General features: G+C 41.8%; 1 long non-coding RNA gene across 1 annotated transcript; it reads left to right on the top strand.

Annotated features, from left to right (window-relative positions):
- The first annotated feature begins 17881 nt into the window (after positions 1–17881).
- On the top strand, positions 17882–38765 carry LOC115647490. The gene is made up of 3 exons (XR_003999332.1): positions 17882–17894; positions 21907–21912; positions 38683–38765. It is a non-coding gene; the product is annotated as an uncharacterized LOC115647490 (long non-coding RNA).
- The last annotated feature ends 33324 nt before the right edge of the window (positions 38766–72089 follow it).

Raw genomic sequence — 72089 nt, 5'->3', positions numbered from 1 at the left:
CTGTTGCCATTTTTGCCTTTCTACAAGCAACTTTAAGTTCTTGGATGCCCGTGTTATCAACAGCTGAAAGACTCCAAAACCTCCGGAAGAAGCCACGAAAAAGAAAAGATGACCTGCTGCAAGCAGTTATGGATCACTCTGCCAGAGAGAATCAAAAAGTGCAGGACTAGAGGGAAAGGGAAAGCAGGATCCACCAGCAAAACGCAGTGGTCAGGAAGAAAAGCACAAAGCAACTGATAAGCATCCTGGTGCGCCAAGTGGACTCTATCCAGGAACTCGTAGCCATACAGGCAGAGCACTACCGTGCCGCCCCCCCCGTCCCAAAGCTCTTTCCCTTGTGCCCCAATGTCAGCTCCAAACCCCCTTCCCCAGCATCCAGGTTCTTACCATCACCAGATGCCTCCAACACCTGTACGTGCCCTGAGAACTACGACCCTTACCCTCTGCATTCAATCCCCATCACCATGCACTATAGGCATCCTGAAGTGCAGCAGTCATTGCACAGCACTCCAGACATGACATATTCAAACCTGTGACTGTACAGTTCCCCACTGCAGCCCCCTGCCCTTTTAGGTTCCCAAAATGTTGTGTGTCTGTCAATAAAGTTATTTTCTTTTCAATAAATGAATTCTTGGCTTTGAAAACAGTCTTCATTATTGCAGAAAGTCAAAAGATACCTTAGCCCAGGAAAGAAACAGGCTCTGCAAATCAGCTTAGAAAAACAGATTCCTACTAACATTGTAACCACTGCACTTCACTCCCGTGCAAGGCACCAAACATTACTGTTGGCTTTCAGCCTCAAATTCCTCCCTCAAGGCATCCCTAATCCTTGAAGCCCTGTGCTGGGCCACTCTAGCAGCCCTGCTCTCTAGCTGTGCAAATTCAGCCTCCAGGCGTTGAACCTCAGAGGTCCATGCCTGACTGAATGTTTCACCCTTCCCTTCACAAATATTATGGAGGGTACAGCACACAGATATAACTGCAGGGATGCTGCTTTCCCCCAAGTCTAGCTTCCCATACAGAGATCTCCAGTGCCCCTTAAACGACCAAAAGCATACTCCACAGTCATTCGGCACTGGCTCACCCTGTAGTTGAACCGTTCCTTGCTCCTGTAAAGCTTCCCTGTATACGGTTTCATGAGCCAAGCCATTAACGGGAAAGCGGGGTCTCCAAGGATCACAATGGACATTTCAATGTCCCCTACTGTGATCTTCCTGTCTGGGAAAAAAGTCCCTGCCTGCAGCTTCCTGAACAGGCCAGTGTTCCAAAAGATGCATGCACCTTTCCTGGTCAGCCTGTGTTAATGTCAATGAAACGCCCACGATGATCCACAAGCACCTGGAGAACCTTAGAGAAATATCCTTTCCGATTAACGTACTCGGATGTTAGGTGGGGTGGTGCCAGAATAGGAATATGCGTCCATCTATCGCCCCTCCAATGTTAGGGAAACCCATTTGTGCAAAGCCATCCACAAGATCCTGCACGTTCCGCAGAGTCACGGTTCTTCTTAGCAGGATGCGATTAATGGCCCTGCAAACTTGCATCAAAACTATTTCAATGGTCGACTTTCCCACTCCAAACTGGTTCCCGACAGATTGGTAGCTGTCTGGAGTTGCCAGCTTTCAGACTGCAATAGCCACCCGCTTCTCCACCGGCAGGACAGCTCTCAATCTCGTGTCCTTGCGCCGCAGGGTAAGGGCGAGCTCAGCACACAGTCCCATGAAAGTGGCTTTTCTCATCCGAAAGTTCTGCAGACACTGCTCGTCATCCCAGACTTCCATGATGATGTGATCCCACCACTCAGTGCTTGTTTCCCAAGCCCAAAAGCAGTGTTCCAAGGTGCTGAGCATTTCCGTGAATGCCAGCAGCAATTTCGTGTTGTACGTGTCAGGCAAATCGCAATCATCGTCAGACTCCTCATCACTTTAGATCTTAAGGAATAGCTCAACTGCCAAAAGTGATGTGCTGGAGAGACTCTTTAGCAGTTCGGGCTCCATTTCACACAGAAACCATTGAGAAAGTCAAGATGGCGCCAAATGTGGATGGAAAAACAGGGATTGGTGGGATGTGAAGCTATGCATCACAGAGCATTGGGACAGGAAGCAGAATGATTCGCACCATCTGCCCCCTTCCCACAACCCACGGCGCCAAAATGGGACAAGGTGCTCTGTGAGATAGCTGCCCATAATGCACCACTCCCAACAGCACTGCAAATGCTGCAAATGTGGCCACACTGCAGAGCTGGTAGCTGTCAGTGTGGCCACACTGCAGCTCTTTCCCATCACAGCTGTACGAAGACAGCTGTAACTCCCAGCGCTGCACACCTGCAAGTGTAGCCAAGGCCTCACTTAAGCAATTTAAAGCAATGTCACTTTTAAGCTCTAGTTAAAATTTCCTGAGGGTACTCTGCACCTTAAATGGCTGTGCTCAGCATCTCACAGGATCAGAGCTCTTAGAGTGGTATCTCCCCTTCACAAGATATTTAGAGTGACTAGGCAATCTCTGTTGGCCCTGCCTATGTGGTGGTCAGTGTTCTGGGTGCCTAGCAGACATCAGGAGATGCAGGGAGATAAACAACTGACCAGCTGTGTCAGATGAGATGAAGTGGCTGTCATGTAGAGGGTTCTGAGGATATGATAGTTCTGAACGGCTACATTATGTTGAGCATAATCTCTCACTGAATTTCTCTGTGCTTGAGGAGGGTGTAACCTCTTTCCCTCAGTGGGCCAGGGCAGGTCTCTGAGCAAGTGCATATAGCGACAGTCTCCTTTTCTTCCTCATGCTTCCCTGTTTGCCTCCCATTTGGGTATGGGGCATCCCAGGAGGCTCTTGGAAGAAGCAAACTCTTACACTGCAGCAATGTCCAAGGCGCAGACTGCAAGTGTGAGTAGTCCTTGCACAGCTGTGCAACCAGTGAGTTCTTTGTGCCCCACTCCCCATCCAGCCCAACCCTCCCCAACACATACTCCTATGTGTCTCCATAAGGACAGTCTGGGAGCTCAAAATGTTTAGGTTACCACTGGCAATATGGGAATGTGTGTTTATCACAATAAGAAGAGAACTTCCCTCCTGTAAAAGATCTCCAAGGATACTTAAATATGTGCAGGCAGAGCACATTATTGGTGCAGGGCTCTGCTGACCACTGGCCATCTCCTGATTGATAGCATCTTAGGAGGAAGTTATCAGTAATATATAACCACAGTAATTAAGAACCTATATGATTGAGGACAATGAATGAGAAAATTAAGTGGGATGGGGAAAAAAAATCCATCATCCCAGAGCAGTACAGTATAATAGTGCACTGTTTTGTAGACTATCCTTCATCCGTGGGCTATAGTGTGGTTTTAAAGTCAAAGTTCAATAGGGAAGATAAGGAGGCAAACTGAATTGCCAGGGTTATCATATCCACACATGCTACAAAAAAGGGTAAAGTTTATGCTTCCCCAGTCACTGAACACCAATACACTGGTACTGTGAGTGGCCCTTGCATAGAGACCTGATCCATCTCCCCTTGATGGAAAGGGACCCAATCGGTTTTGGATCAGGGTCCAACACTCCAATTCTGCAAGTCATTTAAAGTGTGTGCTGAACTTTGAGCATGTCTTTAAAATCCACTGAACTTTAAAGGGAGTTTCATAAGTCTTTGTAAAGATAGAAAAAGACCTTGTAACTTTAAAATAATCCAAACTAGAACAAGGACAGAACAGGTTACCTAAATTCTGACCTATAATAAAAATGTTATTCTGCTCTGATGCTGAATTCATTATGGGCCCTGTTTCCAAAACAGCTCAGCTCCTATTTAAGCACCTAACTAAGAGTTTGATTTTCAAAAAAGCTAAGTGCATTGAGTGTGTCAATCTGATCATATAAACCTACTCCCTTTTAAAGTCTTGCAAACAAATTGACATTGTTGTAAACTGTGAGGATTCATGGTGGGAAAAGAATGGCATGGTATCTCAGGGACATGTGGCCCATCTAACAATTCCTTTATAAAAAATAGTTTTAGATTTTCTTTGTTTCTCTCCTCAGTTAAACATAACTGGTGGAAATAGCAATTTGAAGCAGAACAAAAATGTTAATCTATCTAACCTTCTTCAGATGTTAACAGATTATTCACATTCAGCCCAGTCTCCTGAAATTCTTATTACACAAAGAACTCAATCTCACAGCTAGTCAAAGTAGCATTTTCAGGGAATCTCTCTTACTTACCTGGTGCTGTACATTTGTTTTCCATATGCATGCCCAGCTAATGTGCTTAATATCTTGGCATTTGTGACATTTTGCCTTTTTGTAATTCCTCAGAGAGATTCTATTTATCACAGTCAAAGCATTCTAGCTGCTTCAAGTTTATCTTGTTAACTAGGGCATTGCATATTTCATACTCATTTCCCTGTTTCTCTGCAGGCTCACAGTTGACAGTAATGTCCAAGGGCATTTGCTCACAAGCATACCCACAACCATTGAGCGGGATGTGGGGACCAATGCTCTCCAGCTTTTTATTATCCTGGGCTTGTCCACCTCAATGCACATGCAAGGCTAAAGTATTCTCATACCTGAGCATACCCTGCCATCTTTTAGTTTCTGTGGGCACATCACTACAAAGAGGTCAGGAGGCACTTTCCCCTGGGGACCCTGAAATTTGCATTCTAAACATATCTTGAATGTAAAAGGGAAGCATGAAACAACTGTAAAATCATTGCTATCCTAACAGACACTAGGATTTAAAATATATTATGATCATTTCATAATCAGTGAATGGCGTTTTTTATACATTTGGCAGATCAGACATCTGCCTGACGAATAATTTCACTTATTTTTCTACACGTCTTTCCTTCCCCAGTAATAGCCTACTATTAACAAATACTTTTCTTTGGACTTCAAGAGTCACAACTATAGGGGGAAGAGACAGAACTTCTCCATGCAAATTTTACTCTAGAGATATCTCTTCTATCACCTACAACTTTTTGCTGGGTATCTTCTACAATTCCCGACTATGCAGCTCTGCATAGATCATGCTGTGCTCAGCTGCTGTTGTGGCTATCAGCCACAAAAGGGCCAAGCAACTGAGCCAAATGAAACCAGATATTGTAGAGCTGCCAGCCAGAAGTAACTGGCCTAAAAGGATCACTGCAGCTGGTGGGGCAGTGAGATGGCTGGCAGCAGCCTGAAGTTAATTCCCAGTAGTATACAACATGGGGAGAGCAGCAGACAGAAGCCATCACCAAAACAAAGGGGCAGGTGAGGGGTGAATGGGTTCCTGAGGAAAAAAGTGGAAAAAAAGTCAGATGAGGGAAACAACATTCCTGGGAATGAGGAAGTCATTTTATGTGGAAAAGGAAGGAGAAAGCAGCCTAATCTATGTTCCTGTGCGAGTGCCTTTGACCAAGAATGTTTTATCTCTGGATCGCACAAGGCTTGTCTAGGACTCATGAGCTACATTTTCCTGGAACAGCATGGTTGTCTTGGGAGGGAGAGAGTGGATGGAAGGAGAGGTAGTCTCTGATGCAGTGCCATTCTGACTCATCACTAGCCCCTTGCCTCTACTTCATTCATAGTATTGATGGCTAATACTGGTGATTTTCACAGTATTCAAAACCAAATTATTCTTTATAGTTCTCAATTGATATTCAGAACAAAAATAGCCCCCTACTACATGAGCTTTGAATGCCCCCTGAACTGTTGCATATAAGAATCAACATGTGCATTTCATTTTTCCATACACAAATTTTAGTTCCTTCAGGAAGGCTGAGAAGCCTAAAAAGAGTCAAAGAGCCAACATTCTGTGACAAAGTTTCAGACTGAGATTGGCAAAACTGCTTAGAGTATCTCAGTGGTTTGAATATTGGCCTGCTAAACCCAGGGTTGTGAGCTCAATCCTTGAAGGGGCCATTTGGGGTTGGGTCCTGCTTTGAGCAGGGGGCTGGACTAGATCTCTTGAGGTCCCTTCCAACCCTAATAATCTATAATTCAATGAATGCCTCATTCCTTTGAAAACAAATGGATGTACAAGCCTCCTAGAAAACTTTCAGATGATCAGCTTAAATATTTCAAAGACAACTTTCATCTAGATTCCCAGGGATGAATCTATGATCAAGGTTTGCATCCCTCCTGTCATTCATCTCTCTTTGTGCTCACACTGCCCTTCACTCTCTTCCTCAGAGCACCAGTTGGAATGAGTGCCACGTGGCTTTTTGTTCTGGAGACACAGTCTCTTTCCTAACTCCTTACTTAGCCTCTTCTGAAGTGAGAGTTCAAAGTCTTCTTACTGAGGCTACATAACACAAGCGCCCCCAACCCTCTACCAATCTATTCTTCTATGTTAGTGTCTCCTAAAGATAACCAAAGTTCACTGGCATAGTGTAGAAAAATAAAGAGAAAAACGTAAGATGAAGATGATTAAACAAAATGACATTGATTTAGCCTATGAGTGTGGAACACACTGTTAAGTAGCCCCCAAAGCATTATTAGTCTTCTGCGTTTTTTGGTTTCTCCCTGTCTGGCTTTAAAATGGATTTAATGACCCTAAAATAACATTTTTTTAAATGAGCCTTCATTTCACATAATAATTCCCATGGAAACTTGCTAGCTAAGCAACATTTTGTGAGCTGTTTATCCTAAAAACTCAACAATATAAGTTGAAGTACAGAATATAGAAATTGTCTAAGATTAAGAGCTTACACAGTGACTAGGTGAGCCGTAAACTGAGACTATTATCTATCATAATAAGCTTACTTGTTTTACTGTTACCTCATCCTCCTACTCCCCACACTCAACCCACTGGCCCATGTGTCCATTTCATCCACCAATTGCATTTTGTCACAAACCTAGATTTGGGCAGGCACTGACTTCTTGCTACTTTTTTTTTGTACTGCAGCAATACAATGGGGCTCTGATCACTGATTGGAGGCCCTAATCACTACTGGAATGCAAATACAAAATAAAATAACAAAGTTCTACATCACATCTGGGTCAGAAATAGCAATCCATTGTAAAGGAAAGTTGCTCTTGTAGTTAAAGCACTGGACAGGGACTCAAGAGATCTGGATCAATTCCTAGCTCTGTTTAAAAATTCTTTTTTGATCTTGGATATGTCATTTGGACCCAGATCCTAAAAGGTATTTAGGTGCCTAAACACCTTTGAAGATCTAGGTCTTAAACCCTCAGTGAACATACATGAAATGCTGTGCTTAGAATAGTATAAGGAAAATGACAGCAGGAAAATCAAGTGGATAGAAAAAATCAATACTACCATCTATTTAGCTAGAAAAATGCTTTTTACAATAACTGATGGAATAAGATATAAGCTGTATTGATTTATCGAGCAGCATAAAGAGAGGAATAGGAGCATCCAAGAGAGAGATATTTGGGGGATGGACAGAGAAGAGGTAAAAGATGCAGGTCCCAAAACCAGAGGGATCTATGATTTTAGGTACTCCAAACCCTTATCCTTCCAGGCGGGTGCCTGGTCTCATCCTCTTCCTTCACCAATATGATTCCTTTTGATGATACACTGCCATTGGTTTCTCCACTCTTATCTGCACATTATGCCTCCAAGGAGGAAAGTCCATTCAAGTTAATGGAAAGCCTTCTATTTACTTCAATGGGGGGTTGGAGTGGGCTGTCTCTGACAGGAATGCAGATATACAGGAAAGTTAGTATAGCACAGAGCTGCAATAGATTCCACCTAAATATTTGCAGAGTGCTGTTGTAGAGAGCACACACAAAGAATGACAGCTCCACAACCTTCTCCCCAGCCTTGCAGCCCCAGTAATGTGGAGTTGTAGCCGAGGGCTTAACAGGGAGCTACTCTCTCCCTTCTACATTTTAAGCCCCATTTGGATTCCTTTGACCCGCCTCTATGGCTTACAGCAGAAGAGAGCACAGATTCCTATATTAAAAGTTTGATAGCATTATTCATAAACATCCACTCTGAATCTAATGTTTCTAATAATATATATGAGTATTTGAACAGATTGCTTCCTACTTTTGCTGGTGTCAATCTGGCTTTCCTTGGAAAAAAAAGAAAAAATAAACAGTTGATCTCTTCAAACGTTTGTGAAAATTAAACATTAATCTCATATTCTTTACTGGTGTTTTATATACACATCTTAAAAGCCAGAAAAGTGTTGTCCCAACAGAATTGTATTATCCCAGGGAGGGAGGAAGAAGGAGGGTCATATCTGTATTCAGCCATCTAACAGAGACAAGGTGAGTGAGGTATTGTCTTTTATTGGACCAACTTCTGTTGGTGAGAGAGACAAGTTTTTGAGCCACACAGAGCTCTTCTTCAACCACTAAGCAATATATTACTGATGCTTTATGAAGGTCATTCAAAAATCTGAGGAAAAGTGTACATGAAGCAGTTGGATTCAGCAAAAGAGGCAAAGTAAAAAACTGCTGAAAATATAGAGTATCTTCACCAGAAGTGTAAAAAATCATCATGACAGAGGAGCCAGACATCTTTTTTTCTTTTGTTTTATTTTCATTTTTTTGGCTATATGGATTGACTAATTGCACATGTTCTTTTGTGAAGTATTTGACTTAGTTCTGCATGACATTCTGATTGAAGAAAACAAAAAAACAAGCTCTCTAAAACATCAATAAAAATTATTTGAGGGCTTGAAAAATGCTGCATTATGGGAGACCAAAAGAGTTCAATCTGTTTAGCTTATCAAAAAGACGTTCAAATGGTGACTTGATCATAGTATATTTGTACATTAATGAGAAGAAAATACTGAGTACAAAAGGAGTCTTAATATGACAGAGAAAGGCCGAAAAGGAACCATTAGTTGGAAGTTAAAGCCTAACAAATTCAGATTAGAAATTAGACACATTTTTTTAAACAGGGACGGTGATTAACCATTGGAGCAAACTACCAAGAGAAATAGTGGATTTTTCATCACTTGATGTTTTGAAATCAAGACTGTGTGCCTTTTTAGAAAATATGCTTCAGTAAAACACAAGTTTTTGGGCTCAGTTCAAGAGTAACTAAGTGAAATTCTATGGCCTGTGTCACATAGGAAGTCAGACTAGCTGATTTAATGATTCCTTCCAGCCTTAAAAATCTATGACTATTCAGAAAGTTTTCAAAACCTGATTGAATGCCCAGTTTGAATGTCCATATTGATGATATATATTTAGTAAGTCAAAATAAAACAGGGTAGTGAACATGGGTCAAATTTGAGTTTGGGCCTAGATAACTTCATTTAGTCAAATGCTAAGTGAAGTTTGGTATTAATAAGGAATATTATTGTTTTTATTGTAGGTGAAAGGAAACTGGAGTAGGCCACGCACTCGTCCTGGATTTGCCCCCTCCCCACCCCCCCGATAATCCCATTTTGCTTGTCATGCTTACTAATTGTCACAAGGAACAAGTGAAAATGTGTAAAAGGGTAAGTGGTGACCCACCTTTAACTACATTTAGCAAAGGAGAATGGGCCTTATTATGTTAGACAGAAGTCTATTGCCAACTCTTCCTCACATGGGCCTCTCACAAGTCCTGATTACAAAGAAGACATCTGTTTGTGGTCACCAACAGGTTTCACAAAAAAAGCCTGCCTCACACTGGAATCTTCCATGACCTCAGATTGAGATACCAAATTATTGATCCAAATTATGATGAGCTACAGCCAACATGCAGGAATCTTTAATTGGACAAGGCTGGACTCTGGGATGGAACAAAGGGGGACCTGGACCTTACAGAACACTCTAACCATGCAGAAAAGGGAGAGAATTCTCTCACATCAACAATGACACCTGAGGTTGTATATTGCTCTCTTCCCTGTACCAGTGATTCAGAGAAAGGAGAAGTGAAAGGCTCCAAGCCTGAAGTCTATAAGCAAGAGGAAAGGAGACTGACAGTCTCCCTGCATATGAAATGAGCTCAAGCTGTTTGCAACATCAGAATTATATCTCAGCTAAAACCAGTCAGGTGAGTTAGAGACTATGAAGATGTTAAAGTGCTTTTATATAGAATTCAGAGAAGTATTAATTCTTTAACAGTCCATTAGAAAGTGTGTGTGTGTGTGTAACTAACAGTTTCCCCAGGTAGACGCTAAAAAATTGTGTTTAAGTAGTGAGAAATTAGTTTGGGTAAAAAGCGTGTTATTCCAAAACTTCTAAGTGCCTGATTTAAGAATCACTTCTGTATCTATGTAAGAGTTCAGAAAGATGTTATGATAGGATAGTTTAATTTGGGCAATCAATCTTGGATTATCACCAGATAAGTCTGCTCAATAGTCTGCGGGGAGATGTTGGATGGGATGGGAACTGAGTTAGTGTGGAGAATTCCTTCTTGGGTGCTGGCTGGTGAGTCTTGCCCACATGCTCAGGGTTTAGCTGATCGCCATATTTGGGGTCGGGAAGGAATTTTCCTCCAGGGCGGATTGGCAGGGGCCCTGGAGGTTTTTCGCCTTCCCCTGCAGCGTGGGGCATGGGTCGCTTGCTGGTGGATTCTCTGCAGCTTGAGGTCTTCAAACCAATTTTGAGGATTTCAATAACTCAGTCCTGGGTTAGGGGTTGTTATAAAAGTGAACGGGTAGGGTTCTGTGGCCTGCCTTGTGCAGGAGGTCAGACTAGATGATCATATTGGTCCCTTCTGACCTACGAGTTTATGAGTCTATGAGTCTATGCAAACGTTGTAGCAATATGGGAAGAGGAATAAGCTAAGTAAATGGAATCTAGCATATGTCGCATGTTCAGAGAAACTTAAGGTAGCATACCAAAGAGGGAAACTATAAAGAAATCATTCTAAGGGCTACACTTCCTTAAAACAAACATTAGAGTAAGTGTTTGCTTTTAGCAGACTCTTAGCCCAAATGATTATATTAAAAGAAAGGCATTCTTCATTAGCTTTCCTGTGAAGTACTGAAGTAATAATAATTCTTGGGTTAACCTTATAAATTGATGTAATTACTCGCTATACTAACTGGCAAGCCAGATAAATTGAACCATTGATGTATTGACAAAAGTTGCAATTGAAATTCAATTTGATCATTGCATTGTATTTCATTTGATTAGTTTAGGGAAGATAAGGAGTTAGTGACATATTTTCTTAGCTTTATTTTTGTTTGTTTATTCTTTAAATAAACTCATAAAAGCACAGTCAACTGGTTCCAAGCTCAAAATTTCAATGCAGGAAAATAACCTATTTACACGGAGTAGCTCTTGGATCTGTATTTTAATTATTTGATTACAATCCTAGTACCACTACAATACCATGTTAGTTCTTTTCTATTTTTTCAAATAGGAGTGTTTTAAAAAGAAAATTATGGACATTTTCCCATGTCACAAAACTACTCCAGAATTGGAAGGCAATCACACAAAACAAATCCTACCAATTTCTAAGCACCTCTTCGCATAGCTGCTAATTTAAAAATTAAAAACAAAACAATATTACAAACCATGTAAAGTATTAAAAACATTATCTTTTTGTCAAGATTAAAAGAAGCAAAAGAAAAAAAGACACTGAGCTGGCTAAAATAAAATAAAATAAACTCTACATCATGTTCTGAAACAAGGAAAGCAAATATAAGAAGGAGCCCTCAACTGACGAAGCCCTGCCACTAGCCATGAAATGCTCACCCAAAATCAAATGCATCCCATCTCAGTTTAATTGCCATGATAGGGAATCAGATGAGCATCATTCTCTCAAATAGCCAGGTCCCAGACCTTTCAGGGCTTTAAAGGTTTTCACCAAGACCTCAACTAAATCCATAAATGAGAAAGAAAGCTAGTGCAAAGACTTGAACTCGTGCAGTATGTTCACACTGATTTACTGCACTTAGGATGCTTCAGGAAGTGGATTCTGTACCAGCTGAAGTGTGTAGCCCAGTGGGCTAGCTTGTCTTAATTATATCTACTGATTTGCATTATATTCAGCAGTAATGCAAGGAACCTATAGAGCTGTATCCTGTAAGACATTAGCTTCAGTGAGATAGCATAAGGCTTGAAGCCTATGAATTTTGCACAAAGAAATGGCCCAACAGAAAACCCCAAGTATTGGGGGGCTGAAAATAGAGTGCTTAAGGGGGAGTTCTGACCATAGATACATGATCCAACCACAGAAGTGTCGTGACAATGAATTGACGTATATAAAAGGTACATGAGCTACATCCTCAGATACCTGACCACTAAAGGGCCATGGCAATGAACGACGTAAAGCATAATAAGTTGAGATCATTGATAAACTAACCCATAGAAAAAAGACACTCCAACATTAGCAAGGTAAGGAAATTCAAATAATTGGTAGCACTGCAGCCCAAAACATCTCAAACCCCACCCCACCTCAGATGGGTGACAAATGGAAACTCTGCTTTTGTGAACCCTTGGGGAGGAAGAGCAGTTTCCCATTTCGTAACTCTAGGACAGGCCTGCACAACATGTGGCCCACGCAGAGGCTCACTGTACTGCCCGTGATGGGAAATCAAAGGGCTCTGGGCTGCCCATAGCTGCGGGGAGCCCAGAGCCCTTTAAATCCCAGCCGCGGCCAGGATTCAAAAGGCTCTGAACTGCCCGCCGCTGCTGGCAGCCCAGAGCTCTTTAAATCTCAGCCACGGCTGGGATTCATAGGGCTCTGAGATGCCCGCAGCGGCAGAGAGCCCAGAGCCCTTTAAATCTCAGCCGCGGCTGGGATTCATAGGGCTCTGGGCTACCCGCAGCCGCATGGAGTCCTTTAAATCTCAGCCGTGGCCAGGATTCATAGGGCTCTGAGCTGCCTGCACTGGCGGGGTGCCCAGAGCCCTTTAAATCTCAGCTGTGGCTGGGAATCATAGGGCTCTGGGCTGCCCGCAGTGGCAGGGAGCCCAGAGCCCTTTAAATACCAGCCTTGACCGGAATTCAAAAGGCTCTGGGCTACCTGCAGTGGGGAGGAGCCCTTTAAATCCCAGCTGCGGCCCCAGTGGATGGATTGGGGCTCAGATTTAAAGGGCTCGGGCTCCCCTCAGCGGCAGGAACTTTAGGCCCTTTAAATCCCTGCCCCAGCCCCGCAAAGCTCCGGGTTCCCCCAGCCGCTGGAGCCCGGGCCCTTTAATTTGCCCCTGAGGGCTCCCAGCCACCTCTTCAGCTGGAAGCCCCTGGTTGATTTAAAATGAAGTACTACCTCCCCACCCCCAACCTTCCTTTTTGGCCCACAGCTGTTTTGTTGGGGCAGCGCTGAGGAAGGAGGGTGTGTTTCTGCAGGGCTGGGTGGTGCTGGGGCGGGTTGTTTCCCCGGGGTGGGAGGTCCTGGGGACGGGAGGTGTTTCCGCGGGGCCCTCAGCTGTTTTCTTTGGAGTAATGTGGCCCTTGCCGCTTTACGAGTTGTGCAGGCCTGCTCTAGGACTTCTCAAAGAGGAAGGAACACACCCAGTGAAGAGTCATTCCATTCACTCTGGCAAGATCCCACAGGCAGGCTTTAGCAGTTCTCTGCTAGCTTTCATCAATCAGGAAGGACATGGGTCTATCCAACTAATGATTGGTCATAACTTCTCAAACACACTGCAAACCTCAATTTGAAAAACTGCCAGAAGGACAGTGCATTTCCTCCCACTTTCTTGAATTCTTCTGCCAAAAGAAGAATCCAATTGGCGCCAAACACATCCATTGCATTTGTGAAATAACAACAAAATCAGATACATCTCACTATGAGCCATTTTGTCAGTCTGAGGTTGCATTCTCTGCCAAGAATATTCTCAAGACTGGAACAATGGGTCTTTGCAGATCAGGCCTAAGTTGCTTAGAGGGGCTGATGGTATGTGGGAAAGCTTGTTCATTGTCCTCTTGTATTAGGAAATCTTATTTATCTCTCACTTTCACAAGTTTTAGAATTCATACATATCAATTAAAGTTGCAAGGAAAGGGAAAAGACACACAGATCAAAGTTTATTTTAACACACAGTGACAAAGTAATAAAATTAATGAGATTTTTTTTAATTCCTGTCACATGGGCTAGGCATTGAAAGGGTAACAGGTAGGACTAGGTGATAGCAGGCCTTCACAAGCGTTCTTTGAGAGATTGCACACAAGGATCCCTGGGCTCTTGCACAACCTGGGCAAAGGTCTGACACAGTTGCAATTCCTTTACCCAGATCAATGTAAAGTCTCTTCTTTCATTGCACTGCTGGGTATATATGACAGCCGAAAGGGAGCAGGGACGATACTGTAACTTCGACAGTTCCTCTGCATAATTCCCTCCTAAGATCCTGTTGGGGTGGTGTAGCTTTGCTAATGCACAATTTATCTTCTAGAAATGGGCAAACCTCAAATTTCTGTTGTTTGGTTTCAGTTCTTATGTGCATGTACAAATCTGTATGCTTATCAGCTCTTCTGGGGTGGAAATATCCCCAAAACACAGTCTTATGGTATTTCTGGATACACTGATTCTGGTTGCAGCTGGAATACTACAGAACAGTCTTGCCTCTTATTTTACGACTTCTGATACCAATCTTGGTACAATTAGAAATGGCAAAGCAATGCAAACATGGCAGAGAGGCATATCATTTTAAGCCTGATCCACAGATCATTGCAGACAGGGAAATCAGACTTTCTATTCATTCAGTGGGCTTTGGATCAGGCTGTGACACCGCACCCCATATCCTTCACAGTGATATTATTATGATAGGTTTATGGCATAACTATGATGCATTTTGTACAAGATAAATCATGTGAGGTGTCACTGGAAAAAGCTATGATGAATATGATTATCCTATTTGTATGCATGTATCATTATTGTATCTGAAGTCATGGTAACACCCATTAGATAAGACGCTTTCAATCTAGATAGTGGATGGGGAAGGGCCTATTCAGGGCAATGGGCCATTAGGAGAAAACAATAGGCCTTAGGAGAAGATAATCTCCCACCGAGTGGGCCTTCCTGAGAATGCTACAGACAGCCTGTAAATAACAGCTGCTATGATTCTGCTAGGACATGTAATCAAATCACATGTCCCTGGACTCCACATTGGGATGTCAGTATTTTTCCACAGACTGGTCTGGGAACCAAGCTTTGGAATGAAGTGTTCCCGCCATATACAAAAACGATATAAGGGAGGGAGTGATATCAGCTGTAGTTCTTTACCCTTGACACAAGAGGACTCCTGAAATCACCAGAGGAACAAAGACTGAACTGGTGGGAAGTGCTGGACCCAGGCTGAAGGGATTTCTAGCCTGTGTGTGAAAGACCTGGGGATTCCAAGTATTACAAAGCAAGTGTAGTTTGTGCTTTAAGAATCTGCAACCTGCTTTTATTATCTTTTGGGTAAGAATCTGCTAATTTATATCCAATCTATTTAGTATATTAAGCTTAGTTTGCTGGGTAATCTGCTTTGATCTGTTTGCTATCCCTTACAATCACTTAAAATCTATCTTTTGTAGTTAGTAAACTTGTTTTTGCTTTATCTAAACCAATGAGTTGGAGTGAAGTGTGTGGGAATCATATGTCAAGGGGCAAAGGATGTTGCATATTCTTGTCCACATTGAGGGAAGGGGCAAACTTTATGAACTTTCTCTGTACAGTTCCCTGTGCAGTGCAGGATGGTATGATTTTGGGTTTATACTCCAGAGGGGGTGCAAGCCTGGGGAGCTGGGAGTTGCCTTGGGTATAGCCTTGCTATGCAGGGGCTGGTCAGAAAGCCTGCATGTAACTGCAGCTGGGTTTGTCCCTAGGTGTGTGTGTGTTGATGAAAGTGCAGATTGAAGGGCTCTGCAGCTTGTCACAGCAGTATAGTGTGATAGGGAGCCCAGGCTGGTGGTCCAGGGGGCTTAATTGTACCCCAGTTCCAGGTGGCATCCTGGGGGGAACTCATTACACAGGCCCTACCTGTTTTTCAATACCTGAAAAAGAGTTCTATTTGCATTCCCATTGGTGTAGGTTTATGGGGAAGGGGGTGACCTTGTTTCATCTGAACCACTTTGTCTAGCTCTCAAATAAGAGGAGTGATATACTCTATATGCTACAAAATTTAGGCATATATGCAGTACATGAAAATAGTTAAGTGGTATGTAACCTATTTTACTGCTTTGGATATAGTACTATTAATAAATTAATTAATAATACTGTGGTGTCCTATGTTGCTTTGTACGTTAAAATGATATCCTTGATGTTAAACATACCCTGAGATGGTGAAGATTACGAGGAGGTATTTTTATTCTTTATTGACCTAGCCACATGAAAGTTTTAAATTTATAAAACTCATACTGGTGCCTTTTATTCTTGACAAGGTTAGTTTTACTGTTGAGTCTATTTTTAAAATGATATTGTTTCATATGATTCTAAAATCCTAATAACAAGCTCCTAATTATAGTTTCCTAAAGCTGTAAGCGTTGATGGAAAAGCAGCGCTAAAAGTCAGAGATTCTGAAAGAACCCACTATTCCTTTCTCATCATTAGAGAAATTTAGCAGAATTTGAACATATCCTGCATCTTGGGGAAATCTAGCTTTATAAAAGCAGAAATTAAAAAATCTGGGATAGAAGAATGTCCCACAAATCAGCTCAAGTAATAGCATCTAATTATCAACAAAACAGAAATTTAGAACATTCCCTTAACATAAATCATTCTTTTATGAGCAAATTGCCTCTTTGTGTTTTTGTGTACTGACCAGGAAAAAGACTCAATGAAAATAATCTTTTCTTGTCCTTTTAAAATGATAAAAATAAGATAATCTCCAGGTGATCTTTTTTCATAAATCACTTCTAAGCTTAGTGGCTACCCTGGGTTGTATTCTGACATCTTGACAATAAAGAAGTGTTTATGACAATCCTGGGGGGGTTGTTCTAAAGCCTTTCCCTACTGTTAAGCAGTAAATCAGTGACTGACAAGATTCCTAACCTGTCACCTCCTACCAGGGTGACATTAAATTTACACTATATACTGTAATCTCCTTCCAGCTACCAGAATAAGGACAGTACTAAAGTCACTTTTAGACATCAATGCCAAGTCTGAATAACTTCTACCTTGCACTACCTTGATACAGAATAGGAAGACACTACGTCCCCCTTTCCCCACAAAAAATACTGTTATACTTTGCTAAAAATTACCACACTCCATTCAAAGGGAAGTAAAAAAAAAGATTCAAGTGGAAGTGGATATATGGTAACACACACCTCTCTCTTCCCCTCTCCTATCTCTCCATGGGAGCCCACAGAGGTCCCTCTGCAAGTGCTATATAGAAGTCTGCCACTCATGGGGTTTCAAGTTAATGGTGACTATTGACTAAGAGTATGTCTACACTGGCAGAGTTACATCACTGCTCAGAGAGCGCTGAAGGGAAACCACTGTTGTGTGTATACACTGTCAGCTGCCTGCACAATAGCGTGTTCACACTTTTGGCACTTGCACTGGTATTCAGAGCAGTGCACTCTGGGCAGCTATATCACAGAGCATTTCTTCCTCTTCTGCCGCTAAGAGTTGTGGGAAGGCGGAAGAGGTCACAGAGCTTCCTGAGTCTTTTCCCAATTCCTTGTGAAGCATTGCTTTGCATCCCAGCAATCCCTGTGCTTCTGTCCACATTTGGCACCATCTTTCAACGGTTTGTGTACTGTGCACTCTGCCTCTTCGGTCTGCAGGAATGGATCCTGAATTGTTCACCAATATGCTGCTCGCTCTCACTGCCACGTCACGAGTGGCAATGGAGTTATTCCTTGAACTACAAAGGCAAGAGAAGTTCGACATTGATCTCGCCACGCATAGTAGCTACGATACAAGATTGCTTGTGGCTGTCCCTGCCTGCAGGTATATGGGATCTTGGGGAGCAATTACCATACAGGTGGGGTGCCAATTAATTTATTTATTAAAGGGAAAAGGAAGTGGTGGGAATTTAACGATGAAATGCGATGGGATGGGGTGTATAAGGTGTTTACAATAGACATTGATGGGGGGGTTCTTATTGAACAGTGTAGGGAGTTTTAACAGTGGGGTACAGTAAGTGGGGTTCAGCACAATGGGATACAGTACAGTCAATAAGCAACTTACACCAAAAAAAAAAGGAAAGAAGCGGCAAAGGGTTTGGGAAGTTACACGGGGGGGGGAAGCAGCAAGGGGTTACAACAGGGAGACACGGAGAAGTACACAGAGGGGGAGATTGGAGAGGGGGAAAAACAGACATGGGAAAGTTCAGAGAGAGGTTGGGACAGAGGGAAGACGAATTCAAGCAGTAAAAACCTTATCTATCCTCTAACTTAATCAAACTTATATAAATTACAAGCAGCTTATACAAAGTAATAAAACAGGTACAGAATACAACCAGGCAATGGCTTTTTTAAATCTATCTTAATCAACGACTAGGCAAAACAACAAATATCACAATTCTAAGCAAACTATAACAAGCAACTATACAGAGCAACAAACCAACAAACTATAACAAGGCAGGTGAAACTTACAAGCTCTAAAAACAGCAAAGAATCCTGTGGCACCTTATAGACTAACATACGTTTTGGAGCATGAGCTTTCGTGGGTGAATACCCACTTCTTCAGATGCATGTGGTGGAAATTTCCAGGGGCAGGTATATATATGCTAGCAAGCAAGCTAGAGATAACGAGATCAGTTCAATCAGGGAGGATGAGGCCCTGTTCTAGCAGTTGAGGTGTGAAAACCAAGAGAGGAGAAACTGGTTCTGTAGTTGGCAAGCCATTCACAGTCTTTGTTCAATCCTGAGCTGATGGTGTCAAATTTGCAGATGAACTGAAGCTCAGCAGTTTCTCTTTGAAGTCTGGTCCTGAAGTATTTTGGTGCAGGATGGCCACCTTAAGGTCTGCTATAGTGTGGCCAGGGAGGTTGAAGTGCTCTCCTACAGGTTTTTGTATATTGCCATTCCTAATGTCTGATTTGTGTCCATTTATCCTTTTCCGTAGAGACTGTCCAGTTTGGCCGATGTACATAGCAGAGGGGCATTGCTGGCATATGATGTCATATATTACATTGGTGGATGTGCAGGTGAATGAACCAGTGATGGTGTGGCTGATCTGGTTAGGTCCTGTGATGGTGTCGCTGGTGTAGATATGTGGGCAGAGTTGGCATCGAGGTTTGTTGCATGGATTGGTTCCTGAGCTAGAGTTATTATGGTGCGGTGTGCAGTTACTGGTGAGAATATGTTTCAGGTTGGCAGGTTGTCTGTGGGCAAGGACTGGCCTGCCACCCAAGGCCTGTGAAAATGTGGGATCATTGTCCAGGATGGGTTGTAGATCCTTGATGATGCGTTGGAGGGGTTTTAGCTGGGTGCTGTATGTGATGGCCAGTGGAGTCCTGTTGGTTTCTTTCTTGGGTTTGTCTTGCAGTAGGAGGCTTCTGGGTACACGTCTGGCTCTGTTGATCTGTTTCCTTATTTCCTCGTGCGGGTATTGTAGTTTTGAGAATGCTCTACAATCTTAGCAAACTATGACTTATTAAACTAAAAAGCAAAACCTACGGTGCACCTTATGCTATATTACAGAGGGCAGAGTGGTATGTGCCCAGGATACAGCTCCGAAGGCAGCCCCCAAGGAAGCCAAGGGATGGTGGCTGCAGCAGTGGATACAGCTGAAAGCAGAGAGCAGAGCTTAGCAGCGGCACAAGCTTATTTTTGCAGCAAAGCGCGGCGGAGTTTAAGAGAGGTTTTGAGACACAGACCAAGGTTTAGCTTGAGTCTGTGTACTAGGGAAACAGAGCCAGCAGCTAAAGTAATAAAATAAAAGTAGGGAAAGTTTCACAGAAGAATTCTTACCAGTCCCCAAGGCAGCACAAAGGAAGAAGCAGCAGCAACATCAGAAGAAGGAAGAGAGCTCGGTACGGTCTTGATAATCAGGAGATCTCTCAGGCAGCAATTCGTTCTTCGTGGGGAGGGGGTTTAAAAACCAGGGGTACGCTCAGAAATAAAACGAGAGCAGAGAAAGGACCCCCCAAAACCCCTGGCTGATCAGACCAGGCAGCAATGCAGGAACCTTTCTGATGTTTGTTTCAAAAATGTCTGTTTTTAAAGGCAAACTTAGGCAGTTTCCCGCCAGTAATCCTGATAGGCTACCTCTGTCACAGGGGAGGAGGCACAGGGAAAAAACTGCAGGTGAGCACAGAGACATGCCTGGGCAGAGTCCTGTGCAATAGGTGACTCAAAAGCACATGAGGCCTATGACTCATGCCCAGGATATTAAAAACACAATAGGTCTTGCAGCTCTGGACATTGCCTGCCCTACATCAAGCCCAGGTTCAACAAGGTCATAACAGGACTAACCCTTTGAACAGGGTAGTGGTCCCACTTAGCACGCAGCACAAGTGGCCATCCCTTTGAGAAGGACAATGGCTCTTGGTAAGCAACTTAAGGGGCCCTCCCTTTGAGAAGGGCAGTGGCTCTGGTAAACAACTTAACAGCCAGGGAAGGGCAGCCACAGGAGGAGAACAAAAACAAAATGGAGTATGGGGACAGCTGTAAGAAACAAAATGGAATAGGGGGATAGCTGTAACAGACAGTGGCATTCACAGAGGTGGTGACCACAGTGGAACGCCGCTTTGGGGCTTGGGAAACAAGCACTGAGTGGTGGGATCACATTGTCATGAACATCTGGGATGATGAACAATGGAAGCAGAACTTTCAGATGAGGAAAGCCATATTCATGGGACTGTGTGATGAGCTCACCCCAGCCCTGCAGTGCAAGGACACGAGAATGAGAGCTGCCTGTCACTGGAGAAGCGAGTGGCGATTGCACTGTGGAAGCTGGCTAATGCAGACTGCTACCAATATATGCTAACCAGTTTGGAGTGGGATAGTTGACCGTTGGCCTTGTGTTGATGCAAGTGTGCAGGACCATTAATCACATCCTGCTCCGAAAGAGCAACGTGTGTGAGATTGTGGATGGATTTGCACAAATGGACTTCCCTAACTGCAGAGGGCTGATAAATGGCATGCATATTCCAATTCTCGCACCAGACCACCTAGCCACCGAGTACATTAATCGGAAGGCATATTTCTCTATGGTTCTTCAGGTGCTTGTGGACCACCATGGGCTGGTCCAAAAAGGTGCAAGACACACACATCTTTTGGACCACTGGCCTGTTCAGGAAGCTGCAAGCAGGGACTTTTTTCCTGGACCAGAAGATCAGTAGGGGAAGTCAAAATGTCCATTGTGATCCTGGGAGACCCTACCTACCCCTTAATGCTGTGGCTTATGAAGCCATACATGGGGCAACTTGACAGCAGCAAGAAGCGGTTCAGCAACAGACTGAGCAAATGCAGAATGACTGTTGAGTGTGTTTTTGGCTGTTTAAAGGCCTGCTGGCACTGCCTATATGGGGGGGCTGGACCTGGCCGACGACAATATTCCTATGCTTATAGCTGCCTGCTGTACTGTCCATAATATTTGTGAAAGGAAAGGTGAAACTTCACTCAGGGCTGGGCCTCAGAAGCTTAGTGCCTGGAGGCTGAATTTGATCAGCCAGAGATCAAGGCTATTAGAGGGGGACAGCGTGGGACCATAAGGATCAGAGATGCCTTGAGGCATCAATCTGAAGCGAAAAGCCACTAATATTTGTTGCTGTGCTCAAGGGTGCAGTGCTTGTAATGCTAGGAGGTGATTGTGATTGGTGCAGACGATGCACTGTGAAGGTTTAAGAAAATTGCCTGTTGCTTTGAAGGGCTGTTTGCTTTCAATTAATGGAATGAAGATTGCTTTCAAACCAAGACAATTCTTTTATTAAAAAACAACAACCAGAGGAGACAAAAAAACACAGCAGCGCTGTGGGGGATGGGAGAAGGAAGGATCTCCAAACTCCAACAGCTGTGACTGGATAGCCTCCTCCAGGTAGAGAAGAGTCCTGGCTGCATGCATCTCTGACCTCCAAGTCATACTCTACCTCTCAGTCCCCCTCCAGATATTTGTCCAAGATTTCCACCTCCTCACTTGGTCCACTCTAGACTGGAACACAAGCCACCAAAGTATCCACAGGGGCATTCGCAGTGGAGGTGGGGGTCACCAACGAGTATTGCGTCCAGTTCTTTGTTGGACTGGCAGCTTGTGGGTGGTGGTTTCCCTCCCATGCCTCGCAATAGGCGTTCTGCAGCTCCTTCACTTTGACACTGCACTGCAGTGTGTCCTGGTTACGGCCCCTTTCTGTCATGAACTGTGAAATCTGTCTGTAGGTAACATAATTCCTACAGCTGGAACACAGCTGGGACTGCACAGCTTCCTTTCCCCAAATGCCTGTGAGGTCCAGCAGCTCGGCATTTCTCCAAACAGGGGATCGCCTGGTGCATGGAGCAGGCATGAGACCACTGCATGCATCACCAAGCGAACACAAATGGGACTTTCAAATTTCCAAAGGAATTTATGGGGTAGGGATGACCGTTGGTCACCTAAGGGTGGGGCAGTAGAGTTCAAACTGATGACCAGAGAGATGAGTACAGGCATTGTGGGACACTTCCCAGAGGCCAATCACAGTGGCTGTAATCGATCACACTGTCTACACTGGCACCACAGCACTGTAGTCCCTGAGCAGAAAGCTCTACACCTCTCATTGGGGTGGTTTTTGCAGTTTCCGCACACTAACCGGCTTGGCAGGGTGTATACCTTGGGAGTTACAGTGCAGAAAGCTGCCTTACTGAGCAGAAACTTGCCAGTGTGGACAGAACCTATCTCTCCATATTGCTGTGCCCTATCCAGGCCAGAGATTTCTGCAGAAACCACACTAACTCCTGTAGATTTCCCTCCACAGCAGCTGCTGAAGAGACACAGTAGGACCTGGTTAGTAATACATCTTTTCCTGGAGAAAAGTTGCCACAAGGGAGGGGAATCCAGCAGAACTACACAGAGAGGTAACCAGCCAGCCAACACAGCTCCTGCCTCTGTGGATCTAGGCATGACATTCCATGTTTATCCACTGCTGGGGTAAGCAGACCTTTGTTTATGGAGAGATGTGTGGGAGTGGGGGAGGGAAATGGTATGAAAAGACATTTTGGAGAGTGAAATTTCCTTTCTCTCTTACACTGGAAGATCTGCTTTATGGAACCCTGAAAGGCCACAAGATCTGTCAATAACCTGGCCGGGGAAATAATGACAACTCAAACAATTAGCTTTCTTCAACCTTTCACAAACAGTTCTCTGTAATGCTTTAAGAACAAGATCACATGCATGCAAAAGAGAAGGCACTAAAGAGCAATATTGTGTCCGCATCCTCAGTGCTGTTTGCATGGTGATCCCATGGGTCATCAGTGGGGATAGATCCCTATGTCCATACAAAGCAATGGGGCTTGACGCAGAAACTGGGGTTCTTCCCACGCATCGCAGTGCCATAGTAAATAGTCAATACATTTAACGATATTTTAAAATAGAATTATGGGATGAGTTGTTTCTTTTAATTTTTTTGTGCAGCTTTAGTATCTATGCAACACCCGCCCAATTTAGCAAAATGAAATGTGTATTGCGCAACTAAATACTACAGCAAAGAATAAAAGTATATTACAGTTTAGTTGTGCCCAGTTTATAATCTGCTTCCCCAAGAGCGAGTCCACATAGACGTAATGAATCAGCCTTAAATCTAATCAGCTTAATTTATTTCAACAGAATTCAACAGCACTAGAGTTAAAGTGAGAACCAGGCTTCGACTCTGTCTTTTCATGCCATGCTCAGAAGATGAGGACTGTTTTACAAGCAGGAGGAGCTTTACCACATCTCAGTCCTGTCCAGGCCGGAGATTTGCTGGGATGAAGATGAAAGAACCTTAGATCTGTTGTGTTTACAAGTGATTCCCTCTAAAGCCTGTATAATCTTTTTTGTTTCCCACTTTAAAAAAAAATTTATCCCACATCCAAGGCACAATGACTGAATGACTGTAATGTTTAATTGCACTGGGTACAAATCCAGTTTAATAGTCCAAACCTTTTAAAATTATTAGATTCATTTTTCCTGGTGGAAAAGTTTGTGATTCTTATTTGTTTCTAGTTTCAGGAAATTATACCCTTACTCTTGTAGCTTGTATATAAAAAAAATTGCATATGTATCACCTATCAGGCAAGCTCTCTTTGTGTCTGATCCAGTTCCTATTAAAGTCAATGGAAAGACTCTCACTGACTTCAATGAAGCTTGATTGAGATCTTTACAATGAAAACAAGTTTACCCATTTATTGAAAGGAAGGGCTTTCAGAGTTCTGAAGATAATACGCTTTCTGGACAGTTGGTACAGTTGAGCAATCTACCAAGCCTTTCATTCTCCCATCAGAATCAGAGTAGACTGCTGCGGCTGTTGCCTGATTTTAGGGGATTAAATATTATTGTTCATATAATATGGGTTATAAGCTTGCCAATTGATCTGATCAGAAGATAATAAGGTTCTTGTCCCAGAATAGGGCTACAAAGAGTTTTGCAAGGACCCTCAGGATGTATGACAAGGCTACTTACACTGAAAACAAAATACAGACTTAAATACTTTTATTGAAATAAATATAAAAATAATCAAATGGAAAAGTAATCAATGAGAATTGCAAATGAAATAATATTGTTCTAGAAGTATATGTGGTGTGTAGTGAGGCCTTACTGGAACTTTCTTTTGGTATTCTTGATTTATGCTTCAATTTCTATCCTGTTTTTGGTATACAGTGCTGATTTGATCTTCAGCCTCAGGTCCCTCAGGTCCTTGCCCCACATTGCCTTTATTTACCACACAGACATTTTCCACTGTGCTCTGTGCTCAGGGTTTTCCACTGGAGCTGAGCACAACTATCAATATGGGAACATTCACATGTGAAAACCGAGACCTCAGTCCTTACTTCATCAAAATGCCCATTGACATGAGTGGGAGTTTTCCCTGAAACTAGACCTGGATTAAGAGATTGTAATGAGAATGTATGAATGTGGCAAAGAGTAAAATGTCACTATCACAGCCAGTGAAGAATGTAGGGTTTTCAATATGAAGGGGAAAAAAGTTGTAAAATTCCATAAACTTTCTGTGCCATTTTGTCTACTTAAATTTTTTTTTTCATATTAACGTGCAGTCCAGATCAAACCAAAACAACAAAAAATGTTCTTGTTTTTTTTTTCCCCTTTACTTTTGCCTGACTATAGGGCTGCTGGGAACTTTCCCTCCCCTTTTTTCATTGGCTCAGTAAGCTAACCACAGGAGATCATGACCTCAAAGATATATTCTTCCCCTCCTTTCCTTTCTGAATCAATGTATCCACCATCCCAATAATAATTAAACATTTTTTAAAAGTAACTCTAGAAGAGCTTGTCCTTCAGAGTTCAAATCTCAGCAAACAACTTGCTGCAGCTCTAATGAAAATCTGTATCTGTAGCTCTGCAAAAATTGCCTAAAATGGTACATCAAAAGTTAATATGTATGTACAGATAGAATATGCATATAGAGATTCAAAGTTTTCTGCACCATAATATTTAATGAAATAAGTTATTCAGTCCTTACATTTAAGAAAATAAAAGAAGTGGTGCATTGACTCAAAGCGCTAGTATGTCATGTTCCTCCCTCCGTATTCACTGATTGCAAATTCACATCTCAGTACCAACAGAGGGATCTGAACTTAATGAACTGATGTGACAGGTTTTGGCATCCTAGGTTAGGTAAACTTGACAGGAAAGTTTCTTTGTTTATGTATATATCTGCAGATTACATAAGCAAACTGGCAAGTACTTGGCTTAAAACAAATTCACTGCTCACTGGAGGTGAGATCAATAACACAACGTATATACTCCTTTCCTCAACACTACCCCTAGGGAATTGAATTCTTCTTCTTCTTGATATATGATGCAGTTTAAAGAAAAGAACAAGATATGTTCTTAAAAAATACATCTATCAGAATTGCCATCAGCATTGTAACATTTTCTTCAACTAATCAGGTATTATATTAGGCAGTACTAATATGACTAAGAAGTGTTCTTCAACTGTCTTTTACCTATATCCATGCAGCAAGCACCACTGAAACAGTACAAAGCCCAGGCACAAAGACACATTGCTAGACTTTAAAAAAAAAAGTTAAAAAGATTCTAACACACAAAATGTAAATATATCTGACTGACTGTACAGAAAAGGGGAATTTTGTAGCTGACTGGGGAAGGAATGATATTTTTTTCCCTTCTGTATCTTCTTGTGACCTGAAATATAATACATCACTCAGGAGTGACAGGACTGGATTATCTGCCAGGGATGCTCCTGAATTACTGTAAACAGCTTGCCATTCCCAGTAGAAATAGGTGCAAAATTCAGACGGAAATTCAGGCTCGTCCCTTACCACACAAATCCAGTAACTTGCATACAGTAGTTACTAACTGTGCAGTAATGCTGTGTTTTTCCTATACAATTATCCCATAAATGAAATTCATAGTGCATTTTGAAGTGCCAAAGAAAGAAAAAGTTTTTCACATTTGAGGTTCATATATACATTTAAATGTAAGACATGTTTTGTTTGCACAGCCACTTCATGTATGGGTAGGTGCTTTTCATCAGCAGAGTAAATGACAGCAAGTCTTTTCATTAAAAAGCTTGTTTTAGGGAGAATATTGCACATAATACTAATTAACTGTGTCATGCAATAGTAGGAAAATGCAAAATACTGTGAACTGGTCCCATTTTTAATTTATTTTCATTTAAAAGTGTCATGCTTTTATATTTTAGATATATCAGAACTTAGGATGTACTAGTATTTTACTATAAGCACTCAGACCAAACCTAACACAAGTAGTCGTTAATCACGTAAGCAAACCCATTCATTTCAAGGGAACTATTTGCATAATTAAGGGTGCTTGTTCACTTACGTTGTTTTAAAACAAAAACCAAGAAGCCTCTAGATAATATGCTTAGGGCTAGTCTACATGGCACTGGTGAAGTGCACCAGAGAGACGTGACTTGTAAAGTGCTGTGCTCTAACTGCCTTGTTTAGACTCTGCTGACATGCTCTAAAAGGTTTCTAGTTCATGTTGACACAGTCGACTTCATTACTTCAGACCAAGTATCTTTTAGAGTGTGCCAGCAGGGTCTACACAAGGCAGTTAGAGCACAGCATATTAGAGCACTTTACAATCTCACCCCTTTGATGCGCTTTGCCAGTGCTATGTATACAAGCCATAAGATCATGGATCAGATTCTCAGTTAAACTAAGGCACTATTTTAGCAGCAAAAAGTGGGAGCAGATTACATTTATACCCATGTTAAAGCCCTCTTGACTATCCAGAGGACAAAAAAAGGTGGTCCATGGGATTGTGGGATATTTTTGGCAGACTCCCAGAGCATGAGGCCAGTGGGGCTGCATTTATACTGCAAATCAATAGGGCTTAAACCCTTGATCCTGACTTGACTTAGGCTCAGACCTTCCACCCCATGCAGTCCCGTGACCCTGGGTTAGCATAACTTGAGTGTAGATGGAAGAGGGGTCAGGCTTGAGCTTGAACCTTGGGTTTACACAGTTGTGAAGACATACTGTTAGAGGCCTAATATTTCAGCCTTTGCTTGTGTGAGAGAATGGGAGTACAGTGAAGTCCATAATTTGAGTAAGGCCCTAGGATCAACCCATGCAAATGAAAGTAGATTGTTTTGGAGTTTAGCACTTGAGTTTCCCTGGAAGCTTAATGATCTTTGTGATAAATGAAGGGGGAGGGAGTTAGCTCCCTTTTCTGAACCCAGCCATATGCATAGGTAAAAGAAAGTGAGTGGGCACCTGGCCAAAAGAGCCAGTGGGAAGGTAGAACTTTTTAAAATTGAAACAAGTCTCCCCTTTTGTCTATTTGTTGTTGTTCTTGGAGAGATGCAGACAGGGATGCAACTATGCTGTAAGAAGCTTGGAGCCAGATATGAAAAATCTTTGGTATCATACCTAGAAACTATTCATTTGAAACCCCAAATATGTAAGTAGATCAGGAAATGTCCAGGAAGACGCAATCAGGTTTATCTTCTTGTATTTGTTTATAGCTCATGGACTTCTCTGTGCTAACCCAAGGTGCTTTTGTTTTGCTTGTAACCATTAAGCTGGACCTGAAGAAACTATTCTTGATGCTTAATCCTTGTATTTGCTCTTTTTAAATCTAGTAATAGCCTAAGTTCCCAGATGTATTTTCTTCCTTTTGTTTTTTTTTAATAACATTTACCTTTTTTTAAGAACAAAATTAGATTTTTATGTTCTAAGAGGTTTGTGCACATTTTGTTTAATTAGCTGTTCGCAGCAGCTGATTTCCTTTGTTTTCTTCTCAGCTCTTCCCCAGAGGGCTTGAGGCTACCCCACAGGAATGAATTCCCAAGTGAGCGTTCCTGGGCTCTCAAAGGGGTTTTGCATTTGGGTGGTGGTAGCATTTACGAATCCAAGGTCAGAGAAAAGCTGTAACCTTGGAAGTTTAATACAAGCCTGGAGTGGCCAGTAAGAGTGCTTACGGCCTCCCACCTTTTGCACTCGAAGTGCCAGAGTGAGGAATCAGCCTTGACAAACTTCTACACAAAATCTGATTCTGAGTCCCTAGTTTCCACTTGCTTCACCAGGGTCCTAATTCTAGAAACTGTAGTGCACAGCCCTCTTCCTTTCTCTTATAGGTAGTTCATTGTTTTCAGATAGATTGTCCTCATTCACATGAACAAGAATTTGCAGGATCAGTTCCCAAATCAGCAGGGCCAGGCTGCAATGCAAGAAAATATTTCCTCCTCCTGCTCTATAAGACAAATTATATTCAAGTTTTAACTCTAGCAAAAATGGCAGCAGCTGAGGTGTACATTTCCAGCCAGGCTTCACTGTAGCTATATTTTGGGGTTTGATCATCTTTGTTCTGAGTGTCATTCCTAACAGGATAATGACTTCATAAGCATGGCAAAGGCCACACTCATTTTCTCCCTCCTCCCCCCCACTGGAGAGCTGTGAAAAGACAGCTGAACAAAAGTTGTTAGAGAATGCTAAATTGAAAAATCACACAACAAATTCAGTCAGGTTTTTTAAAAAATCTAATCTCTATATATGTGAATTTAGAACAGGGGTTTCAATAGGGTTAAGATTAAGAACAATGCAGTATGCAAATGTTGCTTCTGCAAAGGGTATGGAATAATTCCTATCTCTGCTCATAATTACATGGTAGAAAAGTACCAGATGAAATGGTGGCAGGCTTTTCCCAATTTCAAGATATTATTGGACTTAGTTCTTCTCAGTTACACTACTATAAATCCTGAATAAGCATTCAGTACTACAGCCCTGACTCACAAGACTAGTTTCTGTAATGAACTACACACACAGGGACTACATCCATGTTAACCCTTATGGAAAAGTTCTATAGAATGTAATTAGAGAATGATATAATTCTTTTAGGAGTTTGAGCTATTTATAATATCAATATATTTTTAATAAATTGTCATATAGAATTCAATATCAAGGATACAGTTCAAATAGCCTTCCTATGGACAACTAAATTCTATAGGTTTTAAAAATAATTTATATTGAATTTTATAAAATTTCTACAGAACACATTCAGGTCAATCTCTTAATTTTTATATATTTACATAAGCTTAGCGTTGCCTTTTCGCCAGTGACATTAATAGATTTTCTTCAGTTTGACACCACTGTAACTGGGAATTGAATTTGACCCATTGAATGTCACCACACTGATAAAGCATCAATGAACTCAAAGTACTCTTATACATTCAGATAAGAACTAAAGAGCATTGCTTAGCCCTAGACATAATTTTCAAAGCATCACACTTTCCATGTCTCATCAAGGAAATGATGAAGCAGTGATATGTTGGGAAACAATTTATCCGTTGATTAAAGGTTAAAGAGGGGATTTTTTTTAGCGGAAGACTCCTTTTTGTTATAATTAGTTTTCATGAACTGCCCAAATGTATAATAAAATGGACATTAAAAAGAAAGTCATGTTCAGGATTTTTATACTGTTTTAAACCTTGTAGTGAATTCAGCATATAACAGCAAAGCAATGGGAGGTCTCACTCCTTCTCAGAAGTTTTGAAAGGTTTAAAAATAGGGCTTCTAGCTGGAAAAAAAAGATGCAGAATAACAATCTGAGAATGACCGAAATATGCAGGAGAATTGGCAGATCTAATTTCCCAAGATATTAGAGTATTATATTTTTCCTTTCAGGAAGAATTGGCTGAAGTTACTAAGGCCTATATCTTCCAAAGTATTCAGGCATCTAACTCCCACTTCCCCTCTGGGGCTCCTCCTTAGTCTGTGAGCCCCTTCCTCCCAGAAGCACATTCTTCCCTGAGAGAGCTTCCTGTGCAGATTGGGCTTCCTGCCATTTTGGGAGATTCATTTTCCCTGAGAACAGGCGTTACTGGTTTCCTGCTTTCTGCAGCTCCCCCTTTAAAAATCTACTATCCCTATGAGCAGCCCCTAGGCTGCATGCTTTGACAGACTCATCAGAAAATTCCCTGTCTCCAGGAGAACCATCCTGTAAGCTCTCTGCTCTAGGAATGCATCTTCAAAGCTCTCTACTCCAGTAAGCTCTCCTGATTAGCTCCGTTGGGAACTCCTCTTCTCAAGAGCCTCTTGTCGTCTTGGGAGTGCCTTTCTGACAGTTAAAGTAATCTTTTTATTAGATCCAGGTGTTTGTTTGACAATTAACTATTAAATGGACACCTGGGCAGTTAATTACCAGTTGGTGGGCCTTCAGAAGGCAATCCTGGGCAAGATGGACCCTGATTCCCCTTAAAGGAACCATGACAATGCCTACCTGCCTCTTTATGTGCCTAAATATCTTTGAAAATCTGGTTCCAAGTCCCTGCAAACACTGGCACTCATCTTGCATCCACAGGTCAATCCATCCACTTCACTGGGGCTCCACATGGATACAGGGGGTCTGCTCATGTGGAACTCATTGCAGGATTGGGGGTCATCAATTCTGATTACGTATTCAGGATTATGCATGATATTTTAAACATCATTTTAGGAAAGTCTGATGGCCCTGAATTGTCACGTGACTAATGACGTCTTCAGTCATTCAGGACACGCTGATGAAGTTGTGAATGATGGATCATGAAATTCATCACATCTGATCAGATTATTGGTTCATTTACTCTGTTATGCTGGCTCCAGCACTGGCCAGTAACTGATGCTGAGAGGCTGAAAAAGAGACAATGAATCTGACCAGTTGAGCAATGGGGTAGGGGAATTCCTTCCTGACTCCTGATGCGCTCAGTTTATGCCTTGGAACATGTGAGATGGTTACCTCAGTCTCACAAACATGTGCATTCTTCAAGTATATTATTGGACCTAAGATTATCCAGCCTTTTTTCATATTCAGCTACAAGTCCTGCACACTTTATGCAGGCAAACATGCTACTGAAGTCAATGTGATCCGGGTTTCTTCACTAGGACTGCAGGAGCAGGTTTACAACATTTAACTATGTTGATATGTATTTACATGGCTCTCATCATCATAGTAGCTCAGCCACTATTCAAATCAAAAGACCCTTGTATAACGTAATTTATAAAATTAGACTCTGAAAGTCTTTTCATTTCTCCCCATAACTAATTATGCCTCCAAATCTTAGAAATCCAAAGTTAAAAATATCACAACTGAGTCACCCCACAAATAACAATTCAATTGAATATTACAAGCCCTACAGAAAACATAGATATGACACATTTCTGAAAAACGCTAATCTCTTTCTCTCTACACCTGAACTTGCAGGCCTTACTGAGGTTAAGAAGTCACCATGAGTGAAATCCTGGCCCCATTGAAATAAACGGGAGTTTTGTCTTTGACCTCAGTGAGGCCAGAGTTTCAACCTCAAGTTAATTATGACTGTTCACATGCAAAATTGGTATCCATTTAATTTATATATGGGTGATGAAGACAGCTTAGTAGGGGTTGAAATAACTTGCTTAGTCTTAGAAGGTCTCGAGACAGGCTGCAGTATTGTGTGTCATGGAATCTAAGCTGTTATGTTATTGCCCATTACAGCAATGCCATTAATATATATATATATCACTTCACAATACTATTATAATTATCCAAAGCAAGTCATCAGACCTTTTCAAACAAAATTATTCTCCTCCTTGTTGCTGATCTCACTTGCTGTCTCTATTCTACATGGACAGTGCTTTCTTCTTTTATTTTCCATCTCCCACATCAAATTTAAGTTCTTTGCCTTTACCTTTAAAGTCCTACCCCACTGTACCAACCTGCTTCTCTGACACTGTATCAGCCCCCTCTACGGCACTTAAAATGACAGCCTCAAAGCTCCATTTCTCTACTTTCCATGCCATCCACTACACATGTAATTCTTCTCCTGCCCAATTCCTCTCTCTTCCCCCAAAGGCTATCTCCTTAAAGATTCACTTTTCCCATGATAGCAATATGAAGTAAATTAAATCAAACATTTAGAAAACAACAAAAAAAGTCTTGATAATTCCATCCTCCGGTAATTCCTTCTGAAGAGAAGGAAAAGAGGCTGGCCTGTCATCTGGCACAACACAAAATACAGAGTTCACATTTAAATGATAAATTAAGAGGCAAACCAAATAGAATATGACAGAAGTTCTCAACCTTTTTTTACATGAGCGAAATTCCCTCCCTGCCCACGAGTTCTGCTGTTGATTTACATAGGGTTAGGAGTTCAGCTTATAACTTGACAAGAGTTACCACTTTTAACCAGCCATCCTCAGATGCATCTCAGACTCCAATCTTCCAGTCCCTACGGTGCATCAAAGGAGGAATTCTGGGAATCACTGCAATAGAATTGGACATGCACCTAGCATTAGAAAAAGGCTGATTACAATTGACAGACTAATTCACTCCAGTGGAATCAGGAATAGAGACTGAGCGCAGGCTACTGCCATCCCAACCCTCACCCTACGCAAATACTGGTGACCCCTCCTTGAGGTTATGAGTCCTGACACACAGCTGGAAAAAGAACAAATGTGTCAAATTTTGATATAGCCTAACCAAAATACCTTGTCATCTTTTCATATTGACATGGCTGGAATGAGTAGACTTTGCTGAGTGACAAATTAATTGGGTATCAAAAGACCTGAATTTGTGCCTGTAATTACCAGGCTGGTTTTCAGCCTCTCTGGAAGTTCACAATAAGAAGAAAACGAAAGGTATTTCAAACTCAGAATAACTCTAATGCGAGTGCTAAATCAGATTGGAAGCACCTCATTCATTTTATTTCCACCCCATCCCCATTATTGGTTAACGCCCACTGGCAGTTTTGTGTTTATGCCTAAACATGACACTTCTTTCTTCTCACTATAGATAAGGTTTGGAAGATGTCAGGGTTAACAACTTTTAAAGTAAAAAATAAAGCATCACTTAGGCTCCCAAACAGGAAATTCTCTTTCATGTGTATGAATGTGTCTCTAAGAGAGAGAAGGCAAAAGGAGGTTAGTGATAGTCAATAAGAAGCACTCATGGCTGATGGGCAGATAATTGGAGAATAAGAGGACATGCTTATCAGAGTCCAACAGCCTAGAGGAAGGAGATGCCTTTGCCAGCAGTAGATCTAACACTTGACTGAGTGTGCAGTTAGACACAGAACAATGATCACAGAATTGGGTGCAGTCAGCATTTAATACCCTGCAGCTGTGGAAACAGTAAGATAATCCATTTGGCTGTTGTGGGATTGAGTAACATTCTAACTGTTGTACCATTAGACTTCAATGGGGGCTCAGAAATAACAAAACAATGGCAGTTGAAGGAAACTTCCGATAATTCACTAGCACTTTGAGACATTCTCTTTTTTTGAAATGAAAGGCATTACCCAAAGGTTAAACATCTTTCACTTCATTCACCAACAGTATAACCTAGTTACAGTACAGTTACATGCACACAATCCATACACTGTGCACAGTACTGTACACTTAATGATTTTGTCTGGGATATAAGACTACCAGGTAAGAATTAAAAATACATTATAAGTAATTATATATAATAATATCCATCATTGTTGTGCTGGATTTCTGTTGTATGCTATAAAATAAGGCTAGGTGAAGAACTAAACAATGTTATTTTTAAATGTCATTCTACATTACTACATTTTACATTACTATTCACAAGTAATAAAATAAAAGTATGTAAAGCTGGCTGGGAAAAGAATTGTCTATTTGGGAGGAATTTCTGCCGTATTCAAGCTTTTCTGTTCCAAAATAGAATGAAAGCAAAATATTTTGAAATTTCCTGTGAAGTGAAATTAAAATATAGATATAGATTTATTTCTGGTAGACTGAAACATTTCACTTCAATAACATTAAAAGCTTTCATCCCAACTATGACTTCTTTATATTATGATATAATTAAAAAAAATTAATAAAAAGTTTCAAACTGGAAAAATCAAATATTCTGTTCCAAAAAGTTTGAAACTGAACCTTTTCTTTCCTTATTGGAATGCTCCATTATGCTGTGGATTTTTCTAAAAATTTTGTCAAAATCAAGACATTTCTATGAAATGTTTTGCTTTTCAACAAACTAGCATTGTTCAGTGGGAAAAAAAACATTCTGCCAGAAACTTTCTAGCCAGCTCTAGTTATCAATATAATGTGGGAAACAGTTGGTCTGATTCACCACTGCATTATTCCTGCCTTACACTGGTGGTACTCCATTGACATCAAAAACAGGACAAGTGAACTAAGCTAAATGGCATAAAATGGGAGTAACTACTTTTATTACTTGTGAATAATAATGTAAAATGGCATAAAATGGCATGAAATGGTGAATCAGGACTGATGTTACAATCATAGTCTTTATTTTACATATGAGTGGGAAATATAGGTTTGATTCACTGTTTGTGCCACATGCAGTTATTTGCACCAGTTCAGAGTGAGTGCAAAGAGACTGTAAGACACTACCATTCACATGTGACAGGCTTTTACACCCAGTTTGCACTCTCTTTGCATGGGTGCAAATGACCTTGCAAGGTACTGACCAATAGCATATTAGACACTAAGGATATGTCTATATTGCAAAAGACTCACAGCTTTGAGTCTCCAAGCCTGGGTCAATTGGCTGGGGCTCAGGCTCCTGGACTAAAAATAACAGCGTAGACTTTTGGGTTCGGACTGGGGCTCAGGCTCTGATACCATTCCCCCTTATCAGGTTTCTGAGCCCCACACTGCTATTTTTAGCTCCACAGCCTGAGTCCAGTGAGACTAAGCTGATTGACTCCATGCCATGGTATCATAAACAGATAAGTAAGAGTTAATAGAACAAAAGTGCTTCATATCTCTTTTGCCTGGAAAGGATTAACAAGATCAGTAAGCCAGGCTGTCACCTGACCAGAGGACCAATCAGGGGACAGGATACTTTCAAATCTTGAGGGAGGGAAGTTTTTGTGTGTGCTGTTAGTTTTTGGTTGTTGTTCACTCTGGGGGCTCAGAGGGACCAGAAGTGCAACCAAGTTTCTCTCCAATCTCTCCGATACAGGCTCTTATAAGTTCAGAATAGTAAGTACTAGGTAGATAAAGCGAGTTAGGCTTATGGTTGTTTTCTTTATTTGCAAATGTGTATTTGGCTAGGAGGAGTTCAAATGTGTATTTGGCTGGAAGGAGTTCAAATTTATATTTTGCTGAAAAGATTTTAATTTGTACTTGAATACTTAGGCTGGGAGGGTATTCCCAGTGTCTATAGCTGAAAGACCCTGTAACATATTCCATCTTAAATTTACAAAGATAATTTTTACCTTTGTTCTTTCTTTAATTATTTTTTTTCTTGTTTAAGAACCTGATTGTTTTTTTTTATTCTGGTGTGAAACCCCAGGGCATGGGGTCTGGATTCACCAGGGAATTGGTGGGGAGATAGGAGGGAAGGGGGAGAGAGAGGCTAATTTCTCTCTGTGTTAGGATTACTGTCTCTCTCAGGGAGAGTCTGGGAGGGGGAGAGAGAAGGAGGGGGGAAGGTGCACTTCCTCTCTGTTTAAGATTCAAGGAGTTTGAATCACAGTGATCTTTCAGGGTAACCCAGGGAGGGGAAGCCTGGAAGAGGCAACGGTGAGGGAAAGAGTTTACTTTCCTTGTGTTAAGATCCAGAGGGTCTGGGTCTTGGGGGTCCCGGGCAAGGTTTTGAGGGGGACCAGAGCGTACCAGGCACTGGAATTCCTGGTTGGTAACAGCACTACAGGTTCTAAGCTGGTAATTGCGCTTAGAGGAATTCATGCTGGTACCCCATCATTTGGACGCTAAGGTTCAGAGTGGAGAATTATACCATGACACATGGATTTTTCTTTCCAGTGTGGACATAGCCTATATGTTCAACCTCTTCACAGTTAAAGCTAAAACATGCTTTCTCTTAGTTATTTCCCTAATTTTGTGTCCTTTCCCAAAGAAAATATAACTTCCACTTCTAAGTGTGCATGTGCAGTTGGTAGGTAGCAGAGATTTTCTCCAATTTGAAGTATTGAGACAAGGTTTTCAGGTATGGGATTCCACACAAAAAAAAGTCCAATATGTTTTGAATTTTTTTTTGCCACATAGTCTCTAAAACTCTAAAACTAGCTCATCCTAGTAACCTCAAGTGAGGTTTATCTGAAAGATTTTGAGTAGATCTAATACAAAGGACCAATTATAAGAATATATATTTGAGAAGTTATTCACTGCTAAATTAAAAATGTTGGGATCTTACACACATTTAAGGGCTCTAGATGAAAAGTGTCTATCCTTCCCTGTCGCTTTACCTTCAGAATAGAAATCAGATTGCTACATAGTTGTAACAAGATTTTCCTGGGGATGGGGGGGAATTCACAACAAAGCTCTTCCACTGGTTACCTACCCAGTTGTGTCTTTACTGATACCCCTCAGTTTCCAGCAGCCAAAGCTCTAAATTACTTATCTGCTGGTGGCATCTTCTTCATCCCCACACACAACCCTCCACAGAGAACAGAAAAATCTGGTGACTTTCTCCATGTATTCCTTTCAGATATTTGTTCTTGGCATCCATTTTTGCAGTGTTGAAGCTGCGGAGTTGGTCCCCACATATGAAAGAGACAAGGTGGATTAGTTAATATCTTTTACTGGCATCAGTGGCTATGCCAGCAGTAAATCAGATCAAAAATAAGTTTCACCCAGAATTTTGACTTTTCAAAGTTATTTTGTTTCTCGGTGTTCAAAACAAACCCAATCTTCAAATTACACCAAAATTCTTCACGAGATTTTTTAGTCAATATTTATAAAAAACAATTGCACTAAGGTAAATGGAGACCTGTGAGTGTTAAGGAAGGCAGCATTTGGCTTTTCATGATTACAAATTTGGAGGAATATTCATTGCTTTGTACATTTTTTGCAGTTTTCAATGGCCCTTTAAAAAAATAAATACTATTTTATCACATGTTCATGATCAGCGCATTGTAGAATGGCTATATATCCTTTAACTTATAACAGTAAAATATATATTCAGATCCATGCACTAAACTTAAATAGGGCACCTCCTTCCCTATCTAAATGTCATTTTCATGCTCCAATTTGACTTTGAGGTTTATGGGATACCACAGTCAGGAAACAGGGTTGAGCCTGTTATCTGAGCAGGGTTAGACTTCATAGGATCTATAGATCCAATTTTTCAAGCTACTCAGTTAGGCTTCAAATCTGCAAACACTTACACACATGCTTAACTTTGCTAACATGCAGCCTCATTACATTCACTGGGGCTACTCTCAATGGTAAAGTTACTCTCATGAGTACATGTTTGCAGGATGGGGGTCTTAGGGTGATTTGGGTCCTATTGAAGTCAGTGGCAAAACTCCCATTGACTTCTGTGGAGCCAGGATTATATCCTTAGACTCTTTGCATCTGTGGGTGACTTAGGAAAATACACATGCAATTCAGGTCTTGATTTTGAAAGTTGGAACCATCATGTTGTGGTAGAAGTGGGGCTGCTCTGTAATTAATAATACTGTGTGTGACCTGGTTATCAGGATAGTTACTGTATGCCATAATGAATTAAATGTTGGAGTGTTTATTGTATGATTATGCTAGGTTAGTGCAACAGGGCTTTTGGGAAACAAACTGGAAGGCAAAACAATTACTCAAGCTCAGATGCCTACTAGTAAACTCTTCAAACTGGACAAGAGACAAAAACTGAGCTATTAAATGTGAAGCTTCTACCTTCTGGGCTCCAACCAACCAGTGCAGCTTGCTTTGCCAATGCTAGCAACGAACAGATCAAAGGTGGGGCCACTGTTTGTGAGCTGCTCAGGAAAATTGACTGACAGACACTGCTGGGAATATGGAAAAATTAGCCCTTCCTAGGCTCCCATCACAGCATGGCAAGACTTTAGGTAAAAGAGACAGTCATATAGACTGGCTATTATTTTAAAATCCTTTTCCTCTTATGTTGCATTTTATTCCTAGATGGAACCAATACCCTGGTTTAAGAAGTCATTATATTCACCAGTGAACATAGGTTTTAAATGGGACCTAAGAACTGCAGATGCTGAACCCAGCTGTATCTGCTGAGTAAGTAGAGTTGAGCACAGGGTGATGCAGCCGAGGGTGTAAGAGTGAGAGAATCATGTGGCTCCATTCTAGGAGAAGTAAAGGAACAACATTTATCACTGGAATTGCAGCACTCAGAATGCTCAGAGATAGGAAAGTCCTCCAACTGTGACATGTGTCCTGCTTAGCGTGGTCTTTCAGCTATTCAGTGTTTAGGGTCCAGTCCTACTCCCACATTGGTTAAGTTGAGGAATCTTTGAAATATGTGAAGGTTACCTTTTCTAATAGCATCAGACTAATTTCTAAGCTTTGCATCATAAATATGACACATTTTAGCAATGAGAGTACATAACCATTGGAACAAGCTACCATGGGAAGTGACAGATTCTCCATCTCTTGATGTCTTCAAATGAGGATTGATGCCTTACTGAAAGATATGTTTTACTCAAACACAAGGTATTGGGCTCAATATAGGGGTAACTGGATGAAATTTAATGGCTTGTGCTATTCAAGAGGTCAGATTATATAATCTAGTGGTCCTTTCTAACCTTAAAATCTATGTATGAAAGAGCAGAAACATGAATAAGGAGCTATGAGTTAGGATATATACACAGAGCCTGTTCAAAAGCCCATTGAAGTCAAACAGAAAGATCTCCAGTCAAGGCCAACTCCAGCTTTTTTGCTGCTCCAAGTGGTGAAACAAAACAAACAAACAAACAAACAAAAACAATAAAGCATCAGTGCTAGAGTTTAAGTGAATACTTCCTGGGTATGTACAGTCTATCACAAAATTAAATACTAAAATCCTTGTACTAGGTCACAATGAGTCTGATATCCTATGTATCCTTTATAGTTTAAAGAAACAATTATATTCTTTTCACAGTATTAATTGAGAGGAATGAGCTGGAAGTCACGCCCATCAGTCTTTGAAAATGGTTAACTACATTTGATAACTAAAACACTTGCAGTTAAATTATAAATTAACTGACAACTAAGGAGGATGAGATTTGGAATAAATCAACGAGTCTGGACTTTGTGTCTTTTAAGTGTCCCTGGGATAGTTATACAAAATTATCAGTTTAGGCAGTGAATATTGGAATGTGTCCAAATGCCTAGCTAAAACGGACATATCCAGGATATACTGTATTGCTACACTTGTGTATTTTAGAGGCATAATTTCTAATACATGATCCAGTATCCCGATGGGATGGCACAATAAAGACTAATAGAATTCTTGCTTGATAGCTTTAGGTGTGGAGGGCGTGGTGTAAATTATGTAAATAGTCTCAAGAGCCTGCTCCTGCAACCCCTACTCATGCAATAGTCAATACGAGAAAGAAAAATTTGAAAGAGGATGTAATATACTAGCTCTTAAGTGGCAAGGTTCAGGAGTTGCAGTTTCCCTTTCATGATACTGATGAAACATTTAAACAGTTTGGAATTCACAATCAGATAATTAGATTGCAATTACCATATTTGTTTCAAGGATGGGTTCAGAATACATCATTATCTTGCACATATCAGATTTAAATGGGCCTTTTCAAAGATGAGTATTTGTACATACTTCATTGTTCTTCCAAGGCAGTTCCTTACATGGATTAAGATATTAACAACCCCTGCAGTCTGGTATGCAGGTCACTGGTGTACCAAACCAGGCTTAGTGGCATGTATATGCATTTTTGCCATGGATGGAGTCACATGGTGTAAATTAGGCATTCTCCTTTGTATGTCTTCTCCATAAGGAAACTAAGGGGATGCTGCTGTGTGCATGCACCTAATTTGGTTTCTTTAATTAAGACCTGTTTCATCACAAGTGGTACACTATTCAATCTGTGATTCCTTTAAATTCTCAGCTGCTGGGGAAATTCTAAGGGCATGATCTCATTCCCCGAGTATATTGCCATTCATTTGGAGGCAGGAAGGTTCCATTCACAAATGAGCGTATCAGCCCTTTCAAATCTGCAAATTCAAAGTAGCAGTAGTAGAAGCATCAGCATAACTGCTAACAACTAAAACTCAATTTTTACAATCATAAAATTTGTTTCTTAAATCAAGATCCCCTCCCCCACTCCCCAAAGCAGGAAGAGTATGACCAAAAGAGAAAAGAAAAGAATAGAATAAGGAGACATGTTTCCTCTCTTGACCATCAAATCCCCCCAAAAAAGGTTTCTTTCAATATAAGAAGCAAACTAAAATCCATCAACAAACACAGGACAGTCACTACGATCATATAAATAAAAAGATAACATGGAGGGGAGATCCCTTGCCATTATAATCCAGAAATAAAGCAATTGGAGAATACATAGTAGGACAGACATTTGTTGTGACCTATGTTGTGAATTTTTATTGTTTTCCTGCTCATGTGAGTGAAGATTAGAAATGAATCTGTTTCCTTCTTTCAAGATTAGGATCTTTGAGTAATCCTTATGTGAGGCCAGTTTGAGAACCTCTCACTTGTAATAGTGAACAGTTAGTCACATGAGTAGTTCCATTAAAGTCAATGTGAATATAAAATAACTAATGTGAGTCACTGATTTATAGACTCGTCCTTCCAGAGTAATCCTATTAACACTTGATCTGTGATTAAGGGTGGCAGGTTCAAATTTTGTCATACTCTTAGAGTCAGATGAAAAAAACCTATACTCTATTAACAAATAGTCCCATTACAGAATAACATGCTCCCCATCTTGAGAAAGGCTGTTGGAACTGGGCTGTTAGCTTGTGAATAGATATTGAAGCAAAACAGAATTTACATTTTCATGCTCAGTTTCTTGCAGTACTGTGTGACACAAATGTCTTGTTCTTGCAAAGTAAAAAGAGCAGTTGCACTGGTGGAAAAAGAGGGGGCATTTTATTCATGGTAAAAGAGACTAACTAAAAACCACAGAGAGGAACAGTACCTGCTTGCTCTTTTGATTAGGCAGTAAATATGGTGAAGGGTAAAAATTACTGCTTTTTATTTCAGTTTAGAACTGTTGATGCAGCTATAGTAGTAAGGGGGGGGGGAAATCCAAAAGAGCAAATATTCCAATATATTTTTTCCAATTTCTACCACTCTTTTAAACAATTATTTCATTGAAAGGGGAGGAAAGAGCAAGCTTTGATGGATCTTATTGATTAGTGTGACTAATTTTCCCTCAGGTTGGCAGCCAGCATTGTACTATGCTGATCTTCTGGTAGAGTTCCTTTGGTGGACAATATCCAGTGACAATGGTCACAGAAGCAATAGAGACCATAACTTGCCCTATGAACTCAAAGTTCATTGATGAACCTGCAAAGACATCAGAACTGCATGCTGTATCATGGCTGTAGCCATTAACCTTCTCTTTTAGGATTCCCTTTTTTGTTTTTCATTTTGTCTTGGATTGATGTCAACTCTTTTTCCTCTTCATATATGGCAGCTGACTAGGGAAAGGAGACTTCATTGATATTTAGTGTGACGGGCTGGATCACAGAACCCCCCTTGGGAGCTGCCACCCGATGTGCCAAGACTACTTCTACCCCTGCCTTTCCTGCCAGCTCAGGGCCCCAGCACTCTGTCCTGCTGAGCCAGAGACTCCTGTCTGCTCCAATAAAGACCTAGAGTCTGAATTACTTGCCCCAAAGCTGCAGGTTTACCTGAAAGCAGCTAACAGAAGTGTTCTTGTCTTTAACACTCAGATGCCCAACTCACAATGGGGTCTAAACCCAAATATAAAGTTTATGCAGGGTAAACTCATAAATTGTTCACCCTCTATAACACTGATAGAGAGAGATGCATGGCTGTTGCTCCCCCAGGTATTAATACATACTCTGGGTCAATTCATAAGTAAAAAGTGATTTTATTAAATACAGAGAGTAGGATTTAAGTGGTTCCAAGTAGTAACAGACAGAACAAAGTAAGTCACCAAGCAAAATAAAATAAAATGTGCAAATCTATGTCTAATCAAACTGACTACAGATAATCTTACCCTCAGAGATGCTTCAGTAAGTTTTTTCTTCAGACTGGACACCTTCCAGGCCTGGCCACAATTCTTTCCCCTGGTACAGCTCTTGTTCCAGCTCAGGTGGTAGCTAGGGTATTCTTCATGATGGCTCCTCCTGCTTTGTTTTGTTTCACCCCTTTATATATCCTTTGCATAAGGTGGGAATCCTTTGTCCCTCTAGATTCCCACCCCCTCCTTCTCGATGGAAAGACACCAGATTAAAGATGGATTCCAGTTCAGGTGATGATCGCATGGCACTGCAAGACTTCATTGACCACTTGCCAGTACACAAGTATACAATAAGACTTACAGGTAAAACACAGCCATGTGCAGACAATGGTCCTGGTTAATGAGAGTCATCAAGATTCCAAACCACCATTAATGGCCCACACTTTGCATAATTACTTTAGGCCCTCAGAGTTATATTTCATATTTCTAGTTTCAGATACAAGAGTGGTACATGTATACAAACAGGATGATCACACTCAGTAAATTATAAGCTTTGTAATGATACCTTACAAGAGGCCTTTTGTATGAAGTATATTCCAGTTACATTATATTCACTCATTAGCATATTTTTATAAAACCATATAGACTGTAACATCATACCGAGATCACATAACGTGGGGAAAAATGAAAAGAGTTGTTAATTTAGCTTGCTATTCAGAATCCACTTTAGAATGAAGTATGTCAGGTACTGTGGCTCTGAGAGATGCTGCAGAATGAAAAAAATGCTCCCTGTGATTACAGAGAACTTTCAAAAGCCTGTGGTAAGTTATGGTCATATGGCGGGGGAGAGGAGAGATGGGCAGGACATAACTATCAGGGAGTCTGTAATTAAGATGAGAGCGGATGGCCTGGATGAAAGTTTTGGCTGGATAGGCAGAAAGAAAACAAACTTTAGAAATGATCTCAGAAGTACCGACAAGACTTAGACACATCCTGTGCATACACAGCATACACAGTGAGAGAGGGTGGAGACCAGGATGTCCCCTATGTTATGGGATTGGGTGAAAGAGGATAGTAGTGGCCCAGCTAAAGCAACCCCTCCCCTAACACCTAAAATTGTTCAGGAGAGATTCTCGACTCTGGGGACATTCAGGACATGTCTACGCTACACAGTTTTGTCAACAAAAGTCAGCTTTTGTCAATAAAACAGTGGAGGTGTACACACTGCAATGCTCCTCTCAATTTAACACTCCTGGTATGCCAACATAATAAAACCACCTGGACAAGACACATGGGGTTCTTTGCGACATAGTGTCTACACTGACACTGTATCACTTTAACTGTGTTGCTTATGTCATCCTAAGATGCCTCCAGGAGATGTCCCACAATGCACATCATGACCGCTCTGATCACAAGTTTCAACTCCGCTGCCCTTCAGCCACATACACTCTTTCCCCTTTAAAGACATAGGAAATTTTTTTATTCCTCTTCCTGTTTGCTCGGCACGAGTAGATCACATTGCATCTTTCCAGGTGACCATACTGGCTCCTCGCAGCAAATGCACTCCTGCCTGGAGTACACTGCAGCTTTTAGATCTGTGGGGAAAGAAGGCTGTGCAGTCATAGCTCCACTCCAGCCATAGGAACTTTTATACCTACGGGCAGAATTTTGTGTCCCTTCTTCTTCAGGCCACAAGCCGTGCTAAGATCAAGGAGCTGAGGCAGGTGTATCAGAAGGCAAAGGAGGCCAACCATCAGTGTGGTGCATCACCAAAGACATGCCACTTCTACAAGAAGCTGCATGCCATCCTCAGCAGTGACCCCACCTCCACCGCCAAGAGCCCCATGGATACTTTGGGAGGGGGCTGGAGGCAGTGGCCAGCGTAGTCAGCCCCAAGGATGAAGTGGTAGATGAGGACGTGGAGTTGGAGGAGAATGTGGGACAGACAACAAGGACATCCAGTGGCGTGATGAGCCAGGACCTCTTAACTTCAGAGGGGTGAAGCCAGTCTCAGTACTTTGGCTGCAGCACACGTGCTGCAGGAGAGCTCTGATGAGTACTTGTGCTTTGATACTGCAGGAAGACATGAGGTAAAGCTCTGTTCTTTTTTTGTTCAGGGTAAAAGAGGGCTAGAAATAACCAACTCTAGCACAGTTTGAATTGGATTGTCATTCCCCTGTGCAGTTAGGCAGAAGAGGCACTGATGAAAAGTTTGCTGATATACACTGGGATGTCCTGGGAATCCTCCATAATGATCTCTAGGAAACTTTTCTGGAGGTTCTCTGCAATCCTTTGCAGAAGGTTCTTTGGAAGGGCATCCCTGTTTCTTCCCCCATGGTAAGAAACTTTGCTGCATCAATTGGTAATTACCTCTGCAGACACCAAAGCAGCACACAGGTGAGCAGCGTACAGACCCAGTCTATAGCTGCACGTATGCAAGAGTTGCACCCCCAGTTTCCCTCAGGAATGAGATATCAGTTGCTCTCACCCCACCTGTGGAAAAAAGTGCCAGTATTCAGAATAGTGACTGTAGGTGCTTATATTGATAGCCCTGTGAAACCCCACCCCCACCCATTGTCCCATCTTGCCCTTCCCCTTCCCCCCTGGGCCAAACTCACCATGGCTAGGGCTCTCACCATGCTGTGTACCTGCCACAGGAAAGTGAGAAAGTGGTTTATCTAACTTGTATGAATCAAGGCTGAGAGTCCACTGTGTGCAGCTGCTCTGTGAATGCCAAAAGCAGTCTTGAATTGTTCTTTCCATGGCACACAGCAGGGCAGACACCATGGTGTCATTATCAGATAATGATATACTGCAGGATCAGCTGTGCTGCGTTCACAATGCTCGCCACAAGACTGAAAAGCAGTGCAGGATCCATGTTTTCAGTCAGATATAGCAGGCACAGTTTCCATGGGCTATTGAAAAGCGTCACGAAACATAACACTGCTCTACAGCCAAAATGCTTCTGAAATAAATGTAGTTCAAGTTTACTAATTCTGGGTCACTGAGAACGAAAATGATGCTTAAAATTGTTGATTGGCTCTAGTTTTCAAGATATACTATTGAGTCAGTATATACGACCCTTGACTTGGGAATGGCGGAGGATAAGTGAGTTATAAAGGGAAGAGATCTCAGTTTAAACCAGAAATGACCAAAATATATCTTTGACTGGATCGATGAATAAATCTATGACTGGGTTTGGACAGTACTTGCTTTGTAGGCAAAACAATGAATGATGCAATCTGAAGTTGGTATTGTGTCATACATGATATGAATTGCATCATGTTATTCCTAGAAGTCATGGATGATGCAATCATAACGAAGCTTACAGCACTCTGCTGAACAAATTGCCCTAGATCAGCTCTAGAAATCATACAGTGTCATGCTCTCTTTTTTGTCAGTGTTTGATTTTGCAAAGGGACACATTTCTGTTTAGCCAAAGTGAGCAGAGATGCCTGGTACTTGTGTGAACAGTGCAGATAACTTCTGCTATGTTTGTGGTGAAGTGACTTTTGCATCACAAAAGCGCAGTATAACCACTATGGTTAAGAAAGCCTATCACCTTTATTTTGGCTGCAAAATTGGAGATCAGGACAAGAGGTGGGCCCCACACATATGCTGCAACACTTGTGCAACAAATCTTGGCCAGTGCTTGAACAGGAAAAGGAAATCTATGCCTTTTGCAGTGCCAATGATTTGGAGAGAGCCAACAGATCATAGCAGCAATTGTTACTTCTGCATGGTGCCTCCAGTTGGGAAAGGTGTGTCAAAGAAAAAAAAGTGGACTGTGCATTATCCAAACATTCCATCAGCTATACGCCCAGTACCCCACAGAGAAGGACTGCCGGTTCCTGATGCACCAGAATCATTCTCACTTGAGTCAGATGAGGAAGAGGAAGAGGATGAAACTTCTGGTCCTGAACCATCAGTGTCACAGGACACACATTTTCTCCCATCCTCCTCCTCTGAACCACACCTCCTAACACAAGGTGAACTGAATGACCTTGTCAGGGATTTGGAACTACCCAAGAGTAAGGCCGAGCTGTTGGGCTCCAGACTACAGCAGTGGAATCTCCTGGCAGGCTATCAGGGCAAATGGAGCCCATCAATGAATGCAGACTATTGCTGGACAGTGACAAGAGATGCTCCATTTAATGAATACAAGAGACAAGCCAAGAAGCGCCGAGTAGACACTGAGTAGGACTAAACTATGTACATAATAGTTTTTTGCCTTTTGTTTCATAATAAATTTTATTTGTATAACCCTTTTGCTGATTTTTAAAGTGTTACATAAACAGGACAGGTGAAATATTATCATGTAAAGCAACCATAAACACATGAAAAGACCTAGGTTTACAATTTATGATTAAAACTCTACTATCTACACAATATACATAGACATCAAATGTAAAAATGTAAATATCTTAGAAACAGTAACCAGTTGTTTTAATTGTCATATTTGAATTCAGCACATCAAAATACATAATAATCACATTTTATCTCTGAAGCAGATGACTTCTCAAAAATTGTAGACCAGTGTAATCAGAAGCTTCACCATCACAAGGAGCACTGTGTGGATGTGCAAAAGCATCTAGAGACTCCAGCCTGTAGGAGCAGAAGCAGCCAAAACACAGGGACCTCTGGACATTCAGAGAATTTTCTACAACTTTTACTCCACTTAATCTGTCCTGGGATGATTGGCTGTTTGCTGCAGCCCTTTCCCTCTCACAGTCTCTTTATTTCAGCTTCTCTCCACACCTGCCTCTCTTAACCTCTCCTCTTCTGCCCCACTTTCCTTCCCATTTAGCTGATCCCCTTCCTAACTAAACCCACTAAAATGTTAATAAATAGTAATAGTGGCACTAACATGACATTTGCTGACATTTCATTGTTCACTCTGGTGTGTTACAACACTTCCCCCATACTGTGGGTGTCTCATCTGTTTAGATTGCAAGTTCTTTGGGCCTGTGGCCAGCTATTATTCAGTGTTTATACAGTGTCTAGCAAAACTATTCTTGGTTGGCCCTTAGGCATTACCATAATAAATATGATTAATAAATAATTATAGTCAGTGACAAGGATTAAGAACATGAAATGTGATATGAACATCTCTCAGTGATGGTATTATGCTCTCAGGTTCTGTCTATACCTATGGTGGCATGTAGCATACAGACATTGGATGCCCAGCAGTTCTCCACTGCTGAAGCCTTTCCCCACTGCCTACCTACCTCCTATAGGAGCCTTTCACTATGTCAGGAAAAGGATTGGGTAGAGATGCAAAGTATGTTTAAGAGGAAAGATTAAGAACTCAGTTTTGGCCACGTTAAATTTAAACTGATGCCAAGACGTCCAAGGGGAGATGTAAGAAATTGGATGAGATGCAGAATGGACGTAGGGAGACAAATTAACAGCTAAATGGTTGATTAGTAAGTCATTGGCACGAAGATGGTAGTTGTTGAAACAGTGTTAGCAGAGGAGATCACTCAGAGTGTTGAAGAGGAGGAAAGCAAGGACAGATCTCACTGAAAGAGAGAAGAAGAGAGTAATCTATAGAAAGACAATGAAGGAATGATCAGAGGTAGAGGCAAATCAAGAAAGTCAAAAATGCCTAAGGAGAATAAAACTTCAAGAAGGAAGGTAATCACTTAAAAAGCAGCAGAGAACTCAAGGAGAAAGAGGAAGGAGTATAGACTGGAAGAGATTTGAGACTTTGATGAAAGTACGTTAGGTGAATGAGGCGCCATTGGTGAGCAAAGAAGACAGAAGACACACTGGAGGGTATCCAAAATAAAGCTGGTGGAAAGGAACTTGAGGAAACCATTGTAAATGGCACATTAATTGAGTCTGGAGTTGAAAAGCGGGAAGAGGGGCATTGCAATAGATCTTATGGGAAAACTGAGTGTCTTAAAGGCCAAGAAACAGGAGGAAAGATTGTGGGAACAGCTCTTGCTGAAAGAACACTGAACTGGGTAAATTCAGACTTGAAGAAGACTCTAGAAATATTGAATATGCCTTTTTTCTTTGATTTTATCATGGAAGATGAAGAATTGATTTAGGTGAATCATTACTGCATGGTGTGAATGATTTATGAACTGAAAATCCCTGCTTAGAGGAGGAGGAGTGAGAGAGAAAGAGAGAATGTAAACAGTGCCATCATATTGTATTAGTGGAATTGTGTTATTTTCAGGGTAGTACAGACACAGTAACTGTACAATTCTGTGAACTATTAGAAATATTATATACCCCCAAGCTGATCTAAAGTATCCAACCAGTGGTAAAGTGTTATGCTAAACCTTAAATACTGGTTCCTTTCTGTATCTGAAAGTAGGAAGATACTTTCACAGTAAGAGATCCCTGAAGCTTTTATGAAACAGTACAGTTTCTCTAATTGTATCATTAGTATGTGCTGCAATCTATTGAAGACACACTTTTACAATTAAATTAAAGTGAAATATTGTGTATTTTACTGTGTATTTCTTTAAGTTATTGATACTCGAAGCAGAAACAGCCAAAAGCTCCTCCTCCTGCATTGTGTGGAGGGGTGCAGAGGAGCCCAGAAAGAGGTAAAAAGGCTTTGGAAACAGTATAAAGGGAGAACAGCGCTCACCTAGCTGGTCACAAGCCCATAGGAGCTGCTCTGCATGAGCACAGCATGTTTGGCACTCAGTGGGTTTGAGGGTTCATCAGCTTGATGAGGGACCTAGCCACAGCATAGCCAGTTACATCAGTCACAGGAACCACTACTGGCAGCAAAACTCCTGAGTGAATTGTGCTGCTGAGAAGAAAGGGCAGGATGGGAAATAATCTTTGCACAGATGCCGTGGGATTGGAATTTGATTTCCCATGCATCTCCGAGGCTCAGAGTTTGAGGACTGGCCCCTCCACATGGCCACAAATCTCTTCGCCTTGTCATCAGAACTCCTTCAATGCAGATGCTGGAGCTGAAACTTACAAGGTTTTAGGATCATTGGCAGGGGGAGGGAGAGCGGACAGACAAGTTTCTCCCCCAAGTTTGCGTTCGTTTAAAACAAAACCTTAGAGTAAATTATCCAGGGCCCCCCAGAGGATTCAGGAGGCCTGGGGCCTTTGGCGGCAGGGGGTCCTCACCGCCGAATTGCCACCAAAAACCCAGCACTTCAGCAGCGGGTCCTGGGGCAGAAGGACCCTCCACCACAGGTCTTTGGGGCACTTTGGTGGCAGGTCCCAGAGCAGAAGGACCCCCCACCACTGAAGACCCAGAGCGGAAGAAGCTCCGGAGGCCTGGGCCCCGCAAAAGTTTTCCGGGGCCCCCAGAGCAAGTGAAGGACCCTGCTCCAGGGGCCCCGAAAAACTCTCATGGGGGCCCCTGAAGGGCCTGGGGCAAATTGCCCCACTTACCGCCCCCCTCTGACCTGAAATTATCTAGCAGAAGTGTCCTCCTGATAGTTATTAAGTGGAAACCAAACAGATTTTGGGGTAGGAAAGGTGCGTTGATAGATTTCTAATCTAGAATGTTGTGGAGGAAGTTGTCCCATATAAACTGAAACAATTTCAGGCTTAGCTATTGATAGCAGATAATAGTAAATGCAAAAACAATTTTATGAAACCAAAGGACATTTTAATGTACCATTGGTCATTTTCTAATTACAAATGCACACCTCCGCATTTCTTGAAAAATCCCAACACAACCACATACCCATACGTTTAGAAATTCACAGTAATACCCAACTGAGATTAGAATTTGACCCTTATTACTTTAATTACGCCAAGCAAACTATTTTCATGGTGGCTAGAGGCCTAATAAAAATAAATATAAGGAAGTGAGGTAAGAATATATACATAGCAGTATACTGGCTTGTGTAAATATAAAATAATATGAGATTTTTTTAACTACAAAAGTGACAACTTTAAAAAACTGCAGTTTCCGGTTCTTACTATAGCTGTGCAAAAGTATCGCCTCTTCTTTGTGAGCATGTCGTGGTGTGCAGCCCTCATCACTATGCTAGCACCTCCTCCTGGTCATACTGGGGATTAACTCGAGGTTAACACTCACATCCATGGTCTGCACACTGGCACTCTGCCTCTGCTCTCACCTATGGCTCCTTTCTCATCTCCCAGAACCTAAGAGTCCTCTTCTCAACTCAGCCCCCCAGATCACCATCTGTGGTCACCATCTGTGTTTTCCCTCTTCCAGAACAGAAGTGAGGGAATCTATGTCCAACAGTTCTGCCACTTCCCTAGTGGTGAGGACTCAGGGCCACCCACTACTCCGCACCTGAACCAAGAGACCCTGTAAATAGCAGCCTCCTGCTACTCCTCTGTAACCTGAGTCAATGCTGCTCTATTTCCTGGGGCCACTTCCCCATGCTCAATCCCAGGAGCCAGCCACTGAGGAAGTGGGTATTCACCCACGAAAGCTCATGCTCCAAAACGTCTGTTAGTCTATAAGGTGCCACAGGATTCTTTGCTGCTTTTACAGATCCAGACTAACATGGCTATCCTTCTGATACTTGACAAGGTGCTTATAGTTATCTCAGCCCTCCAGGGATGCAGTCCACACTCCCTGGGGTCCCAGCAGCAATTGACCAACTCAGTCCTGCAGCTCTTTTAAATGGAGGTGCTGAGCCCTGATAGACTGTTCCTCTCATACTCTCTCCTATTGGCTGTAACTCACACAGCCGCCCCAGGGATCTATTAACCCCTTCTTTGCCAGTGTGGGGCAGACACCCTATCACACACCTCACCCTCAAGGCCAGTACCCTGCAGGAGAGAGGTATTACCTCCCCTGTTCCCCACGCAGCTGGATCCACAAAGCATCCCTCTCCTGCCTTGCCCCTTTCAATAGGAAACATACTTTTTCCTTCTCCTCTTTTGCATACCTGGACTAGTCTCTCTGCAACCCTAAATTCCCCTCTGCTATTTGCAGGGCCTCCTCGGCAGCTGCCAATTTCTCCCATAGCTCCTTCACAATCCCTCAATCCCTTTTCCCCCAGGATCTGGATCCCCCCAGTAGCCTGCTGCACCACTGGGTTCACCCCTACCTTTCTGGGCCCTCTCTTTCCCAATCTTTTTTAGGAATTAGCTTTTTCTTAAACCCTGTCAAGTGCATGGGTGAAGTCTCTGCCCTTTCAGTGGTTTTACTCATGTACTCTGTACTCCCAGCATGGGCTTCCTGTCTCCCCTTCCTGGGACATTCCTCTTCTTTCTAGATGCCCCAACTCTGCACATGAAAAACATCCCTCCCCTCACCTACTCTCTCAGCAGATGAACACCCTTGCCACTCACACTTTCTGGAGAGCTTCCTCATTATAACTCAAATAGGAGCACTGCCTTTTTAGGTGTCCCCTCTAGCCATAGACATAACATAATTTTGGCCAGGCTTCTGGCCTCTGGCCCTTGGGACTTCCCCCTTGTTCCCAGCCCTTACAGCTTTTCCCTTTTTTCTCTCTTTCTGGCACCTAAATAAGTACCACTGTTGCATCACAATCTCTAGCAAGTACTCCTGCGGGTACCAGTTCACCTCCTGCTGTCTGCTGATTTTCAAGCACCTGCACCAGAAGGGCCTGGATCTGCCCTGGCAGCTTGTCTATCCCCTTCATTCAGGAGAGGCAAGTCTGGGATCCAACCTGGGAGGGTTTTGCTGCCCTCTGCAAAGGGTGCCTGAGCCCAAGGCAACTACATAGTCTTTTCTCTTCCCCTCTTCTCTCAGGGAGGTCTGTCATGCACTATGCTACAGTCTTCCTTTGTATCAGGGGTGACTGTGCTATGTAGTCTCTTTCAGGTCCCTTTCCTCAAGGTCAGCTGTCTCATACAATCCTTCATCTGCTGTCCAGTCCTCCACACCATCCCCTTACCTCAGAGGCAACCAAATATCCACATTCTCTACCATGTGGTCATGGGATGCAGCCCTCATTTCCAGACTGGTGCCTCCTCCTGGTCATACTGGGGATTATCTCAAGGCCAATGCCCATGTCCATGGTCTGCACACCAGCACTCTGGCTCTACTCCCGCCTATAGAATCATAGAAGATTAGGGTTGGAAAAGACCTCAGGAAATCATCTAGTACAACCTCCTGCTCAAAGCAGAATCAACACCAACTAAATCATCCCAGACAAGTCTTTGTCAAGCTGGGCCTTAAAAACCTCTAAGGATGGAGATTCCACCACTTCCCTAGGTAACCCATTCCAGTGCTTCGCCACCCTCCTAGTGAATAGTGTTTCCTAATATCCAACCTAGACATCCCCCACTGCAACTTGAGACCATTACTACTTGTTCTGTCCTTCTAGTTTAGCTCCTTTCTCAGCTCCCAGAACCACAATAACCTCTTCTCAACTCATCCCTCTGACTGAGTCATCATCTTCCAGGGCAGGGAGTATGGGAGAAATCTCTGTCCAACAGTCCTGCCACTTCTGCAGTAGCAAGTTGGGGGAAGACTCGAGCCCACCCACTACTCCAGGCCCCAACATAGGGACCCCGTAAGTAGTAGCCTCCTGCTGCTCCTTTGTAACCTTGATCAATGCCCCTCTATTTCCCTGGGTCACTTCCCCATGGCTCCAGCACCTTCTTTGCCCTCGCCTCAGGTGCTCAGTCCCAGGAGCCAGCCAGTGCTCTGTCCAAGGTGCTCACACTTCTCTCAGCCCTCCAGAGATACTGTCCTTAGTCCCTGGGCTCCCAGCAGCAACTGACCTACACCGTCCTGCATCTCCCTTTTATATGGGCTGCTCCTCATGCAGCCTCTCCAGGGTTCCATTAACCCCTTCTCTGCCAGTGTGTGGCAGACGCCCCATCACAGAGCAATCACATGCACTGTTTGTACTGGGGAACACTGAAAACCTCTCACTTGTAATTGTGAGCATTGACTCATTAAAATCAATGAGATCATGCAAGTGACTAACTTCTGACTAATGTGAGTAAGGTATTCATGGTCTGGTCCTGCCAGAGTAATTTTATAAACTCTTGATCTGTGACTAAAGATTGTAATTTAATATTTGATCATGCTATTAGAATCAGATTACAATACCTGTACTTTCTCTGAGTAACACCTTCCTGTGCAAGTAATCTTATTGTGGGTAAGGCACACTCTCTGCCTCATAAGGCTATTGTTTTTGAGAGGGGAATAGAGATATTTGGGGGAGAGATTTAACATATCCAGCAAAAATTTGTCCATTTATTTTTCATCCCCAAACTAGATCTAATAAAAAAAAATAATCCTTCCACTTTCCCTTCTAACTGCAAAATTTAGGAGTTTGAAACAGTTTGACCAGCTCTATCATTGATACAAAAAGGACATGGATTTTTTATTTGTTTTTCAAGTTTTGAAGTTTGAAATTTCAGTGAACTTCACCCAAACAGTGACTGAAAATCCTCTGCTCTGGAAACTCCATATAAGGCCTGGGTATGGCAGGTTTTGTAAGCCTCAAAGCTTTTGAATTCAGAAGAAAGTCTCATATTGGGATGGAAGGAAGGAAAAGACAGAGGGATTGTGGGCAAAATTGAAACTTTGATAAACAGACAAACAATTTTGCCCACAATCTCTATATTTCCCTCCCCCGTTATTTTAATTTTTTTTTACCATTCTATACCAGTTGTGATATAGAAAAGAGCAAATGAGCAAATATCTCAAATATCCTTAATTTCAAGGGATTTTATTATTGTAGTCCAAATGTTACTTACATTCCACAGAAATCTGGAGTCTTTTTATAATGGAAAATTATTTACCTCAGTAATAAAGAATCATGAAACTAGAGGACATCATTTCCATGAAAGGATGAATCTCATAGCTTTTTAGATTTACTGTGTGAATAATTTTATCTGTCATTTTAAGTCCATGTCACACAAATAGTGTCCTACGTTTGGGCTTTGGCAGATTGAGTGGCACGCAAAACAAGCCCATGATTTACAGATAATACATAGCATGTATTTTATTCCTCTATAATTAAATATGCACAGATACAGTATAAGACTATTTTCATTTAAAAACAATTCTTTAGGAAAAAAATGTTGCAAGGTAGTGTGGCTATGAACTGGACTAGAAGCCTGAGTCCTATCTCCACCTCTGTCAGTGAGCAAGTCATGTCGCTTCTCTTTACTGCAATTTCCCCATTGGTAAACTGAGGATGATGAGACCCTCCTTTATAAAGACATTTGAAAGTTACAGATGAAGAGCACCACGTAAGAGCTAAGTATTATTACAATCCTATAATAAACTCCATTTCAGTTTTTTAAAAAAGGGGTGTGGGAGGTGTTACTTATTGCTTATATGGAATGCAGTTAGTTCTTGATGAAACAACCAGAACTGGGTGAACAAGCAGATTGATTTTTGCCTGAGTTTTCTTAGCAGTGAGATTTTTTTCACTATGCCACTAATTGCAATGCATAGAGGTTACTTTTCACTTCATTGATGTTAATCTCATTAGGCCTCAACTTCAAAATTCTGTGGGATGTTGAATATTAAAATAATTGGTTTAATTTGGTAATCACTCAGAAAACTTTCTCTTTTCCCTGTATTTGTATTTTGGTAGCTATAAAATGTTATCATAAACAGTAATAAGAAACACAATGGCACAAAATGCTTTGGCATAGTCTCAGAATATGTATTCAAACTTCCCACTGACTTCAACAGAAGTTGCATACATTTACCTAAGAGCAGAGTTTGACCTTTAAGGCCTATTCTGGATTCTAGACATAGATGTCCAATATGGGAAAAGAGGCACAAGGAGGTCCTTCTTTGCACACCTATCATAGAAACCCATTGATTGTATTTGAGTTAGTATTGTTCTCCACCTGCACTGACTGGTGGGTTGTGGGCCAACAGCACTAGAGTATATTCTAAAGCTTGTGTAAGCCTCAGTGAGACTCTGGATGACATCACTATGAGAAAGTAAGTCTCAGCCCATCCTAGAGATGAAAATACTACCCAAGTTTCATAAAAATTGAGAACCATTTCTAATCTCCCTATGTTAAGTTTAGAGTAGATAGAAAACAGATCCATCTTTGGAGATCTGCTTCCCAAGTAATGACTAAACAGCACAAGAGACGGAATCAGGTCAATCACTGCACTGGTGCCTCTCTAAAACGGTCCAATCAGTCCTTCTAATCCAACGCTATGAAGTTTCCCTAGAAAACATAAAAGAGAAATAAATCCCAAAGACTTTACTCATAATGGTGCATTCTACTTCTTTTATAGATATCATTTGAGATGTCAGTTGTTGAAAGTTGGCCAAATAGGTCTTCGGTAAGTCATTTAGCTATCCAGGTATGTCACAGAAATCCAGAATTTCCTTCACTCTGTCCGTTACAGCTATTCCCCTGTTCCATTTTGTTTCCCCAGACTCCATTTTGTTTTCTGTTCTGTGGCCGCCCTTCCCTGGCTGTTAAGTTGTTTACCAGGGCCACTGCCCTTCTCAAAGGGAGGGCCCCTTAAGTTGTTTAACAAGAGCCATTGCCCTTCTCAAAGGGATGGCCACTTATGCTGCATGCTAAGTGGGACCACTGCCCTTTTCAAAGGGTTAGTCCTGTTATCACCTCGTTGAACCTGGGCTTGGTGTAGGGTAGGCAATGTCCAGAGCTGCAAGGCCTATTGTGGTTTTAAGATCCTGGGCATGAGTCATAGTCTCATGTGCTCTTGAGTCACCAATTGCACAGGACTATGTCCAGGCATGTCTCTGGGCTTACCTTCAGTTTTTCCCCTGTGCCCCCTCCCCTGTGACAGAGGGAGCCTATCAGGATTACTGGTGGGAAACTGCCCAAGTTTGCCTTTAAAACCAGACATTTTTGAAACACACCTCAGAAAGGTTCCTGCATTGCTGCCTGGTCTGATCAGCCAGGGGTTCTGGGGGGTCCTTTCTCCGCTCTCGTTTTTTGAGCGTATCCCCTTTTTTGAAACCCCCCCCACGAAGAACGAATTGCTACCTGAGAGATCTCCTGATTATTGAGACTGTACCGAACCCTCCTTGCCTCTTCTGATGTTGCTGCTGCTTCTGCCTTTGCTGCTGCCTTGGGGACTGGTAAGAATCCCTCTGCCCTCTGTAAAACTTTCTATACTTTTATTTTATTATTTTAGCTGCTGGCTCTGTTTCCCCAGCACACAGACTCAAGCTAAACCTTGGTCTGTGTCTTAAAACCTCTCTTAAACTACAGGGCTCTTTGCCACTGCTAAGCTCTGCTCCTGTGGGCTTTGCCTTGGGGCTCTCTGCTTTCAGCTGTATCCACCGCTGTAGCCACCATCCCTTGGCTTCCTTGGGAGCTGGGTCCTGGATACATACCACTCTGCCCTCTGTAACCTCCCCATAGCATAAGGTGCACCATAGGTCTTGTTTTTTTTTAATTTAATAAGTTATAGTTTGTTAAGATTGTAGAGCTTGTAAGTTTCTGTGATATTTGTTTTGTTGCCTAATTGTTGGTTAAGATAAGTTTAGAAAATCATTGCCTGGTTGTATTCTGTAGCTGCTTGTCATTTTATATAAGTTTGATTAAGTTAGGGGATAGATAAGGTTTTTACTATTTGAATTTGTCTTCCCACTGCCCCAATCCCCCCCCCCCCCCCCCGAGCTCGCCAGTCACTCATTGCAGTCTCTCTGCTGTTTAAACTTGCAGCCTGTCTGCTCTCTGTGTCTCCCTGAGTTTAAATCTCCCTCTGTAGCGCCTCTATCTTTGGTTTCTGCTCCACCACGTGCTCCTCTTCCCCCATCCCCTAACCTCATTCCTCTACCACTGTCTTTCTCTCTCTCTCTCTCTCTTTTAATCCCTTCCCCCACGTGTTCACCCCGCTCCTACTGCTGCCAAACCTCAATTGTATTACTGAAGTCTAGCATAAAACCCCATTGGTTACCCTTTTTCTCTCTCACACACCTCACATTTTATATTTACACCACTGTGACACATTTTTACCTAGAGTTGTTGGTTATTTAACACATTTTACCCATAACTGTTAGTTGGTTATATGCTGCTGTGACACACCCTTTACCTAGAAATTGTTAGCTACCTGTTACATTTATACTTCAGTGTTAGTTGGTTACCAACTGTATTGTACCCCACTGTATTGTACCCCACTATTGAAACCCCCTATACTATACTAAAAGAACTCCCTCCCCAACTGCTTACCTTAACAAACCCCATACCCCTCACTATTAAATTTTCCCTGTTTTTGCATTTTCTTAATAAAGTTTATTTTGCACCCCACCTGTGTGGTAATTGCTCCCCAAGATCCCATATACCTGCAGGCAGGGATACACTCCATATTCCTCAGTGAGCCATGCTGCTATAAGAGAGGGCAAAGTCCTATCAAACCAAGCAGTATAAATGTATGCTAAGGAAGGAGACAGGATAGCTTAATATACAGAGGAAAAGACTGGTTTCCAGCAATCCCCAAGCTACAATGCCATATTGTACCACCAACTGATCTTGTGTAAATCATAAGGTAGACCTCTATTTCTCCATCTGGGAAATGGGAATAATACTTACCCTCATCAGAATTTTGAGGATTAGTGTTGTAAAATGCTAAGTATTTAGTTTACTTAATATTTTTACTAAACATCTATTAATCCTTTAATTAAACATTATGACCTTGATCATTCCTGAACCTAATCTGTCTATGCTTAGGGGAAAGGACTGTGAGAGCCCACCTTCTATATAGCTTCCCCACACTTTTCGTTGTAAAGCACCTTTTTTTCATATGTCACTGCAGAGCAACAAACAACCAGTAAGAATGACTGAGCCCCTTGTTTATCTTTCTGTGCATAGCAGCTTAATGCCATTTTTGGAACAGCAATATGGAGAGATGAAAGACAATGAAATAATTATGTTTAATACAATAACACACTTAAGTGAAGGGAGCTGCTCACAAGTGACAACATAAGGTGACCATCAGCTACAGAAAGCTGCACTGTGCCAATGCAGCACTATAAATTGGCTGCAGGTATACAACTTTCCATAAGAAGGACATCACATGTCAGTTGCAGTGAATAATGTGTTAATGTCTGAAATTATAAGGCAATTATCACATTTTCAATTACATACCACATTTGGCAATTAACATTTTGTTAATCATCCAGTTCCCAATTTGATGTGACCTTCTACCTGTGAAAAATTATTGTTTCATCAGTGAATACAAAATCAGACTCCAAACTTTGCATTAGGTTTAGAGTTGCCTTTTTGGTTGTTATTTCATTCACAACTGCTGAATTGAGAAACTCTTTCCTCATCTTGTTTTAGTAGTTTGTAAATATGGGCCCACGTTGCCAAGATTCGATCCTGGTTCTGATTTCAAACAGCCCACAAATATGTTGCACCCTGATGCAGAATTTTGGTTCCAGGCCCAGCACAAGTAGTTTGGGCAGGCAACTGCTGTGACTGCTTCAAACATTTTGAATGGTTTTCTCCCCTTGTGGTTTTCTTCACTGTTGGTTGTCTATATTTAATATTACAGCTATTAATAACTACTTACAATCACAGAGTAGTAGTATTATGGACATATCAAAGCATCAGAATATTTCAACCCCCCCATCTAATTAAGCCTCAAAATACTCCTGCAATAGGTACAGCAAATATCATCATTTTACAGACAGGGAAGCTGGTCTTCTCTGTTGACTTAATAAGAGCTGCAGGCCATCTCGTGACAGAGTCGTGCACTTGGCATCCCTTTCACATATTCCCTCAGTCCAGCTGGATTTAGGGTTTCATGCATCCAAACTAGGATTGAGGGATTGCTCTTCCCAGCCAGCAGGGCCAATATAGCACCTATTCTGCAAGAAGCCATCTGGCTTTTTTTCTCCACTCTTGCATGTCTCTCTGCTGGAGCACCAGGATTTAGCAGTCAGAAGGAGGTGGTGGTGGTGGCTGCAGCAGCAGGGACAGAACATCACAATACTGGCCTCAGCTCCACCTCAAGTCAGGCACAGCACACAGACATCCCCATGCAGCCTCCTCCATCCTTCTACCACCTATCAATGCCACCCAGCTCCACTTTGGACACCACAGCACCATCCACACCTGACAACCACTCAGATATGCCCAGAAACTCCAGCTTCCCTAGCCACCTACCTTACTCATCCACTCCAGCCACAACTGCCAAGTTTTGCCATCTTCTACCCACCCCACTGCCTAGGATAGGATATGTGGGGAAAATCTATTACTCTTACCTGTGATGCATGTCTCACATAGCTGCTGTTTCACATGACCCTAAAACCCAGTAACACCATAAATCAATATCAGAGCTCGTTTTATAACCCAGTTCTCATGGTTCTGCACTCCAGCCACAAGAGTATGCTGCCAAATTCCATTTTCACCAAAAAAATTACATTTCATAGTCAGCTTTGTGACAGATGCTGCAATGTCCCTGGTCCCATCTGTTTTACTGTATATGCACCAGTGCGTAGACTAATGCCCACTGGTGATAAGAGGTGTCAGGCTTTTCATCAGTGAAGTCTCCTTTACTACAGTAATATGCAAAAGTCATTTGGGATGAAGCCACCTGAAAATGTAAAATTCTGATTCACAGAGCAAATGTTCCAGACATGTAACCGCCTTTCCTGCAGGCGGACTTCAAAATTCATTCCTCTTCCACAGAGTTGTCAGTTGGGGGGTTTTTTACCACTGCCATAGCACAAAGACATGTAGTACAGTATGACACATTGAGCCAATTGAGTCATTCATTGCAGATAACCTTATCTGATTAAATTTTGGCATATTTTACAGAATAAATTGTTCACAAATAAATTAGATGAACAACTCTAATTTCAGATACAGCTATAATATAAAATGATCTATCAATTTGTTCCCTTCCTTCTTTTGAGACCCTCTTGGCCTGAGAATACTATACTTTAAAGGCAAATCAAATCTGCAGCTGCACCTCAAATGTCACGGTAAACCACATAGATACAACAACTGGACTTTCAGTGCCCAAACTACACAGGGCTTTGGGTCACTGAGGCAAAGAGCTCAGATACTAAAAGCAACTGAAATACTTGAACAAGTCTGACATCCCTGACAACACAGGACAATTGTGTGTCTGTATGCGCATGCAACACACACACAAATTTGTATCACCATAGCACATAGAAGTCCCAGTCATGATGGACCATGACCCCATTGTGCTAGGAACTGTCCAAACACAGAACAAAAAGATGATTTCTCCTTCATAAAGCTTACAGTCAAAGTATAATACAGGCAACAACAGACTGACACAGAAAGATGGAGGAGCACAAGGAAACCATGAGACATTATTGTTCAGCATCATAGGCAGTGGTATCAATGCACCAGCCGCATAACTGTTTTCAAGTTTCTGTAGGTATCATAGCAAAGGAGCATTTTATGGAGGCACTTGAAAGAAGATATGACACTTCTGTGGATGCTTATAGAGAGCGCCTCCAAAGGGCATGAGGCAGCAGCAGAGAAAGCGCGAAGGTGCTTGTTTGAATATTTAACGAATGGGTGATGAAGACTGGCATTATGGGCTGATCAGAGGCAGGAGGAAATATTTTGCTAGTTAATGAGATAATAGATAGTATAATGATAGGCCATGAAGGGCCTTGAAAGAGAAGACAAGTAGTTTATGTTTGGTATGATAGAGAAGGGGGAGCCAGGGGAGGGATGCAGGGCAGGGTGACATGATCAAAGCAGTGGGCTAGGAAAATGATCATTGCATCTCATTCAGAATGGATATGAGCAGGCCAAGATTGCCTTTGTCACTATTCAAGATAAGAGATGATGAGAGCCTGGATCAGAGTATTAGCTGTGTGGATAGATTGAAAGGCTGAATCTTAGAGATGTTGCACAGGAATAATCAGCAAGCTTTAGACTTAGCGTGGATGTGAAGGCCTAGAAAGAGGTCTGAGTTGAAGATGATGCCCAGCTTATGGGCCTTGCATGACGCCCAGCTTACAGCATCTTACCCGAGCAACAGGCAGGATAATGGTGTTATCCATAGTGATCAAGAAAGGAGTTGGCGGAAGGGATTGGGAGTGGTAGGGGATTAAGAGCTCTGTTTTAGCTATGCTGAGCTTGAGCTGATGGCTAGACATCCGCTAGTAGACTTCAGAGAGACAGGCTGAAATTTGAGTATAACAGGAGACAGTCTGGGATACAGAAGCATATCTGTGAGTCATCAGCATAGAGATGGTAGCTGAATTTGTGTTTGCAGATGAGATGACTCAGGGATAAGAGGTAGAGGGAGAATAAAAAGAGCACCAGTTTTTCAGTAACCATAAAGCATGCCCGGTGGCCCCACAGTCTGCTCCTTTTGCCACTATGGTTCCCAATCCTGGGAGAGCCCTGTAATTCAGTTTAGCAGCTGGCTCTTGGGACCGGCAGCCCCACGTTCTGCTCCTTTCACTGCTGTGGCTCCCAAGAGAGCCTTTTGGTTCAGTTGCCCCATACCAGCAGCTCCTCCAGCTCAGCTGTACTGGTAGTGTCCCCAGCCCCACCCCCCAGCCCTGTCCTCCAACAGGGCTGTACAGACCCCAGATAAGAGATGCAGCTGCGTGGAAGGGCTGGGGCTGCACCGCTGTGCCAAAGGAGCTGCCAGTGTGGGGCTTCCTGGTGACCCCATGTTCTGCTCCTGTCTTTTTCTGGTATAGTGTATCTGCAATAAATATCCTAATGGAATGGCATACCATATTATACCACCCTACTTGCACCATTATCAACAGCAAATATGTTACTCCTGGGGCATTCTGCGCCAAAAAAATAAAAAAATTTGCACACAATATTTTAAAATTCCACCAAATTCTGCAAATTTTATTTGTCAAAATAACACTACATATTCATGCCAGTTTCAATTATTTTGGTAATTTATTTCAAAATATCTGTCAGCGAGTATGTCTGTAACAATACAGACCCCCACAAAAAATTCCCTCAAGAGTAGAGAGTTAAAAAACCCACTATGAGAACCAATTCCTGTTTCTCTGCCCCATCCCTGCCCCCAAAGTTCAGCCAGGGGGCCAGACACTCACAACACCTCTTTCCAGAGCCCAGCCATGCCCCACCAGCCAATACACCCAAACCATCTTCCCCCCCAGAGGCCAGCTGCCCAGATACCCACTGCTTCTCTCCCCCCACCCCCCGAGTCCAGGGATCCAGAGGGAGAAACAGCCTGATGCTCAGTCCCAGGCTTGCACAGAGTTTCCTGCACACTGCCTACTCCTTCCCACAGGGCATGCTGGGAACTGCAGCTGCCAGGAACCCTCTATCTGCCTTCCCCTCCCCATCTCCCCCAGAAGTGGCTTCTATGTGTGAGCTGGGCTCTTCTGGGTCCACTGGCCCCTAGTGGTGGCTAGAAGCACTATGGCCCATTCCTGTTGGGGAAAGGAAATTCTGCACGCACATTATTTTCTGCAAAATTCTGCATTGCACAGTGCCTCAGAATTCCCTGAGGAGTAAATATGTGGCAGAGGGAACAGAACGCCTACCTTTTTATTCCAAAACACAGTTCCTATATGCAATAAGCTAAAGATACACTGCCACCAACAGAAGTAACTCACACTCAAGAAAGTATGACATTACATCCAGAAAAGATTAACTGGTACACCTACATTGTATTCATACTCCAGTCCATTACCAGTGGAACACAAACAGTCAAAAGCAAACTGAATGCAGCATGTATGATTACTTGCCTTGTGGGCCCGTGACGTGTGTGTATTCGGTGCGAGCAATCCCTGGCCCTCAGAGATCAAGTGTGGGCTCTTGAGACCAGAGTGCTGAACTGGAGGAGCTAAGGGAGATGGAGGTACATAGATGTGACTTTCCAGAACACAGAACAGTCCCACCCCCAGCCTGACATCCTCTGTGCCGTTGAGGAGGATGAAAGTCTCAGGAAAGGAAAATATCAAGTTGGAGCAGAGGAAAATGATCCCATAGTTTGGACCCTCCCTTCAAAGGATGGCATGATATCTTCTCACATTGAGGATATCTCTCCCAGAGAGGGGTGGTAATAGTAATGGGGGATTCGATTATTAGAAATATCAATAGTGGGTTTGTGATGTCCAAAAGAACAGTGTGGTAAATTGCCTGTCGGGTGCAAAGGTTGTGGATGTCTCAAGACATCTAAATAGACTTATGTGTAGTGCTGAGGAGGAGCCGGTGGTCATGTAGGTACCAATGACATTGGGAAGGATAGGAGAGAGGTCCTGGAAGCCAAATTTAGGCTGTTAGGTAAGAGATTAAAGTCCATGACCTCCATGATAGCAATCTCTGAAATGTTTCTAGTTCCATATGCAGGGCCAGTTAGACAGGTAGAACTTTGGGGTCTCCATGTGTGGATGAGTCAATGATGCTGGAAGGAGGGATTTAGGTTTATTAGGAACTGGGGAACCTTTGGGGAAAGGAGGAACCTATATAGGAAGAATGGGCTCCACCTGAAAAAAAATCTAGAATCAGATTTCTGGCATGAAAAATAAAAGGTCACTGAGGAGTTTTTAAACTAAGGGCTGGGGGAAAACAGAGGAGCATACAGTTGCAGATAAACACATCCTTAGGGGAGAATTTATTAAAGTGGATATTCTATATCAACTTCTAGCCTCTCCTCTTTACTAAGATAAAGTACAGGTAGAAATCGAAGAGAAAACCGTCAAATGAAAGCATTCCATTCAATTATATCAATCAAATATTGATTAATTTTATTAGTGCTTGTATGCAAATGCTAGAAGTTTAAATACAAAGATGGGTGAACTTGCATGCCTGGTATTAAATTAGGATACTGATACAATAGGCATCACAGCAACTTGGTGAAATATGATAACCAATGGGACATGGTAATATCGGAGCACAAAATATATAGGAATGACTGAGTAGGCCACACTGGTGGAGAAGTGTGTGAAATAAAGCATAGTCAAATATAGTAAAAAGCTTAAATGAATCAAATTCTATCATAGAATCTCTGTGTATAGAAATGCCATGCTTGAATAATAAGAATATAGCAGGAGGAATATACAAGTAACCACCTGACCAGGATGATTGTGAAATGTTCAGAAATTAGATTGGCTACAAAAACAGAAAACCCCAATAATAATGGGAGATTTCAACTATCCCAATATTGACTTGGAATGTGTAGCCTCAGGATAGGATGCAGAGATAAAATTTCTAGACACCATTAATGACTGCTTCTAGACACCATTAAAGACATCCAGTAGTCCTAGTATTCACAAAGGGAGAGGCAATTCTCCGTTTATTCCTAAGTGGAACACAGGATCTGGTCCAAGAGATGAATATAACTGAATCACTTAGTATTAGCAAACATAATATAATTAAATGTTATATCTTTGTAGAGGGAAAAATACCAAAGAATTCCACCAAAGTAGTGTTTAACTTCAAACAGAGGAAATACACAAAGATGTGGAGATTGGTTAAGTGAAAAATAAAAGGAAGAGTTACAATGGTGAAATGCCTGCAAGCTTCATGGAAACATTTTAAAAACACCACAGAGGCTCAAACTACATATACTGCAACTAAAAAAAAAAAAATTAAAAAAAAACATTAAGAGGCCAAAAAAAAGCCACCATGGCTAACCAGAGTAAAAGAGGTGATTACAGACAAAAAGACATCCTTTAAAATTTGGCGGGAAAACAGAAAGAAGCATGAACTCTGTCAAGTCAAGTTTAAAAGTATAGTTAGACAGGCCAAAAGAGAATCTGAAGAGCAACTTGCAAGAGAAACACAAACTATCAGCATTTTTTTTTTAGTTTAAGTACATTAGAAGCAGGAAGCCTACCCAACAGTCAGTGGGGCCACTACACACCTGAGGTGCTAAAGGAGCATTCAAGGAAGACAAAACCACTACAGAGAAGTTAAATTAATTCCTTGCATCATCTTCGTTGCAGATGAAGTGAGAGTGATTCCCACACTTGAGCCATTCTTTTTCTGAGAAAGTGTCCAAGATGAAGGCATTAACAGAGGAAGTTTTGGAACATATTGATACATTAAACAGTAATAAGTCACCAGGACCAGATGGTATTCACCCAAGAGTTCTGAAGGAACTCAACTATGAAATTGCAGAACTACTTACTGGTATGCAACCTATCACTTAAATCAGCCTCTGTAATAGATTACTGGAACATAGCTAATATAATGCCGATTTTTAAAAAAAGGATTCAGAGGCGATTCTGAGAATTACAGGCCAGTAAGTTGAACAGTGCCAGGCAAATTGGTTGAAACTATAGCAAAAAGCATTATTAGACACATAGATTAACATAATATGTTGGGGAAGAGTCATGCTTCACCAATATATTAGAATTCTTTGAAAGAGCTAACAAACATGTGGCCAAGGGTGATTTAATACATATAGTGTACTTGGCCTTTCAGAAAGCCTTTGACAAGGTTGCTCACTAAAGGCTCTTAAGCAAAGTAAGTTGTCAAGTGATAAGAAGAAAGGTCCTCTGATGGATCAGTAGCTGGTTAAAAGACAGGAAACAAAGAACAGGAATAAATAGTTTTCACAGTGGAGAGAAGTAAATAGCAGGGTCCCCAAGGATCTTTACTGGGACCAGTGCTGTTCAACATATTCATAAATGATCTGGAAAAGGGGGTAGACAATGAGGTGGCAAATTTTGCAGCCAATACAAAATTATTAAAGGTAGTCAAGTCCAAAACTGACTGAAGAGTTGCAAAGGGGTGTCAAAACTCAGCGATTGGGCAATAAAATGGCAGATGAAATTCAATGTTGATAAATTCAAAATAATGCACATTGGAAAATTTAGTCAAACTATATATGCAATGATGGGGTATAAATCAGCTGTTATCACTCAAGAAAGATTTTGGAATCATTGTCAATAGTTCTCTGAAAATATCTGTTCAGTGTGCCGAGGTAGCCAAAAAAGCACATGGAATGTTGTGAATCATTAGGAAAAGGATAAATAATAAAACAGAAAATATCAGAATGCCACTATATAAATCCATGGAACACCAAAACCTTGAATACGGCATGTAGTTCGGGTCACCCATCTCAACAATATATATTAGAATTGGGAAAAGTACAAGAAAGGCAACAAAAATGATTAGGTATGTAGAACAGCTTCCATATGAGGAGAGATTAAAAAGACTGTGACTAGTCAGTTTAGAAAAAAGACTGTATGTGGAAGCTGTGGCATGTACATGATCCTGGAGGGGGTACCTGAAAAGAGTTTTGTCTGCATGAGGTGCCACCCGATAAAGCTGATGGAAGAAAAGATTTGAGTATTGGAGATGCAGATGGAAACTCTGGTCGAGTTTAGAAGGGGGTTCGAGCAGATGATGAAGCAAAGACATGATGAGGCTGAAGGGAAAAGCTCAGACTTGCAGATGGAAGCAGGACCAAAGAACTCTGAGGGGAGACTGCTGGGTGAGGAAAGTGGACAGTGGAAGCATGTGACTAAGCAAACCAGGCAGAGGAAAAGATGAGCTAGTGAAGGAGCAATAGAGCTCAGAAACAGGTTTGCAGAGTTGGAAAATGAAGAAGGGGCACAGCAGGTGGTTGCTGAAGGTGAGAGGGCAAGGAAGAAGAGAAGAGCAGCTAGCCCTAAAAGGAGAGGGGACGAGTCAATGGAGATGACACCAAACATGAGCCCCAAGAGGATATGGGATGGGTTGTGGAGGATTGCAAGGGCGAATAGGAATTGAGAGGACTTGCAGCCAGAGGGAACAGGGAATAGACCAGTGAATCACACTGTCACCAGGAAAAGGCAGGTCTACATGAGTAGGGACTCCTAACTAAGAAGAATAGACAGACTTGTAACCAGAGCTGATCCAGAGAACAAAAGGGTGTGCTGTCTGCCAGGTGCTAAGATACGGGAAGTGGCCCTGAGGCTGAAGAGGATCCTAACGGGAGCAGGAAAGAATCCGCTGATTGTCCTTCATGTGGGAACGAATGATACAGCTAGATTCTCACTGGAACATATCAAGGGAGACTAGGGAAGGGCATAAAAGGTGTGAAAAGATTATTGTAATCAACAGATGGCTCAGGCAGTGGTGCTATAAGGAGGGCTTTGGGATGTATGGCCACTGGGAGGCATTCATGGACAGAGGACTATTCTCTCTGGATGGACTTCACCTGAGTAGGGAGGGAAATAGACTTCAACAATGGAGGCTGGCACAACTGATTACAAGAGCTTTAAACTAGGAACTGGGGGCAGATGGTTGGGAGATGTCCAGGTAATCACGTTGGATTTTAACACTGAGACAGAAGAAAACGAAGCAAGAAAGGATACTGTTGTGGGTAGGAGAATGGACATATGGAGGAAGGGTACTGTAGATACAATTCTAATAGGTGATACTAGAGGTAGAACGTCTAGGCCTAATCGGGTAAAGATTGTGAGTGAAGCCAAACAGCAAGAATTAAGATGTTTGTACACCAATGCGAGGAGCCTAGGTAACAAAATGGAGGAACTAGAGTTACTGGTGGAGGAAGTGAAACTGGATAATATAGGGATAACAGAAACATGGTGGAATAATAATCATGACTGGAGTACAGGTATTGAAGGGTATATGCTTTATAGAAAAGACAGAAATAAAGGCAAAGATGGTGGAATAACATTGTATATCAATGATGAGGTAAACTGTAAAGAAATAAGAAGGGATGGAATGGATAAGACAGAGTCTCTTTGGGCAAAAATCACATTGGGGAAGAAAGCTACTAGTGCCTCCCCTGAGATAGTGCTTGGGGTGTGCTATAGACAGCCGGGATCTCATCTGAATATTAATAGAGACCTTTTAAATGTTTTTAATGAAGTAAATACTAATGGGAATTGTGTGATCATGGGAGACTTTAACTCTCCAGATATAGACTGGAGGACAAGTGCTAGTAATAATAATAGGGCTCAGATTTTCCTGAATGCGATAGCTGATGGGTTCCTTTACCAAGTAGTTGCTGAACCAACAAGAGGGGATGCCATTTTAGATCTGATTTTGGTGAGTAGTGAGGACCTCATAGAAGAAGTCAAAGTTGCAGAAATGATCAGAAGCCTGCATTCCAAGAACGGGGGGAAAATTCATAGGCAGGAGTTGTAGACCAAGCTGGATGAGCAAGCATCTCAGAAAGGGGATTAAGAAAAAGCAGAAAGCCTACAAGGAATGGAAGATGGGAGTGATCAGCAAGGAAAGCTACCTTATTGAGGTCAGAACATGTAGGGATAAAGTTAGCAAGGCCAAAAGCCATGTAGAGTTAAAGGGAATTAAAACCAATAGTAAGAAGTTCTATAACCATATAAATAAGAAGAAAACAAAGAGAGAAGTACGACCACTAAACACTGAGGATGGAGTGGAGGTTAAGGATAATCTAGGCATGTCCCAATATCTAAACAACTACTTTGCCTCAGTCTAATGAGGCTAGTGAGGAACTAAGGGTTAATGGTAAGATGACAAATAGGAATGAGGATATGGAGGTAGATATTACCATATTTGAGGTAGAAGCCAAACTCGAACAGCTTAATGGGACGAAATCAGGGGGCCCAGATAATCTTCATCCAAGACTATTAAATGGCACATGAAATTGCAAGCCCATTAGCAAGAATTTTTAATGAATCTGTAAACTCAGGGGTTGTAGCGTATGACTGGAGAATTGCTAACATAGTTCCTTTCTTTAAGAAAGGGAAAAAAAGTGATCTGGGCAAGTACAGGCCTGCCAGTATGACATCTGTAGTATGCATGGTCTTGGAAAAAATTTTGGAGGAAAAAGTAGTCAAGGACATTGAGGTCAGTGGTAATTGGGACAACATACAACATGGTTTTACAAAAGGTAGATCATGCCAAACCAACCTGATCACCTTCTTTGAGAAGGTAACAGATTTTTAGACAAAGGAAACGCAGTGGATCTAATTTACCTCGATTTCAGAAAGGCATTTGATACAGTTCCACTTGGGAAATTATTAGCTAAAATGGAAAAGATGGGGGTCAATATGAGAATTGAAAGGTGGATAAGGAACTGGTTAAAGGGGAGGCTACAACGGGTCGTACTGAAAGGTGAACTATCAGGCTGGAGGAAGGTTACTAGTGGAGTTCCTCAGGGATTGGTTTTGGGACCAATCTTATTTAATCTTTTTACTATTGACCTTGGCACAAAAAGTGGGAATGTGCTAATAAAGTTTGTGGATGACACAAAGCTGGGATCAGAGTAGCAGCCGTGTTAGTCTGTATCCGCAAAAAGAACAGGAGCACTTGTGGCACCTTAGAGACTAACAAATTTATTTCTGCATGAGCTTTCATGAGCTACAGCTCACTTCTTCGGATGCATCCAGCTCATGCTGAAATAAATTTGTTAGTCTCTAAGGTGCCACGAGTACTCCTGTTCTTTTTACAAAGCTAGGAGGTATTTCCAATACAGAGAAGGACCAGGATATCACACAGGAAGATCTGGATGACCTTGTAAACTGGACTAATAGTAACAGGATGAAATTTAATAGTGAAAAGTGCAAGGTCATGTAGTTAGGGATTAATAACAAGAACTATTGTTATAAGATAAGGAGACATCAGTTGGAAGTAAATGGAGGAGGAGAAGGACCTCGGAGTATTGGTTGATCACAGGATGACTATGAGCCGCCAATGTGATATGGCTGTGAAAAAAGCTAATGCAGTTTTGGGATGCACCAAGCGAGGTATTTCCAGTAGAGATAAGGAGGTGTTAGTACCATTATACAAGCCACTGGTGAGACCTTATCTGGAATACTGTGTGCAGTTCTGGTCTTCCATGTTTAAGAAGGGTGAATTGAAACTGGAACAGGTTCAGAGAAGGGCTACTAGGATGATCAGAGAAATGAAAAATCTGTCATATGAAAGGAGACTCAAAGAGCTTGGCTTGTTTAGCCTAACCAAAAGTAGGCTGAGGGGAGATATGATTGCTCTCTATAAATATATCAGAGGAATAAATACCAGGGAGGGAAAGGAATTATTTAAGCTCAGTACCAATGTGGACACAAAAACGAATGGATATAAACTGGCTATCAGAAAGTTTAGACTTGAAATTAGATGAAAGTTTCTAACCATCAGAGGAGTGAAGTTCTGGAACAGCCTTCCAAGGGGAGCAGTGCGGGCAAAAGACATATCTGGCTTCAAGACTAAGCTTGTTAAGTTTATGGAGGGGATGGTATAATGGGATAGCCTAATTTTGGCAATTATTTTATCTTTGATTACTAGTGGTAAACATGCCCAATGGCTTGTGATGGGATGTTAGATGGGGTGGGATCTGAGTTACTACAGAGAATTCTTTCCTGGGTGTTTGGCTGGTGAGTCTTGCCCACATGCTCAGGGTTTAGCTGATTGCCATATTTGGGGTCGGGAAGGAATTTTCCTCCAAGGCAGATTGGCAGAAGCCCAGGAGGTTTTTCACCTTCCTCTGCAGCATGGGGCACGGATCACTTGCTGGAAAGTTCTCTGCACCTTGAAGTCTTTAAACCATGATTTGAGGACTTCAGTGGCTCAGACACAGGTTTGATACAGGTGTGGGTGGGTGAGATTTTGTGGCCTGCATTGTGCAAGCGGTCAGACTAGATGATCATAATGATCCCCTCTGACCTTAAAGTCTATGATTCTATGATTCTAGGTGGGATATGAGAAGTCTATAAAATCATGAATGGTGTGGAGAAAGTGAATAGTAAAGTGTTATTTACCCCTTCACATAATGCAAGGGGTTATGCCCTGGAATTCAGTAAAGGCCAAGAGTATAAATGAGCCCAAAAAAGAATTAGGTAATTTCATAGAGGATAGGACCATCAACAGCTATTAGCCAAGATGGTCAGAGATGCAACAACATGCACTGGGTGTCCCTAAACCTCTGACTGCCAGAAGCTGGAACTGTATGACAGGGGATGCATGACTTGATAAATTTCCCTATCCTGATCATTTCCTCTGAAACACCAGCCACTATCAGAAGTCAGGATTCTGGGATAGATGGACCATTTATCTGACCCAGTATGGCCATTCTTATTTTGTTATTAGAGAAAGTTTATAGTTTAGAAAGAGAGAGAGAGAGACAGAGAGAGAGAGAGAGAAACAAAGAGACAGAGAGAGACAGAGCATGAGTGAAAATGGTTCTGCATTTTAAGATATCTTGCCATATTATGATTAATTTTATAGTCTATGCACGGATGTTTAGCTAGTGAAGGGCTGTAGATATCCAGTACAATCCATCAAGATGGTAGGAATAAACTGTCACTCCCAATCTAAGATGTGAACATGTTTATTTATAAGCCATTCTGCTAAAATAGAAAGAGGGGAATCTAAACAGCAATGAAGAGAGGGACATCTGAAATGTTGTATGTTAAAACAGCAGCTAACAAAAAACATGCAACTAAAAAATACACTAAATCTTTTTTCTATTTACAAAGAATAAAACTATCAAGTAGGTTTTTAGGCCTAACATTTGACCAACTTTAAACTGTTACAATTGGGGTAGGGTAGGAAAATCTTCTGAATTCAAAATACTAATTAGGTTTGCTTTGCTTTTATTCAAATCAACAGCACTGTTGCTGTGAAAATTTGTAAAGCCAATACTCATTACTCCATGTATGGTTTATTCTTGCAGAGATAGCAACACAGCACAAGTTGCAATCAAGAAAAGCTTCTATGTAATATAACAGATTTTCTAAACTCTACTTCTAATTATAAAGAGTAATGTACTTCAAAGTGCTTAAATATGTTACATAGCTTTTTAACTAGACACAAGTACAGCCAAAATGATTTTAATAGTTGAGTCATTTATAGAAGAGCAAATAAAACCTGATGGTTTCTTCTTGGATTGTCAGGATAAACTCCATTTGACGGGGTGGGGGGTTATATTTCCATCAGAATCATAAGCATAGCCTTGTTTAACTGGAGCCTTTCTTTTAAAATGTTATTACCAAGTGTCTAATTCTATTTTCATCTTTTGTATCAGGTTGTAATTTTAGATTGAACTTTAATAAGAAAACCTCCATTTCTTAATATTTAGGGGGAAATAATGCA

Source organism: Gopherus evgoodei, chromosome 3 (genome assembly GCF_007399415.2).
Source record: "Gopherus evgoodei ecotype Sinaloan lineage chromosome 3, rGopEvg1_v1.p, whole genome shotgun sequence".
NCBI classification, from domain to species: domain Eukaryota; kingdom Metazoa; phylum Chordata; order Testudines; family Testudinidae; genus Gopherus; species Gopherus evgoodei.
This window is presented reverse-complemented; position numbering and strand designations above follow the sequence as displayed.